This window comes from Salmo trutta, unplaced genomic scaffold (assembly GCF_901001165.1).
Source record: "Salmo trutta unplaced genomic scaffold, fSalTru1.1, whole genome shotgun sequence".
NCBI lineage: Eukaryota > Metazoa > Chordata > Actinopteri > Salmoniformes > Salmonidae > Salmo > Salmo trutta.
Window position 1 is genome coordinate 16,492 of NW_021822896.1, and position 72,089 is coordinate 88,580.

Genomic DNA, 72,089 nt, shown 5'->3' on the forward strand with positions numbered 1-72,089 from the left:
CTTTGCACGCTTCAATGGGGCAGAAGGCCGCGTGTTGTCATGATTCTAGATGGCCAGGTAGCTACAGTAGCAACAACGACACGAAGCTGTCGTGTGGGGAATCGTAGGTGGCTCATTTAAGCAAGTTTTATGTACTTGATATTGTGTATTTTTTGTTGGTGTTATTTGCTAATATGCCCCCAAAACTTGCTACCCAGCTAACCAACAACTGTAACAATGTATTTGAGAGACAACAAGTGCTCAATGAGCAAATGTATTTATATTTTCAAACATTGGAGACTAAATATAGTTTACATGTTGTCAACAATCTAAGCCAACCCGTCTGTTTTACCCCATAGTTGTGCACGCATCTGTTTTGTTGCTAAACAACCAACCTGTCTATAGCACACAACTTTTAAAAGCATAATGTACTTTTTTCCTTGATTAATTTCATTTGAGCTCTCTGGCTAGCTCAAAATGAGAATTCTTAATAACATTTTGCCAACATTTTCTGCAGTGTATCAATATTCTATTTACAGAAATATATTGGTTAAAATCACACATACTACTAATATCCCCACCCACTTGTCAAATCAAAATGCAAAACTGAAAGGAAAGAGAAAGAAAAAGAAATGTTTTGACCCCTCTACTTTTCCAAATCTTTGTCAGTCTCACGGTCGTCGTAGTAAGTGGACCAAGGCGCAGCGGGTCGAGTGCTCATCTTAACTTTATTTGTGAACCCTTAAATAAACAAAACAAGAAACGAACGAACGAACTAACAGTCTTGCAGGCTAAATACAGCAGTGCAAAAAACAACCTCCCACAATACCCATAACAAACATACTCCTAAATATAGGACCTTCAATCAGAGGCAACGATAACCAGCTGCCTCCAATTGAAGGCCCCAATCCCAATTACCTAAACATAGATCTAAATACCCTAGAACAGACATAGAACTATACAACATAGAACTAAACCAAAAACCCCGGAATACATAAATCAAACGCCCCTCTACATAAACACACACTCAAAACCATATAAAACAAATACCCACCCCTGCCACATCCTGACCAACTATAATAACAAATACCCCTTTACTGGTCAGACGTGACAGTCAGGTCCTTTCCCCATGGGTGACAAACAATCAATAAAAAAGGCAGTAAAATGACACAAATCCTTGAAAACTTACCAAACTTGCTTCTATGTACAACTAGAAAATATTCTTATTGAAAATGTACAACCACCAGGCACATACAGGAACATCTGAAACATGGCTGTAAATAAAGTATTTTCCGAAACGATTATAGTACAGTAGTGTCATGTCCTGTCCAGGTAAAAGAGTCATTTGCCATAGTAGAATGGTCAGGGCGTGGCAGGGGGTTGTTTTTGTGTGTTTTGGGGTTTGTTGGTTGTCTAGGGGAATGTGTTCTAGTTTTCATTTTCTATTTTTCATTTCCAGGTTTGGCCGAGTATGGTATCCAATCAGAGGCAGGTGTCTTTTGTTGTCTCTGATTGGAAGCATACGTAATCATGCCTGTTTTGTGGGTGGTTGTTTCCTTATAGTCGTTGTACCTTACGGAACTGTTGTTTGTCGTTTGGTTTATTTTGTTCAAGTGTTCTCTCAAATAAAAGAAGATGAGCACAATACACGCTGCGCCTTGGTCTGTTGAAAACGATGCCTGTGACAAGTAGTTGTTATTAAACAACATCTCTGTATATCATAAAACATTTCCAATTGGATTCAGCACTAGGAACAACAAAATGATTAACTACAGTAGTTTCAGTTGAACAAAAGTCTCAGTATCAACATAAAACATTCAATCTGGATTCTGAAAATTATACAAGAACAGAAGCGGGTTGTTGTTGGACGCTGGTCAGATCCTCTCTCTTGTGTAGTGATGTTGTTTCTGAGCTCAGTGATGTTGTCTCCTGTCCCTCTACATGTCCATGTGATGTGAGGAGGGGTTCCAGAGCAGATCCCTGGGGCGATGCAGGTTCAGAGTAGCTGGTTCTCCTCTCTCAGGGGAGGATTAAACACTGAGGGCTTCTGGGTCAGAGCTGGAGACAGGAAATAGAAACACTAGACTGATGGCCTAGATTCAATCAGGATAGTGGAAGATTCGCACAATAGCATGATTTACATTTAGAGGCAATGTTCCCGTATTCATGGTAAATGCACATGTCGGCTCAATAGGAATTTACCTTTACCTTTAAGTCACGCTATACATGGATTTTGTATCCATGTAGAAAACAGCAGAATGTACACTCATGTAAATATGAAATCATAGTGCCGGTTTGAGAAATAATAAACACTTTGAAATCGGAGAGAGACTTGGGGAATCTTGTGACTCTCGCCTTCTGTAACCGTTCTATGAGCTATAGAGGAATGTTTGAGTGGAAAATTTTGTCCATTTCGACTTTAATACTACAGCGTGCATCAGGGCATTTAAAACCATATTGCTACTGTGAGGAATGAAGTCATCAGGGTGAGTGAACGAACATGGAATAACAGCACATAGTCCAGTCTGTGGTGTTATCTCTGCTGGACTGAAGGTGATGTTGTATGCTGCATGCAGGGGGCCTCATCTGATGAAGGGAAATGATACAGTCATGAGTAAATACAAGAAGCACTGATACTACTTCACTTGTTGTAAAAAAAAATATGACAGTATCTGTTGAGATGTATGCCATGTGTATATGAGCAATAGTAGTGATAAAAGGAACTTACTTTGCATGTGGCTCTCTGCTGTACAGAGAGAGAAGTAGAAGCTGCCCAGATGTAGGACCCACATCCTTCCTCTATGCCTCGATGAATCAACCCACAGCACCGGGGTCTCTCTCCTCTTTCTCCTCTTTCTCTAATGGCCACTATCTCTGTCTGTGTCTACTAGGGTCTGGAGCACAAGACGAGTGTGAAATTACAATATTAAAACCTCTTGACGGTCGCCTAGGATAGGGGGCGCACAGCGATTTTTGAAAAAAAAATCGTGCCCATTTTAATGGCCTCCTACTCAAACTCAGAAGCTAGGATATGCATATAATTAATACTTGTGGAATTCGAAAACACCCTAAAGTTTCTAAAACTGTTTTGAATGGTGTCTGTGAGTATAACAGAACTCATATGGCAGTCAAAAACCCCGAAACAGATCGTAACAGGATGTGGAATTCTGAATTGCGGACTCAACTCATCACTTTGCCTATAATCACACCGTGAGCTATGGTTCATTGAGCACTTCCTATTGCTTCCACTAGATCTCCCCAGTCTTTACAAAGTTGGTTGAGCCTTCTACTGTGAAAACTGACAGAATGAGAGTCTGTGGATGGAACGTGGTCACATGGGGAGGGCCATCACCATTATGACGCCGGCGCCCCTGGCTACCCTCCCCTTTCGAAATGTTTGAAGACATATGCAATCGTCCCCCTTGAATGTTATTAGAGCTCTGGTTGAAAAAGGCCCTAAAGATTTATGTATACAACGTTTGACATGTTTTGAACAAACTTAAATTTAAAAAAAAAACAATTTTGGTAAGAGTGGAGTCCCGCACATGACGGTACCTTTTTGGTGCAGCCTTCAGAACACGCTAACAAGAAGACATAAAGGATTTACTTTTTCGAACGAAAATACATTTGTTGTGGACCTGGGAATCCTGGAAGTGCCTTCTGATGAAGATAATCAAAGGTAAGGGATTATTGACAATAGTATACAAGACTAGATTTGATATGCGATTGTTCCAAGATGGCGCTGACCTGTATTGCTAGCCTATTGTTCTGAGTATCGCATCCCCTTTTATCGCAAAGTGTGATTACCCAGTAAAGTTATTTTTAAATCTGGCATTGCAGGTGCTTTCAAGAGATGCTAATCTAAATCTTAGAATGACAATATTACATTTTAAAAATGTTTTCGAATAGTAATTTAGTAAATTGTAGCGCTGTTTCACCGGACGCATTTGAGGGAAAATAGTTAGTCAACGTCACGCGCCGATGTAAAATGCTGTTTTTAGATATAAATATGAACTTTATCGAACAAAAGAATGCATGTATTGTGTAACATGATGTCCTAGGAGTGTCATCTGATGAAGATTGTCAAAGGTTAGTGCTGCATTCATTAGCTGTTTTTTGGTTATTTGTGATGCATGTGGTTGGTCGGAAAATGGCTATGGTGCTACTTTTACGATATACTCCTCAACATAATCTAATGTTTTGGCTTTTGCTGTAAAGCCTTTTTGAAATCGGTTCGATTCAGGAGAGGTGTATCTATAAAACGAATATAAAATAGTCCTATATTTGAAAAAAAATAAAAATGTAATTTTGTTATGCAAATGGCGATAGGATTTTTTCGCTGGACTTCAATAACAAATGTAGTTTGGGTCCAAAATAATCCATAGTTATGTTCCAACAGCGGCGTTTGCGTTCAAGACACTATCCCAATGGTAAATAAGGGTCACCGCGCATGGCGCATTTCATGACAAAAGATTTCTAAATATTTCATTACCTGTCACGTCCTGGCCAGTATAAGGGTTAATTAGTATGTAGTTTGGTCAGGACGTGGCAGAGGGTATTTGTTTTATTGTGGTTCAGGGTGGTGTGGTGTTTTAAAGGGTGTTTGATTTTAGTATTTCCGGGTTTTTGGGGTTGATGGTCTATGTTTATGTATTTCTATGTGTAGTCTGGTGAGTGTGTTCTATGTTTGGTTACTTGGGGTTGGGACTCTCAGTTGAAGGCAGGTGTTGTCTATCTGCCTTTGATTGGAGAGTCCCATATATTAGGTGTGTTTGTGTTTGGTATTTGTGGGTGATTGTTCTGTGTTAGCCTTGTGCCTTACCAGGACTTGTTTTTGTTGATCGTCGTTTTTTTTGTTATTTTTTGTAAGTCATTTTGAGAGTAATATAAAATCAAGATGAGCCTCTGCACATACCTGCTGCGTTTTGGTCCTCCTTCACCGACGACAACCTTGACAGAATCACCCACCACTCAAGGACCAAGCAGCAGAGGAAGGAGCAGAAGGAATTCGAGTTGGACTGGCGGGAGAAGTGGACCTGGGAGGAAATTCTGGACGGGGCCGGACCTTGGCATCAGGCTGGGGATTATCGCCTCCGCCAGTGGGAAATTGAGGCAGCCAGGCAGAGAGGCGGTGGTACGAGGCCATAGACGCGCTGAGGGAGAAGCACGAGAGGCACCCCAAATATTTTTTTGGGGGGGGCACACGGGTAGTTTGGCTAGGCGTAGGAAGAGCCGGAAGCCAGCTACCCGTGGTTATATGGAGGAGCGTATGGGGTGGAGAGCGCTATGTTTCGCTGAGAAGCGCACTCTCACCCATACGCACGCACAGTCCGGTGCGAGTTATTCCAGGCCCCTCGCAGGTGCCGTGCTAGAGCGGGCATCCAGCCTGGTAGGGAGGATGCCTGCGCAGCGCATCTGGGTCGCCGGTACGCCTCCGAGGACCAGGCTACCCAACTCCCGCTCTACGCACGGCTACCATCAGGCCCCTGCACCAGCCCATCTGCCCTGTACGAGCACCCCGCTCGTACAGTGCTACTAGTTCCATCCAGCCAAGGCGGGTTGTGCAGGAGGTAAGATCTAGACCGTCTGTGCGCCCTCCCTAGCCCTGGGTTGCCAGCTCCTGTCTCTCATGCGGACCCGGAAGTGCGTCAACCCAGTCCGACTCGTCCTGTTCCCGCTCCCCGCACTAGCCCTTCAAGTGCGTAAATCCAGCACCGCCAGTCAACAGTCGTCAGAGTTGCCCGCCAGTCAACAGTCGTCGGAGCTGCCCGCCAGTCAACAGTCCGTCAGGAGCTGCCCGCAGGTCAACAGTCGTCGGAGCTGCCCGCCAGTCAACAGTCGTCGGAGCTGCCCGCCAGTCAACAGTCGTCGGAGCTGCCCCCGAGTCAACAGTCGTCAAAGCTGCCCGCCATTCAACAGTCGCTGGAGGTGGCCAGACTACGCTGACTGCCGGAGTGGCCAGACTGCGCTGAACTGCCGGAGTGGCCAGACTGCTCTGAACTGCCGGAGTGGCCAGACTGCGCTGAACTGCCGGAGTGGCCAGACTGCGCTGAATTGCCGGAGTGGCCAGACTGCCCAGACTGTCCCGAGCTGCCAGACTGCCCAGACTCTCCCGAGCTGCCAGACTGCCCAGACTGTCCCGAGCTGCCAGACTGCCCAGATTGTCCCGAGCTGCCAGACGCCCAGACTGTCCCGAGCTGCCAGACTGCCCAGACTGTCCCGAGCTGCCAGACTGGCCAGACTGTCCCGAGCTGCCAGACTGGCCAGACTGCCCCGAGCTGCCAGAACTGGCCAGACTGTCCCGAGCTGCCAGACTGGCCAGACTGCCCCGAGCTGCCAGACTGCCCAGACTGTCCCGAGCTGCCAGACTGGCCAGACTGTCCCGAGCTGCCAGACTGGCCAGACTGCCCCGAGCTGCCAGAGTGGGCCCGACTGCCCAGAACGGCCAGGACCGGAGCCACCTCCTATTATAAGGTGGGTTGGGGAGGGGGGGGGTGTAGCACAGTGCCGTGTGTTTGACGGCAGCCACCCTCCCTTCCCTCCCTTTAGTAGAGGGGAATTTTTGTTTTGTTGTTTGGGGTTGTTGTTTTGTTTGTTTTTTGTTTTAAAAGTGGCTTCCGGGTTAGCACCTTTAAGGGGGGGGGGGGGGTACTGTCACGTCCTGGCCAGTATAAGGGTTAATTAGTATTGTAGGTTGGTCAGGACGTGGCAGAGGGTATTTGTTTATGTGGTTCAGGGTGGTGTGGTTGTTTAAAAGGGTGTTTGATTTAGTATTCCGGGTTTTTGGTTGATGGTCTATGTTTATGTATTTCTATGTGTAGTCTGGTGAGGTGTGTTCTATGTTGGTTAATTGGGGGTTGGGACTCTCAGTTGAAGGCAGGTGTGTCTATCTGCCTTTGATTGAGAGTCCCATATATTAGGGGTGTTTTGTGTTTGGTATTTGTGGGGGTGATTGTTCTGTGTTTAGCCTTGTGCCTTACCAGACTGTTTTTGTTGATCGTATCGTTTTTTTGTTATTTTTGTATTGTTCATTTGAGAGTAATAAAAATCAAGATGAGGCCTGCACATACCTGCTGCGTTTTGGTCCTCCTTCACCGACGACAACCGTGACAGAATCACCCACCACTCAAGGACCAAGCAGCAGAGGAAGGAGCAGAAGGAATTCGAGTTGGACTGGCGGGAGAAGTGGACCTGGGAGGGAATTCTGGACGGGGCCGGACCTTGGCATCAGGCTGGGGATTATCGCCGCCCGCAGTGGGGAAATTGAGGCAGCCAAGGCAGAGAGGCGGTGGTACGAGGCCATAGACGCGCTGAGGGAGAAGCACGAGAGGCACCCCAAATAATTTTTTTTGGGGGGCACACGGGTAGTTTGGCTAGGCGTAGGAAGAGCCGGAAGCCAGCTACCCGGGTTATATGGAGGAGCGTATGGGGTGGAGAGCGCTATGTTTCGCTGAGAAGCGCTCTCCACCCCATACGCACGCACAGTCCGGTGCGAGTTATTCCAGCCCCTCGCAGGTGCCGTGCTAGAGCGGGCATCCAGCCTGGTAGGAGGATGCCTGCGCAGCGCATCTGGTCGCCGGTACGCCTCCGAGGACCAGGCTACCCAACTCCCGCTCTACGCACGGCTACCATCAAGGGCCCCTGCACAGCCCAGTCTGCCCTGTACGAGCACCCCGCTCGTACAGGCTACTAGTTCCATCCAGCCAAGGCGGGGTTGTGCAGGAGGTAAGATCTAGACCGGCTGTGCGCCTCCATAGCCCTGGTTTCCAGCTCCTGTCTCTCATGCGGACCCGGAAGTGCGTCAACCCAGTCCGACTCGTCCTGTTCCCGCTCCCCGCACTAGCCTTCAAGTGCGTAAATCCAGCAACCGCCAGTCAACAGTCGTCAGAGTTGCCCGCCAGTCAACAGTCGTCGGAGCTGCCCGCCAGTCAACAGTCGTCGGAGCTGCCCTCCAGTCAACAGTCGTCGGAGCTGCCCGCCAGTCAACAGTCGTCGGAGCTGCCCGCCAGTCAACAGTCGTCGGAGCTGCCCGCCAGTCAACAGTCGTCAAAGCTGCCCGCCATTCAACAGTCGCTGGAGTGGCCAGACTACGCTGAACTGCCGGAGTGGCCAGACTGCGCTGAACTGCCGGAGTGGCCAGACTGCTCTGAACTGCCGGAGTGGCCAGACTGCGCTGAACTGCCGGAGTGGCCAGACTGCGCTGAATTGCCGGAGTGGCCAGACTGCCCAGACTGTCCCGAGCTGCCAGAACTGTCCCAGACTGTCCCGAGCTGCCAGACTGCCCAGACTGTCCCGAGCTGCCAGACTGCCCAGACTGTCCCGAGCTGCCAACTGCCCAGACTGTCCCGAGCTGCCCAGACTGGCCAGACTGTCCCCGAGCTGCCAGACTGGCCAGAGTGCCCCGAGCTGCCAGACTGGCCAGACTGCCCCGAGCTGCCAGACTGGCCAGACTGCCCCGAGCTGCCAGACTGCCCAGACTGTCCCGAGCTGCCAGACTGGCCAACTGCCCCGAGCTGCCAGAGTGGCCCCGACTGCCCAGAACGGCCAGGACCGGGAGCCACCTCCTATTATAGGTGGGTTGGGGAGGGGGGGGTGTAGCACAGTGCCGTTGTTGACGCAGCCACCCTCCCTTCCCTCCCTTTAGTAGAGGGGGAATTTTGTTTTGTTGTTTGGGGTTGTTGTTTTTGTTTTGTTTTTGTTTTAAAGGTGCTTCCCCGGGTTAGCACCTTTAAGGGGGGGGGGTACTGTCACGTCCTGGCCAGTATAAGGGTTAATTAGTATTGTAGTTTGGTCAGGATGTGGCAGAGGGTATTGGTTTATTGTGGTTCAGGGTGGTGTGGTTGTTTAAAAGGGTGTTTGATTTAGTATTTCCGGGTTTTTGGTTGATGGTCTATGTTTATGTATTCTATGTGTAGTCTGGTGAGTGTGTTCTATGTTTGGTTAATTGGGGTTGGGACTCTCAGTTGAAGGCAGGTGTTGTCTATCTGCCTTTGATTGAGAGTCCCATATATTAGGGTGTGTTTGTGTTTGGTATTTGTGGGTGATTGTTCTGTGTTTAGCCTTGTGCCTTACCAGACTGTTTTTGTTGATCGTTCGTTTTTTTGTTATTTTTGTATGTTCATTTTGAGAGTAATTAAAATCAAGATGAGCCTGCACATACCTACTGCGTTTTGGTCCTCCTTCACCGACGACAACCGTGACATTACCGTACTTCGAAGCATATCAACCGCTGTTTAAAATCAATTTTTATGCAATTTTTCTCGTAAAAAAGCGATAATATTCCGACCGGGAATCTGCAATTAGGTAAACAGCCGAAAGAAAATACAGCACGGGGTCGACTCGGGCAAGCGCCTAATTCCTTTGTCCTCTTATCGGCCACTTGGCAAAGGCGATAATGTGTTTCAGCCTGGGGCTGGCTCGTCATCGTTCAGCTTTTTCCCGGCTCTGAGAGCCTATGGAAGCCGTAGGAAGTGTCACGTACAGCTAAGATCCCCACTCTTCAATAAACAGAGACAAGAAGAACGACTCCTTGTCCGACAGGCCACTTCCTGCATGAAATCTTCTCAGGTTTTTGCCTGCCAATGAGTTCTGTTATACTCACAGACACCATTCAAACATTTTAGAAACTTTAGGGTGTTTTCTATCCAAGCCAATAATTATATGCATATTCTAGTTACTGGGCAGGAGTAGTAACCAATTAATCGGGTACTTTTTTTATCCGGTCGTGTAAATATTGCCCCCTAGCCTTAACAGGTTAAAGTCTTATGAAGGAATGTGTTGTTATGCCCTAAATGAATAATATTACCATTACATTACATAGCCATAATCTAGTTTTAACAGTCATTCAATGTATCGAGACAAAAATATAGGTTTCAATAGCTAGTCTTTTGTCACGATTGTCGTATGAAGGAGCGGACCAAAGCGCAGCGTGTGTATCGTTCCACATCTTTATTTAACTGTGAAACTATGCAAGACATACAATAAACTAATAAACAAAAACAACAAAACCGTGACGAAGAGGTGCAACATACACTAACTCAAAATAATCTCCCACAAACTCAGGTGAGAAAACAGTCTACTTAAATATGATCCCCAATTAGAGACAACGATGACCGATGACCAAAACAGAAACTAGAACATAACATAGAAAATTTTAACTAGACAAAACCCCGTCACTCCTGACCTACTCTACCATAGAAAATAAAGCTTCGATGGTCAGGATGTGACTGTACCCCCCCCCAAAGTGGCGGACTCCGAACGCAAAACCTGAAAAAAAAATAAAAAGGGAGGGTTAGGATGGGTGTCTAATGTTGGTGGCGGCTCTGGTGCAGGATGAAGAACCTTCTCATCCCGCGGATCCTCCTGTATCGGGGGCGGCTCTGGTGCAGGACGACGAACCCTCCCATCCTGCAAATCCAGCATAGGAGGCGGCTCTGGCGGCTCAGCTCATCCAGTGAATCCGCCCTCATCGGTGGAAGCTCTAGGCCACCGACCATCGCTGGTGACTCCGGACCGCCGCTGGGGACCCCGGACCGCAGACCATCTCAGGGTACTCCGGCCTGGGGGACGTCGCTGGAGGCTCCGGACCGGGGGATGACGCTGGAGGTTCTGGGCCGTGGGCCATCTCAGGTGGTTCCGGGCTGTGGGCCATCTCAGGAGGTTCCGGGCCGTAGGCCGTCTCAGGAGGTTCCGGACTGTAGGCCGTCTCAGGAGGTTCCGGACTGGGAAGTGTTGCCGGAAGCTCCGGACTGGGAAGTGTTGCCGGAAGCTCCGGACTGGGAAGTGTCGCTGGAAGCTCCGGACTGGGAATTGTCGCCGGAAGCTACGGACTGGGAACTGTCGCCGGAAGCTCTGGACTGGGAACTGTCGCCGGCAGCTCTGGGAATTCGCACTGGAGGCCTGATGCGTGGGGCTGGCACAGGTGGCGCCAGACTGCTAACACACAACTCAGGGCGAGTGTGGGGAGCAGGAACAGGACACGCCGGACTTGGCAGGCGGACTGGAGGCCTGATGTGTGGGGCTGGCACAGGTGGCGCCAGACTGGTAACACGCACCTCAGGGTGAGTGCGGGGAGCAGGAACAGGACACACCGGACTGGGCAGGCGCACTGGAGGCCTGATGCGTGGGACTGGCCCAGATGGCGCCAGACTGGAAACACGCACCTCAGGGCAAGTGCGGGGAGCAGGAACAGGACACACCGGGCTGTGGAGACGCACTGGAGATACTGTGCGCAACACTGCATAGCATGGTGCCTGTCTGGTCACGCGTTCCTTAAAGCGAGTACGTGGAGGAGACACAGGACGTACCAGACTGGGTAGGCGCACTGAAGGCCAGATGCATGAAACAGGTGCAAAACCCCGTCACGCCCTGTCAAATAAACATTTATCGTCAAGGTTTATATGAATGCCTTCTTCACAATTGCTCATAAATATATTTAACTGCATTCATAAATATGTATTCCTATGCTATTTAAAGCCTTATGAAGCAATGTGTTGTAATTCCATAAATGAATAATATTACCATTATATTACATAGCCATAATCAAGTTAACAGTCCTTCAATGTAACGAGACAAAAATATTTAATGGTTCAATAGCTTGTCTGTTGATCCATGCAGAGAATAAGACTGAATCAGCACATTACCTCTCTGTGTGCTCTCTCTTCCTGTTGACTGTGAGCCCTGTGTGAGTCTCTGATGGGTGTGAACTGTCACTTCATGTCCCCTGTCTGTTACTCCACCCTCTAACCTGGTGCTGCATCCAGGACGTCCCTCTGTACTGCATACCACCCAGCCATACTGTACTGTAGCTAGACCATAATCAACCCAAACACATCAACCAACCCATCAAACCCCACCAATCCACACCTATCAACCAATCTTGATTAACATTGCAATCCTCTTGCCTTGTATATTCAGATGAAGCTTTATTTCACTATAAGAAAGTTTCTATAAGATTTCTATAAGAAAATGTGTACATATTTCAAGATTGGCTGTTTGTGTCACAACATCCACAGAAGGTGGCGCCTCTCCTCGGTCGAGCGGCGCTCGGCGGTCGTCGTCGCCGGCCTACTAGCTGCCACCGATCTGTGTTTCAGTGTCTGTTAGTTATGTCTGTTTTTTGATTGCACCTGTTTTGTGTTTGCCATTAGTGGGGGGGTATTTAGTCTGTCTGTGTTTAGCCAGGATTCGTGCGGGATTGTTCTTTGTCACGTGTGGTGTTACTTTATTGTATAGGCATTAGGGTTGCCGGGCTGCGCCCCGTCTGCCTTTTGAGCGGAGCTTCGTTTAGTCATTTTTGACTGTTATGCTCTTAGCCATATATGGATCTTGCCCTTGGATTATTAAATTAAGTTTGTTCCAACGGACCTCAGTCTCCTGCGCTTGACTCACTCCTTAAACGGTTCATTCCGCTCGTGACAGTTTGAAACGTGCATGTGAATTATATGGAGAATGCCTTGCATTGGATAGAGATAAGCTGGCAATAGTCTCACTGTTTTTGATGCCCTCTGTGGTCTGAGAAATGAAGCCCTGTACCCAATATGAAAGATCTGCTGCAAAAAGGGTACTGCCATATTCTATAGTAACTGACATAGTAACTATAGTAAGTATAGTGTGCTAAATGCACTTATTATGGGCGACAGGTAGCTTAGCAGTTAAGAGTGTTGGGCCAGTAACCGGAAGTTTACTGGTTTGAATCTAAGGGGCCAGCAAAGGGTAAGAATATGATGGGTAGGGTTAAATGCAGAAGGCACATTTCGGTTGAATGCGTTCAGCTGTGCAACTGACTAGGTAATCCCTTTATTATCAACATTAGAGGCTACTGGGTTGTATTCAATATATTTTGTGATGGTTTTATACCACAATCTTTCACGTAAAAAGACATATCAGACCAACTTTGGAAGAGTGATGATTCCTCTTTCACCGTTACATTATGTTGACCTAATAACAAGAAGACATGGTAATAATGCAACTGATCACAGCCTGAAATGGAAGAAATTGGTGACAACAATGCCTGATACTTTATCAATAATATGTAAACTGTCAGATGAATTTCAGTGTCAATTTGTGTAGATGTAATGGAAGTGCATGAAGTCATAAATAGTTTAGTTCCCCTTCACACTTTGAGGCTGTGATATTTGCTATATTATTTAGGTCGGGCGTTACTTCCCTGAAATACTTACATTTAAACTCTACACCATGTTGTCAGGCTTGGGCGTAGTGGGTGAGGAATCAAGCGCAGGAAGCAGCGATACAGGGTAGTGGCTTTTAATGAGCACAACGGCGAAACACAAGCCACCCCAACAGCGATCCAGAGCGCACACAAAACAATGTGCCCCAAACACAGGGGACAGAAAACAGTCGGCGCAAAACCACGCACTAGAGCATGAACACAATCAGCGTGAACACAAGCCAAAAAACATAGCAACACAATCACGTACAAACACATACATCCTACGCTAACCTAAATAACCCCCCCTTTCTAATGACTAACCCAAAACAGGTGCGTGCCTACCTAGACCTACCAAACGAAAGTGAAACAAAAAGGGATCGATGGCAGCTAGTAGGTCGGCGACGACGACCACCGAGCCCCGCCCGGCCGAGGAGGGGCGCCACCATCCGTCACTGTCGTGACACATGTTCCTTGAAATATACAGTGCCTTCGGAAAGTATTCAGACCCCTTAGCTTTTTTCCACATTTTGTTACGTTACAGCCTTATAATAAAAAGGTTTAAATAAATAAAAATCTCATACATCTGCACACAATACCCCACAATGACAAAGGCAAAAAAAAATGTTTTATCAATGTTTGCAAATGTATTAAAACAGAAAACAGAAAACAGAAATACCTTATTTCAATAAGTATTCAGACCCTTTGCTATGAGACTCGAAATTGAGCTCAGGTGTATCCTGTTTCCATTGATCATCCTTGAGATGTTTTTCCAACTTGATTGGAGTGTGGTAAATTCAATTGATTGGACATGATTTGGAAAGGCACACACCTGTCTATGTAAGGTCCCACAGTTGATGGCGCATGTCAGAGCAAAAACTAAGCCATGATGTCGAAGGAATTGATGGTAGAGCTCCGAGACAGGATTGTTTCAAGGCACAGATCTGGGGAAGGGTACCAAAAGATGTATGCAGCATTGAAGGTCCCAAAGAACACAGTGGCCTACATCAGTCTTAATTGGAAGAAGTTTGGAAACACCATGACTACCTAGAGCTGGCCACCCGGTCAAACTGAGCAACCTCGGGAGGAAGGGCAAGATTCTCTAGTCTGATCAAATCAAGATTTAACGTCTGAAAGCATGGTGGTAAGCGCATCATGCTGTGGTGATGTTTTTTTAGCGGCAGGGACTGTGAGAATAGTGAGGATCGAGGGAAAAATGAACGGATCAAACTACAGAGAGATCCTTGATGAAAACCTACTTCAGAGCGCTCAGGGACGTCAGACTGGGGGGAAGGTTCACCTTCCACAGTACAATGACACTGAGCACACAGCCAAGAGAACGCACGAGTGGCTTCGGGATAAGTCTCTGAATATCCCTGAGTGACCCAGCCAGAGCCCTGACTTGAACCTCATCTAACATCTCTGGAGAGACCCTAAAATAGCTGTGCAGCGATGCTCCCCATCCAACCTGACAGAGCTTGTGAGGCTCTGCAGAGAAGAATGGGAGAAACTCCCCATTTACAGATGTGTCATCCTTGTAGCTTCATACCCAAGAAGACTCTAGGCTGTCATCGCTGTAAAAGGTGCTAATCAGATGGCGCCGGAGGGGATGGCTGCCGTTTTATGGGCTCTTAACCTGTTGGGGATAGGGGGCAGTATTTGCACGGCCGGATAAAAAACGTACCCTATTTAATCTGGTTACTACTCCTGCCCAGTAACTAGAATATGCATATAATTGTTTGATTTGGATAGAAAACACCCTAAAGTTTCTAAAACTGTTTTGAATGGTGTCTGTGAGTATAACAGAACTCATTTGGCAGGCCAAAACCTGAGAAGATTCCAAACAGGAAGCGCTCTCTCTTAACCAACCATGCTTTTATGTTTGTTTTTCGCATTGTTTGTAACTTATTTTGTACATAATGTTGCTGCTACCATCTCTTATGGCCGAAAAGAGCTTCTGGACATCAGAACAATGATTACTCACATTGAACTGGACAAATCATTTTTCTTTAATGAGTCGGACGAGATGGATTTACTCCAGACAAGGCCCTCATCCCGTCATTCGCAGGAGAAAGAGACGGAGATATCGCAGATGGAGGTCAGGGTGCCTTGTAAGGTGCCGGCGATAAGTGGCTAATCTGCCTTTACCATCGGTACTATTGGCCAACGTACAATTATTGGATAATAAAGTGGATAAACTACAAGCACATGAATAACATACAGCTGGCGGGTTATACACTGTATCGGCAGGAAAGAACAGCAGCCTCTGGTAAGACACGGGGTGTGGGTCTATGTATATTTGTAAACAACAGCTGGTGCACGATATCTAAGGAAGTTTCAAGGCTTTACCTCGCCTGAGACCACCTTTACGCTGTAGACACACAGAGACGCGAACAAAGCTCTCCCTCGCCCTCCATTTGGCAAATCTGACAGTAATTCTTTCTTCCTGATTCCTGCTTACAAGTAAAAACTAAAGCAGGAAGCACCAGTGACTCGGTCAATAAAAAAGTGGTTAGATAAAGCAGATGCTAAGCTACAGGACTGTTTTGCTAGCACAGACTGGAATATGTTCCGGGATTCTTCCGATGGCATTGAGGTGTACCCCACATCAGTCACTTGCTTCATCAATAAGTGCATAGATGACATCGTCCCACAGGACTAAGATCGAATCGTACTACAACCGGCTCCAACGCTCGTCAGATGTGGCAGGACTTGCAAACTATTACAGACTACAAAGGGAAGCACAGCCGCGAGCTGCCCAGTGACACAAGCCTACCAGATGAGCTAAATAACTTCTATGCTCGCTTCAAGGCAGTAACACTGAAACATGCATGAGAGCTGTTCCGGACGACTGTGTGATCATGCTCTCCCTAGCCGATGTGAGTAGGACCTTAAAACAGGTCAACATTAACAAGGCTGCAGGGCCAGACGGATTACCAGGTTGTGTTGTCCGAGCATGCGCTGACCAACTGGCAAGTGTCTTCACTGACATTTTCAACCTCTCCTTGTCTGTGTCTGTAATACCAACATGTTTCAAGCAGACCACCATAGTCCCTGTGCCCTTGAACACTAAGGTAACCTGCCTAAATGACTACCGACCCGTAGCACTCACGTCTGTAGCCATGAAGTGCTGTGAAAGGCTGGTCATGGCTCACATCAACACCATTATCCCAGAAACCCTAGACCCACTCTAATTTGCATACCGCCCCAACAGATCCACAGATGATGCAATCTCTATTGCACTCCACACTGCCCTTTCACACATAGACAAAAGGAACACCTATGTCAGAACGCTATTCATTGACTACATCTCAGCGTTCAACACCATAGTTCCCTCAAAGCTCATCACTAAGCTAAGGACCCTGGGACTAAACACCTCCCTCTGCATCTGGATCCTGGACTTCCTGATGGGCTGCCTCCAGGTGGTAAGGGTAGGTAACAACACATCCGCCATGCTGATCCTCAACACGGGGGCCCCTCAGGGGTGCGTGTTCAGTCCCCTCCTGTACTCCATGTTCACTCATATCTGCATGTCCAGGGACAACTCCAACACCATCATTAAGTTTGGCTGATGACACAACAGTGGCAGGCCTCATCACAGACAATGATGTGACAGCCTATAGGGAGGAGGTCAGAGACCTGGCCATGTGGTGCCAGGACAACAACCTCTCCTCAATGTTATCAAGACAAAGGAGATGATTATGGACTACAGGAAAAGGAGGTCCGAGCACACAGCCCTTATTATCGACGGAGGGCATTAGTGGCAGCAGGTTTAAATCTTCAAGTTCCTTGGTGTCCACATTACCAACAAACACATGGTCCAAGCACACCAAGTCAGTCGTGAAGAGGGGCACGACAAAACCTATTTCCCCTCAGAGACTGAAAAGATTTGGCATGGGTCCTCAGATCCTCAAAAAGTTATACAGCTGCACCATCAAGAGCATCTTAACTGGTTGCATCACTGCCTGGTAGGGCCACTGCTTGGCCTCCGACTGCAAGGCACTACGAGGGTAGTGCGAACGGCCAAGTACATCATTGGGGCAAAGCATCCTGCCATCCAGGACCTCTATACCAGGCAGTATCAGAGGAAGGCCCTAAAATTGACAACCTAGTCATAGACTGTTCTCTCTGCTACCGCACGGCAAGCGGTACCGGAGTGCCAAGTCTAGGTCCAAGAGGCTTTTAAAAAGCTACTACTCTCTGCTTATAATCTATGCATAGTCACTTTAATAACTCTACCTACATGTACATATTACCTCGACTAACCAGTGCCCCCGCACATTGACTCTGTACTTGTACCCCCTGCATAACCTCGCTATTGTTATTTTACTGCTGCTCTTTAATTAGTTGTTACATTATTTCTTATTTTTGTAGGTATTTTTCTTAAAATGCGCTTTTGGTTAAGGGCTTTGTAAGCATTTCACTGTAAGGTTGCATGTGGACAACTGACGATTGATTTGATTTTAACAAAGTACTGAGTAAAGGGTCTGAATGTACATTAAATATTGTTTTCTTATTTTTATACATTTCCCAAATTTCTAAAAACCTGTTTTTGTTTTGTCAGTATGGGGTATAGTGTGTAGACTGATAAAAAATATTATTTTATACATTTTAGAATAAGGCTGTAATGTACAAAATGTGGAAAAGTCAAGGGGTCTGAATACTTCCGAATGCACTGTATAGGTTGTTTATACTCAGTTTATGCAGAGTTTAATAAACTCTAGTTTTATAAAACCACCTCTTTATAAAACACATTGTTTCATGATTCGGACTAGGCCCCTTAGTTCCAGTGAAGGGAAATCTTGAGGCTACAGCATACGATGACATTCTAGACGATTCTGTGCTTCCATCTTTGTGGCAACAGTTTGTGGAAGGCCCTTTCCTGTTTCAGCAGGACAATGCCCCCGTGCACAAAGCGAGGTCCATACAGAAATTATTTTGTGAGATCGGTGTGGAAGAACTTTACTGGCCAGCACAGAGCCCTGACCTCAACCCCATCGAACACCTTTGGGATGAATTGGAACGCCGACTGTGAAACAGGCCGAATTGCCCAACATCAGTGCCCGTGGCTGAATGGAAGCTACCCCCGCAGCAATGTGCCAACATCTAGTAAAAGCCTTCCCAGAAGTGGAGGTTGTTGTGGGAGTCTGTTACAGCAGAAAAAGGGGGACCAACTCATTATTAATGCCCATAATTTTGGAATGAGACGTTCGATGAGCAGGTGTCCACTTACTTTTGGTCATGTAGTGTATGTCAGTTACCACATTTCCATCCACAATGTTATGCTGGTAAAGTCAACCTCTTTTTCAGAATAATGTCTCAGGATTTATGCACCAAAAAAAATCTATTATACCGAATTGTGTAGTATTTTATGTAAAAGCACAAGTTACAAGTTTTTATCTTCAACTATGTTGCAAATATTATCAATGAAATGGTTTAAAATAAAGCTTTGTGAATGTAGCAACTGCAAACAATGAGGGTTGGTGTGGGGGGAATAACTGTTACATACTGTATCATAAAGTAATACTAATGCATGGGATATAGAATGTATTCAGGGTGTATTTTCCATACTGTTTGGGTACGACAGAACAGATAAACCTATATAGATAACAAACTGAACTAGTCACATTCTCTGTATACTTTATTTATTTGTTTGTTTGGAACCAAAGAAAGATGGCTTTGCTTGAGGTGGGACAGACTTGTAAAATAAAGAGAATGATCAAACGTCATCATAGAGCTCTTATTGTCATTAAGTAATAAACAGTGCTAATTTGCAGAAGGATTGCAGAATCTGATCGGAATTATTGTGTCAAAGATATAAAAAAAATCATCACAATAATAATAATGAATACCACAAAGTAAAGAAAGTACAAATCTGCTTTACAACACACTATGTGACAAAACAAATTAGATAAGACATGAACAACGCTTCTCCATATTTGTTCCCAGGTTCAGAAAGAAATAAAACCCCCCATGAGGCGTTCAAGAGAACTGACGACAGTAGGAGTGTTACTAACCGGATGTCCATATTGGCATGTCTCAATGTTGGGTAACACATCTTGAACGCTCTGCCATTAGGTCTAGTGACTTAACCATGTCAGAACAATTACATAAAATAGTTTATTAAACAGTCATGACAGCTGACATAAGCTTGACACTGTCATGGCACAAATATTTGCTTCAGTCAGCTTATTGGCTTAGCATACCGCTAGCCAACTAATTTACATAAATACCAATTGTCTGTCATGACAGTGTAAGGGTTGTCAGTATTTTGACATCAGTTTTCATGACCGAAAATGACATGTGTTATGTTATGACAGCGTTATGTCACCCTTATGACAGAGAAGTCAATTAAAGTGTTACCGAACATGTATCCGACTTGCCTGTGTAACCATTGTTGTAGTGAGCATGTACATACCGTAGTGTATTTACACATATGGCTGACAGCATAATAGTCATGCAGGGTATTTATTTACATAATGTATACTGGTATCCTTTACCCATCCATATGCAGCGTATTAATATTGTATTAACAGTCATTGTTATCTAGTGTTGCCATTAGTGAGCTTACATTACATTACATGAGTTGATAAATTATATTTGAATAGCACAACCAACTGGTATAACAACTTCATTGTTGTGCCACTCAATGTCTCAACTGATACAACCCTATAGGATTAGGCATCGATTTCACACTCCACAACCTTTGAAGACATTTTGTGGAAGCGGTCTCAGGTAAAGTGATCTTTTGAAACAGCCACAGTGATCAGTGTTCGCTGATCTTTCAGCACTGTTTACACAAACACAGTCTCAACGAGATACATTTTGGCCTGCTGTGCGAGTGTTACAGTGGAGTCATGTATGCCAGATTGATCCAAAAATGTATTTCTAACCTATTGGTTCCCATTTAAGGATAGTTAACACTTCCCCTTAGCAAAACAGAGAAATCGTCCCAAAAATACTAGTAATTAAATCATTGGCAACGGCATTAATAGAACATTCTGTGTTACCCCAGCATATTTCCTCAAGAGCAAAACACAATGCAATCAGTGCTTATAATGCATAAAAACAACAAAAAAAAAATCAGGCCACTTCTTGCACAACAGAACCTTGTGTTCGAGGCTCGACAAACCTCTAAGAGTATCCATCTTCTCCTTCATATAAAATCTAAGAAAAGTCATTTCTCATCAAAAGCCACTAAATCACAGTACACATCACTATTGAACTATATGTGGGAACAGAATATGTGAGATGAAGATGACTGGCTTCAATTGGATGTGTAGTCAGGCCTGACGGTTTGTTGAACACTGGTCAGTGTTGACAACCACTGGATCAGGAAGAGGAGAAGAGATCCCTCATTTCCTCCAGATCCAGGGTCACAAAAGAGGTATTTAAAAAAGTACAAAACACACACCTTTCCCTGACACTTCGACTGCAGCGGACACAGTGGAGAAGAACTATAACGGACCGATCTAGAACAGGAGCAGGTACAAGGTAGCCTGGTATCCAAACTGAATGTGCTGCGTTACAGGAAATAGTGGTGAGCGCAGCGTTCAATCTGTTTAACCAGGCTAGCTATGAGTATGATATAGGGTGACATGCAGAAGGGGAGCCCCAGAAAATGTGTTACCGTTTCCCAAGCATGACAGCAGTGCCAACAATTAATGGTGTAGAGATGGAAATAGCAACATTGAATCTAGATGATACAGTACAGTATCAAACCCATTGCACCTGTTGTGAGGGAATTGTTTGACTATGAACAGTAGAGTAAGAGCTGGGAGACCGACAGCTGCCGATAAGAGCTTTTTACATTGTCCAATGGCCTGTGTTCCGACCCTGAAAGTAGCTACCGGCAGTCCTGGGTGGCGAGATGTGACTGGGGCTCCCCCTGGAGGCCGGGGGGTTGACTAACGGAGACGTCATTTGAGATGAGCCAGGGACGGGGGGAGATCAAATCAAATTGGTATTAGACACATGCGCCGAATACAACATGTGTTGACCTTGCAGTGAAATGCTTACTTACGATCCCCTAACTAACAATGCAGTTTAAATAAATATGGATGACGGCACCAACTACCCTGAGATCAATTCCAATTATTCGCGATTCTTCCCTGCCGTCATCCCCCCTCCCTGAGGACCCCCCATCCTTGGAGCGCCCCCCTGAAACTCCAGGGCAGGGCACTTCAGCTCTTGCCTCTCCAGGTCTGCCAAAGAGCACACAGGTTGATAATCCCCATCTTCTCCTTGAAGGTATGGAAAGAGAGAAGGCCCATTCAGAATCACAGGCTATAACAGCACAGGGCCACCAATGCCATTGACACCTCAGAACATTCAGAGTATAAAGGAATAACATCACAGACATTGAGAGAGGAGAAAGGGAGGGTTAGTAGTTATTGGTGAGCAGAGGCGTAAAACAAGGAGATTGAGGCGGTTTAGCATATCCTGTTAGTATCGAGGCAGCCGTGCAAGAGTAGTCGTGGAAATCAAAGGCAATAAAGCACATGGAAGACAGACGACTGTGGGCCAGATCTGGTTGTTTGGTGACACATGTGGCTCAGTTCTGGCACCACAATGTGTCATATGGCCCAGATCTGGTTCGAATGTTAGAGATGCGAACTGGGGGGAGGGTTGGCACTTTGCTTATGGGCCATCTCTGGCTTGAGTTGTGTGGCCCTAACAACTTCCCATAGTTATTGGGCTACTTTTGGTCTGAATGTGGGCCACATCCACCTTGCCAGGCAAGCTCTGGACATTTCATGCTATAGATCACTTCAGTATCATAACACCAAGTGGTTAACTGGGCAAAATGGTACATCGTTATATTGTAGATTAGGGCCGAATTTGGGGCCATCGTATAATTCTGCTGTCTGGGATGTGTGAGGGATGCTGTCTACCACTGAGACTTGTTGGGATTGGGGCTGGGTTGTTTAGGAACCTTACCGTGCTCTCCTCTAGAATGGAGTTAGAGCTTCTGGGCTCAAAGTTTGTCTTAAGCTGTGCAAGAGTAAGGGAAGAGAAAGAGACAGAAGGCAGAGAAGCGATGAAGCAGAAAACAGTGGTCTGGAAAGGCTATGTGGCAGCTAATCCAGTGGTACTGGGACTCTCAAGCTAGGCCAGTAGTTGGCTGAGGAAATTTACATTTTCTCTAACATAAGAGGTTATATAGGTTAATCTCCACGGAACATCCCTTAATCTACATCAAAATAGGTACATGAATTGAACGGGTGTTACAAATCCCTTTTGGCCCTGCAGTCTAGGGGGGGATGGATACGAGACCCATAACAAATCATTATAGTGACAAGTAACAGTGAGAACAAAAAACCACAGACAACTGAAATCTACCGTCAAACACTACAGGTTTATTTTTAAACACACGGTAATGGGGGTGTGAGAAAAGGGCTGAGCTGGACCCAAGCAAAGAAACAATAATCCAAAACACCCCTAAGCTAGCCTACTTCAACAACAGCTAGCTAACTAAACAAAAATACAGTGGGTGGTCCACCCAGTTCTAACTAGAGTACTTAGACAAAGTATTCCTACGGGTAATGTAGGCCCATGGGCGTCTTGTCTTGGTATCCCTTTTCTCACCAAACATACAAACAGTCAACACTTTAACAAAAACAATACTCAGGTGGGATGGACAAAGTGACATGTAGTTGCAAAAACAAAAGAGAGAGAGAGAGAGAGAGACTTGACTTTTTGTCTTTCTTTATTGAACCATTCTCATTTCATTTAAACTCACCACCCACCTCCCCCTTAAAAATAAAACCAAAAATACATCCTGTGATGCATACATGTACCATACTCGCCTTTCCAGCAACCACATGATACAAACCAACATCACAATACTCAAAACAATACCCACTCCTACAACCGTATATCCAAAACATCTTCCCCAGCTATACAGACAGCCCCCCCAACACACCATATCTCCTGAAACATCTCCACACTTTTTATCATTTTAGAGAACTCAAACTCAACCCTAAGGCGCGCAGAGACCATCCCATTAAACAATAGTAAAGGGTCTGTTATCCCCCCACCTTTGACCCTGTTCCTCCTTGTTAGCCAAATAGACAACTTCGCCTGAGCAAACAGAAAATTCAACAAAACACATTTGGCCTTCTCCTTATTTGAATAGCTGTATCCCATTATGAACACCCCAACAGTAAAGACCACCCCCAACCTCTCACACAGACATTCCAACAGAGACATTAATGGCATCAACCTGGTGCACACAGAAAACCATGGTGCACTGTTTCTTTCATTTTACAGAAAGGACACTCCTGCCCAACTCCCGGTTGAACCCGTGCCAGCCAGCTGTTAGTGGCCAGGGCTCCATGTAGAACGCTCCACTGGAGGTCCCCTGACCTCTTTGGTGCTGGGGATTTGTAGAGCCCCCTCCATCTAAAACCCACCATACTCTCCTCCCCACATACCCCCTGCCACTGATGTGCCTTTACTCCTGTTAGGTTCCGAATGTTCCTAACCTTAACGCATAGGGTTGTAGAGGGCTTTTACCTCCCACCCCTTCAAACTCGCCCAGGCTTGGAGTGTTAAAATCTAACAAGTCCTCCAGACCCCCTTGCCAGTCTCCAGTCTCTGCCGTCACCTGCAGTGGCGGAAAACTTGGTGGCCCCTCTCTCCTTGGCTGCTCAAACATCCCTCTTATACCGGCTCAGACAGTGCCTCCTGGACCTCCTCCAGGAATCTCTCCAGCAGCCTAAGAGATATTATCCCGGTTTGCTGTGCCAAGACTTCCGGGTTTTCCACCCCTTCTCTCCCAGCAGTCTCAAGTCACCCAGCCTTTTTACACCCCCTGCCATCAGTTGTCCTCTGCAGGGTGGCCGACTGGACCGATCTCAAAAGGATGGCTGGGTTTGGAAGATGGCTCCTCCCACAACCCACACCACAGCCCAGGCTCCACACCCCCCTTCTCGTGTGGGCCTTAGCAGCTGCCAGGCCCTCAGCCACCCCAGAGTAAAAAGTCTGAGAGACCTGCTGTACTCAGCCTCTCCAGCTTCATGAGGAACAGCTGCCGATCCAAACCTAATCCGCCAGCTCTCCTCAGCAGCGCGCATGCTGGTTCCCTCCAGCCAACATCAGTATGGTACAGCAGTCTCTGCACCGCCTTTAGCCGGAACGCAGCCATCCTGCTCTCCAGTTCCACCAGGCCCTGTCCTCCTTCATGGACGGTCATATACAACACTGCTGCCCTCAGCCAGTGATGGCCCGACCAGAAGAAGTCCACCAGCTTGCGTTTGCAGGTCTGCGAGCAGACCGGCGGGGGGGGGGGGGGGGGGGTTGAGGACAGCCAGTTTATGCCACAGGGAAGATGCCACCAGTGTTGTTAATTTATCAGCACCCTCCCTCTATATGACACTTGGGACAGGAGCCACCTCCACCTGGCCAGTCTTGACACCACTGCCTGTGACAGTCCCTCCCAGTTCTTCCTGACCCACCTCTCCGAGCCCAGGTACACCCCCCAACACTTTAAGCCCTTCACAACCCCACTGCAAACCCCCTGGAAGCAGAGGAGGAGCCCTATCCCCCCATTGCCCCGCATAACAGAGCTTGCTCTTGCCCCATTTACATTAGCTGAAGAAGCTCCCTCGTACACCTTCAGACTGGTCTCCAGTGCCTGCATATCTTGGCCATTCCCTGACCATCACAGAACATCTCTGCATATGCTGACACTGCTATTCCTGTCAACACATCCATGCCTGTCCAGCACACTCCCTGCAGTTCCTGCGTAGCAGTCCTAAAAAGGCTCAATGGCTAGTGTGTATAACTGCCCAGATTAGAGGGCATCCTTGTCTAATGCCCCGTCTCACCCGACTGGCCTACTGAGCCCCCCTCTCACCTGACCATGCATGACGCCCCAGCATACAACAGCTTCACACAGGTCAAAAAAACTCCTCCCAACCCAACATCACATTAAACAGATACTCATGGTCCACTCTATCAAAGCCTTCTCTTGATCCAAAGAGACCAGTCCGAAGTTCACATTAGACCCTCTCGACAAGTCCAACATGTCCCTAATTAAGAACAAGTTGTCCGTGATTGTGTACCGGGACGCTCAATATGTTTGGGTCCTTATGTACTATCGAGTCCAAGTGGGACTTCAGTCTGTTAGCGAGGACCTTGGCAAATACCTTGTAGTCAGCACATAGCATAGCAATGCCACAGGCCTCCAGTTCTTAAGTTCACACAAGTCCCTTTTTTTGGGAAGGAGCGTCAGAGCCGCCCGACGGCAGCTCATCGGCAACACGCAAAAGAAGTCCAGTCCAATTATTCCCCAGAATGTTTTATAACACTCCCCTGGGAGTCCATCTACCCCCGGTGCACGACCGTCGGACATCTGGGTTACGGCCTCTGCCAGTTCATGGGACAACAGAGGAACGTCCAAATCCTCCCTCTGTGCCAGAGAGAGTTTAGGGAGTCCTGTGAACAAGACCTGAGCACACACAGGATCACACTCTTCTGCCCTATACAATTCAGTATAAAACTCCACAGTCCGCTCCCGCATCTCACCCACCACAGAGGTCACCTGCCCATCAGACAGCCGTAGACCAATGCATACCCTTGGCTTCACTGCTCTGTCTTTCCAAACCAAAGAAGAGGAGTTGGGAGCATCCATCTCCTTGAGCATGGAGAATCTAGCTCTTACAAGTGCTCCCTTTGCTTTAACCTGGAAAAAAACTGCCCAGGTCCCTGCGTAATTCAGCTAAATTAGCCTGGAGGCCTACATTGCCTTGCCCCACCATCTGTACCTCCATCTCACTAATACACCGATCTAGTTCCCCCAAAACTCTCCTAGCCTCTGAGGATGAGAGAGCTGTGTACTGTTGACAGAAAAAGCCGAATTTGGACTTTCCCCACATCCCACCATTGGCTCAGAGACTCATAATCCTCTATTCGCTGCCTCCACCTTTCCCAGAAGGTCTGGAAACCTGCGCAAAAAGTGGCATCTTGTAAGAGCTTTACATTGAATTTCCAATAGGATGCCTGCCGGGGCCCTGGTGAAATAGACAGCCGAGCCATGGTTATATGATGATCGGAAAACCCCACCGGGAGAATGGTAGCGCCCAACAGCCTATTGCTCCGATTCCTAGACATATAAAACCGATCAAGTCGGGCTGCACTCACCCTAGCCCCAAAAACCTTCACCCATGTATACTGTCTTGTGTTCGGATGTTTAGTTCTCCAAACATCCACTAGGTCAAACTGATTAATAATATCCCTTAACACTCCCACTGACACTGAATGAGGCTCTTCCCCATTTCTGTCTTTTGTAAAATCTATTGTGCAGTTCCAGTCCCCTCCAACCACCAGTGTCTCCTCAGGCGCTACCTGTGAGAGTTCCTGTCTAAGACTCCCAATAGAACCCCTCTTTCTCTCCCTGTGTTAGGCGCATACACATTTATAAAGACAAACCCCATATTGTTAATTTCTGCTTTAACAACAAGGAGCCTACCCCTACACACCTCCTTTGAGGAGCAAATTTTACAGACAGACCCGGTGCAAAAAGGACTGCCACTCCTGCACTAAGATTTGTCCCATGGCTCAACACACTTGCCCCTTTCCACCAGAGCCCCCAATCAACTTCATTCAACACATCACTATGTGTCTCCTGCAAAAACAACACCTGTACTTTTTTTTGTTTTACATATTCACCCAACACACTCCTCTTTCCCGCATCTCTGGCGCCATTTATATTGAGCGAGCCTACCCGAAGAGTCCTCCATAAGAAGTGGGAGAAAAGCCAGCAGAGGAAAGAGACCAATAGCAAAGCTCAAAAACCCCAGTGTCAGAAAGAAAATATACATCTAAACAGTGTCCGAAGGTAGACCCTTACGCACTGTTGTGACCCACTTCCTCACCTAACCGTTTTCCTGGGTGAGAGGACACCATGCCCCTCATTTCTCACAGCATGTTGTACTGATCGTACAAACTTTCTTGAATCAGGCGAAAAAGCCTCAAGATTGACTTTTTTCCCTTGGTCTCATTCAGGAACCTGTCAGTTCCCTCACCGTGTACTTAGACCCCTCTGCTTGACTGGCTTTCAGCTCCGGGCCCATTGAAGAGGAGTCTGAAAAGAATAACTCCTCATCCTCTTCCTCAGACTCACTTTCCTCCTCATCTCTATCTCCCATCCTGACCACCTGCCCTTCCTCTCTGGTCAGGGCATCTCCCACAGCAACAGGTAAAGTTTCCATTGTGGCCTTTAACCACACCCTTTTTCCTTTTTCCGCTTGGCACCCTCCTCCTCCCCCCTAGTCTCTTACACTTCCCCACTGTACTCTCCTCATCCACTGTCATAACCTGACTAGACCTAGCATCCTCTACACCACCCTCCATATCATAGCTAAGCCCAGCCTACACTACCCCACCATCTCTAGCCTGACTAGACCCAGCCTCCACTACCCCACCATCTCTAGCCTGACTAGGCCCAGCCTCCACTACCCCACCATCACTAGCCTGACTAGGCCCAGCCTCCGCTACACCACCATCTCTAGTCTGACTAGAACCCAGCCTCCACTACCCCACCATCTCTAGCCTGACTAGGCCCAGCCTCTGCTACACCACCATCTCTAGTCTGACTAGACCCAGCCTCCGCTACACCACCATCTCTAGTCTGACTAGACCCAGCCTCCTCTACCCTACCATCTCTTGCCTTACTAGACCCCGCCTCAGCTACCCCACCATTCCTGGTATGACCTAGGCCCAGCCTCTGCTGTCTGCATCTCATTACCCCCTGCACTTTGATCTCGATTTCCCCCACCAGCGCTTGTACCCTCACTTTGTCTACGGCCTTTATGTGGGCATGCAAAGCTCTTATGCCCCAAATCCCCACACTCAAAACACCGTAGACTGTCTGTGCTGGCAAACCCTGCATAGAGCCCCTCCCCATGCCTCACTTTAAAATGCACATTTAGCTGTTGCTCATTGTTGTTCAGAAACATAACACATTGCCTCCGGAACGAAACAACGTGCTTAACAGCAGCTGCCTGAAAACCTGCCGACAGTACACGAAACCCTGCTAGCAAACTTACCAAAACGACTCAGCTCTTTCCTGATCTGATCGTCCGTAATAAACGGAGGTAAATTTGCAACGACTACTCTTGCGAAGGGGTAGAAAGAGGTAAAACTGGCACCAACACATCCCTTACAAATATTCCGCTAGCAATTAGCCTACCAACCAAATTTTCTCTTTCATGAACACAACCACAGCTTTGTTCATTCTAGAAGCAGAATGTATAAATTCAGCTCCTACCTGTTCGCCGACCGCGAGCAGAACCTCCTCCACCTTAACTCCATTCTCAGGAACACACCTGAATCCATGCCGTATAGACAGCGTCTCCTCCGCGCTAGGCTGAGAAGCCATCGCGCATACCACACCTTGCAAACCCCAGAAAACTTACTCTGTCCTCTGTCCACCCTAACTCTGAAAAAAAAACTGTGGATACCGCTAAAACAAATATTGCATTAACCGTACACCATAGAAAATAAAATGTAAGGAAAAGATCAAGACAAGAGTCTAGAAAGTTAGTTAGGACAGAGTCCTCATCACCAAACACTCAAACTCCCAAAATTCCCAGCATGCGCGCGCGCACACAGAGAGAGAAATAGAGAGAAAGAGAGAGAAAGAGAGGAAAAGAGAGAAAGAGAGAGAGGAGAGAAAGAGAGAGAGAGAGAGAGAGAGAGAGAGAGAGAGAGAGAGAGAGAGAGAGAGATAATGAACACAAAGATTGATCTGGAGAGAAAACAACTGACTGGGTTTTTAAACCAAGGGAAAGGGATGTGATTGGGTGAGGGAAGAGGAGCAGGTGTCTTCTGTTGGGGACTGATTGATGACTGATTGGGGAGTGATGATTGTCACCTGTGAGGGGGAGAAGGAGAGAAAAGAATACAAATACAAGATACACCTACGTGTATCCGTAACAACGGGTATAGTATCAGCAACGGGTAAATTATTATTATCATGTTCATCATCATCATCATGTCTCACCACTTTCTTTCTCAGACATTGTTGTCCTTCTTGACTGTGCTGTAGTACAACGCTGGGTTCTCCAGTTTAGAGACGTAGTACACCGCTGGGTTCCCAGTTTACGAGACCAGGTACCGCCCCAGGGTTGCCATTTTCTACGTGGGGTGGAGTTACAAGATCAGACTCCGGTCTCATGGCCAATACCTCAGGGCGACACTCCAAGCCTGGGCATCCATTTTAAACAAGTGCCTGTTTCCCAACGTAGTTAATAATCTACATTTTATGGTTGATGGTTGACGTTCATGGTTATTGTTTCAAGGGTTTAGTTGTGGTTGAGCTGGCACATTGTCTTGGAGCGACTTTCGTAAAAGCTTTCGTCGAAAATTTTCCAATCAAATTTATTTATAAAGCCCTTTTTACACCAGCCGATGTCACAATTGCTATACAGAAACCCAGCCTAAAAACCCCAAACAGCAAGCAATGCAGATGTAGAAGCACGGTGGCTAGGAAAACTCCCTAGAAAGGCGGAAACCTAAGGAGAAACCTAGAGAGGAACCAGGCTCTGAGGGGTGGCCAGTCCTCTTCTGGCTGTGCCGGGTTGAGATTATAACAGTACATGGCCAAGATGTTCAAACGTTCATTGATGACCAGCAGGGTCAAATAATAGTAATAATCACAGTGTTTGTAGAGGTTGCAACAGGTCAGCACCTCAGGAGTAAATGTCAGTTGGCTTTTCATAGCCGAGCATTCAGAGTTAGAGACAGCAGGTCCGGTAGAGAGAGAAAGTTGAAAACAGCAGGTCCGGGACAAGGTATCACGTCCTGGTGAACAGGTCAGGGTTCCATAGCCGCAGGCAGAACAGTTGAAACTGGAGCTGCAGCACAGCCAGGTGGACTGGGAACAACAAGGAGTCAACAGGCCAAGTAGTCCTGAGGCATGGTCTAATAAACTATTGCAGCATAATACTGTGATATATTGCTATAATTCTGAAGCATCTTAGTTAAGTTATTTTTAGCATAGCAGGCTAAGGATACAAAGCAGTATCAAAGCAGGGAAAAGAACCTGCAAACTTTCGGCTACGGTTAGACTGGCTTGCTAACCCAATCCACCAGGCAGCCATTTTGGATCTCCATCTCAGAGGATTTCAGAAAATGGGACTAGGGATGGCAAATTAATTGAACTCGCTCTGGCGTTAGCATAACTTATGATTATCACGTTGTCCATCGTTCAATCATTTCCGCTAATGAATACACAGGTGTTTTAGAATGGATGGCTGGCTGAAGGGTTTCCTTATCGTCAATTCAAACAGGAAATTACTACCTGTAACTCGCATTGACCCCTGTCACAGTTAGTGAAGGGTTGATACTCACTTCTTGTTGTTATGGCCCACATATCTCACTGCTGCGATGATGAAGGCGATGACAGCCACTCCAACGATGGTGCCAACGATCCCTGCCATCATGTACTTCTCTAACATCGGACAAGCACATCATATTGAGACAGTGTAGGAACAGAAAATACAATTTAGCTAGGTACTATAACGTATTTACATTCAAGATAATGCCATTGCCATATCAAGCCAATGGGGTAGCCAGTTGGTGCTGTTACTTATACAGTCAACCTAGATATCATATAAAGGTACTACACTTCTGATTTCAGTTCTATCTCTCATGTATGCTTGGCTATACAATGTTTTGCATTTTAATTGTATGCGTTGTTTCTGTGTTTTAAACGATAAAACCTGAACTTGTGTACTCACTCTCCTGCTGTAACTCCAGATAAAAGCTCTCCGACCCGTACATGTTGCTGACGCTGCAGTGCCCAGGTTGCTCACCCTTCTCCCGTAGTTTTATCATGCCCATGGACATGTGGCCATCCATGTGCATGTAGTAGTTGTAGAGGCCGTCTGTGTCGTTGATGTTCTTGTCGGGGAGGTAGAACTCAATGATGGGCTCAGGGTTACCCGTAGCCAAGAAAACACACTGGACTCCTTCCCTCACCACTGTGCACATGGACTCTTCCAGAATGAGAGTTGCATCTGAAGAGAGGTATGACTGATATGTAGAGTTGGGATGGTGTAATGTGGTACAATACTATTCGATTTTTACCTTGTCAGCTCGGGGATTTGATCTAGCAACCTTTCGGTTACTTGCCAAACACTTTAACCACTAGGCTACCTTCCACCCCAGAGCTGCTGGCTCGTCCATCTTTGTTCTCTGCCAGGCAGCAGTACTGTCTGTCTCCCATTGTGCATGGGCTTGGTGGTGAAGGTGAGCGTGCTTGACAGTGCGGCTGTGTTGCTCTCTTCCACGTAGTCTAAGGTATAGTGGGGTTCAGGCATGTAATCTGTGTACATCCATTGGATCTCTAGGCTATTCTCTGGACAGTTGTCTGGAGGATGCTGTAGCATGCCAACGTCATCAGCAACTATCTCCGCAGGGATGTCAATGTGGGCTGGTGTGGGGGACAGAGTGAATGAGTTAAAATAAACCAGTTCACAACATTTACCTATTCTCATTAAATTGAAAATAATTATAATCACAGCTAGGGCAATCCTAGGCTGGTCCCATATCTATTTGTGCTTGCCAACTCCTACTGTCATTGTTATGCCATGTCAACACAAACAGTGGCCACAGTAGTTGGCAAGACAGCACAAACAGATATGATACCAGGCGAGGGCAATCCAGACCATAAAAAACACTGTTAAAAAAAGCCTCTCGGGGTCTCAGCAGGCTTACCCAGCCCTTGAGCTCAGAGAAGTCTGGGTAGGTGTAGATGTTGGCACCGTCCAGGTCGGCACGGAAGTAGTACCTCAGGGAGTGCTCTGTACCTATATTACTGATGAGCAGGGTGCAGTTCCTTTGGTGCAGGTCCCCAATGAGCTTGGTACGCCCTTTGTAACTTTCACGCGCAATGTCTTGAACACCACAGGTGGGAAGAGCTGGGGGTAAGGCTTGCCAAAGTACCAGATGTCGTGGATGCCGCGGTGTGGCCGCATACATGAACGTGAAGTAGATGACCACGCAGGAGTTGGTCATGGCCGAGACGTCCCTTGGGACCCAAACATTCCACTGGCCACTGACATCTGAGAGAGGGAATGAGGGAGATTGGAAATTGGAATATTGAGAGCGAAACTGTATATCAATGAACAATCTACAATACATATACAGTTTCAAATGGAATCACTGAGAAAAGATGAGCAGAGAGAACAAAGAGAGAGAGAACAGAGGATGATATCATGAGGATCTCCCTGGGTGAGATGGTAAGAGCAGAGCCCCTATGTGGAGGAAGCATATGTCTCACTCTCACCACTCGCAACACTTTAAGTGAGAGGGACAAGGTTGATCCAAGATGGACGCCAGCCATCCCTCAGCACTGGAACATTAGTCTGATTCCCTGCTGCCATGTGTGACAGTTGGAACCTGTGTTTACTCTGTACCCTTTTGTTTTAGTGTTGTTTGCTGTAAGTTTGACACACTCCGTTATTTCGATTAAGACATTAACGAGCGAGCTAAGCCCGACGTACTGAATATAACTATGTGTTCAGCACTTTTGAAATGTACAGCGACATAATTCAGAACATGGGCTGTTCTTACAGTATTCTCCCTGTACACCAAGTCAGAACTGTAGGATAAATAAAGGGGGCAAAGAAGCAGACATGAAAGCTCTTACAATATTCGAAAATGACTTTTCTCTAAAACAGGCTACAGGCTACATGTGCACCACCAAGTCAGAACAGTAGGCTAAGTTATGAGGGGGAAAGGGACCGAATTATTAGTGTGAGGCACATGGGCTACTAACAGCTTACTACACAACATACACTTAGTATTACTTTCTTGGATACAGTATAGATATCTCCCTGGCATTTTACATTTACATTACATTTAAGTCATTTAGCAGACGCTCTTATACAGAGTGACTTACAAATTGGTGCATTCACCTTATGATATCCTGTGGAACAACCACTTTACAATTATTTATGCAGCAGCATACAATATATTTTTGGACTCACCTTGTTGTGCTGTGCTCACTTGAACAGGAAGGTGGCACGGTGGTCCTTCTTGTTGGAAAATGTTGTCATCAAACTTTGTCAAGTCTGGCATTCTCTGGATTTATGGGGCTTTTCAAGACAACTGGGAACTCTGAAAAAACAAAGTCGAATCATGATGTCAGTGATCTTCAAGTCGGAGTGCTAGAAAGAGGCCCGAGTTCCCGACTTGGAATTTCAAGTTGGATGACCGTTCAAAATGTATTTTCCCAGTCAGAGTTTTTTCAGAGTACCCAGTTGTCTTGAACTCACTGAAGTCTGAGATTTCCCAGTTCCGTGTTTCCAGTTGTTTTGAATGCGGCAGAAGTCATGCTGGATTGACAGCATGGCCAATGTATTCAACCTATTCTGGCCCATGGTTTTGCATGTGAATGTTTATCCTTTTAAGCTTGGAAAAAAAGATCCTCAAACCCACACTTGGACCACACACCCTCTCCACTGAATAGCAGGCTAGTGTTTGCTTTGCAAGTTAGCCACTGATTCCTTCCAAACCACTCACTGTTGAATTTGCCATTTCCAACTTGTTGTGTAACTCTTATGTCCAATGGTCGATGAGTACCGAAATGTTTTATGTATAATTTCTCTTCATATGACAAGGATTGAAAAGGATTTGCAAGTAGATTGTCAACTAGATTCATGATGATGACTGCTTGTCTGGCTTGCTAGCTAAGATTTTGAAAGTATGATGTCGACATGATGTGTCCAATCAATGCTGATTTGACATTTTATCTGTAGACCTTGAACCTTCTTGGATGGGCACTTCTAATGTAAATCTATGGCAGCACCCAAGGGGCTTGAATTTTCCAGCTCTACCCATAGATTTTGCGGTGCCGTAGTGTCCCCATGTGTGACCGAACACTGAGCCAATTGTGGCACAACTAGAGAACATTACCAAACCCTACGCTCCATATTTTCTGCTGGCTGCCCCACCACCAGAGAAAGGACTGAGCTAGGCTGAAACACCTGCATTTTGGAGATGCCTTACTCAAGAAAGCAAAAAAGATACCATGTTTATTAACTTAATTATCTTTTTTTTTACAATGTTTGCGTACTGATAGGTGACACGTATTAATGCCAAAATAACATCCAAAACAGGCAACATCATAAAATGTCTATATATAGGTTTTTGCTAAACATGTAAGGCTCTGCCACACCTGCCCTGAAAGACGGGTCACCACTTGATAGAAGACTCTTGAGCCCAAAGGCCGATTGTAGCACAGGCAGAGCCATTGAGGACTTAAACTATTTTGAAGTAGTCAACTGGGTGGGACTTCCTATGGGTTAAAAACGTCTTCAGGATTGGTGGGTCCTCTGCGGGACAGTTGAGCTAACATAGGCTAATGCGATTAGCATGAGGTTGTAAGTAACAAGAACATTTCCCAGGACATAGACATATCTGATATTGGCAGAAAGCTTAAATTCTTGTTAATCTAACTGCACTGTCCAATTTACAGTAGCTATTACAGTGAAATATACCATGCTATTGCTTGAGGAGAGTGCACAGTTTTGAACATGAAAAGTTGTTAATAAACAAATTAGGTACATTTGGACTGTCTTGATACAACATTTTGAACATAAATGCAATGGTTCATTGGATCAGACTAAAACTTTGCGCATACACTGCTGCCATCTAGTGGCCAATATCTAAATTGCACCCGGGCTGGAATAATACATTATGACCTTTCTCTTGCATTTCAAAGATGATGGTACAAAAACAAACAAAAAAACGGTTGTTTTTTTACTTTGTATTATCTTTTACCAGATCTAATGTGTATATTCTCCTACATACCTTTCATATTTCCACAAACCTCAAAGTGTTTCCTTTCAAATGGTACCAAGAAAATGCATATCCTTGCTTCAGCTTTATACCTGTCCAGATAACACACTCTAGGTGGCAGTATGCACCATTTCAGTTTGTTTGCCCACTCAGAAGTTGGAAGAAGAAAATTCACTACTTCAAAATGGAGATGGCCTCAGATACAATGTCGAACTGAATCTATGTGTCGAATGGATACGTGTTCCAAAGTCAACATAGAATAAATGGTAAATGAACTGAAATAGTTCTATAAAAAATATATTAATTTTGGAGAATAAAAAATATTCAGATTAACATTTATACCAGGGATGCCAATTGGTGGAGGCCCCCCTTTTGTAGGGCCACGGATCAATTTCCAAAAAAAATATATATAATATATTTTGGGGGAGGGAGGGGAACTCAGTCAGGGTCTCAGCTTACTGTTGAGAGTTAGAATAGTATAATACACAAGGTGTAATTTCGAAATTGGTTTTGCATCAGCAGTTTCTCTCTTGTTATGTCAGTCACTGATAGTTACTCAATTAGCCCATGTCAGCAAAAAAAAAGATTGGTAAGTTAGTCTAGGGCCAGCTATCTAAACTTGTAGTTATCATGGTTGAGTTATCGACCGAGGGGGCCCCATTGATTTTGCTAGTCACTCTCACTCAGATATCATATTAAAAGCTGCAAACATTTCTCTCCACCCTATGGCAAAATATGTATAATTGCAGGAGGCTAACTATAAAACTGCACATTTTTCTCTCCGCCCCATGGGAAAATGTGTGGATTTGAAGCAAACTTGCTTTAAAACTGCAACCTTTTCTTTACACCCCATTGCAAAATTTGTAGAATTGCAGTAAATTAACTCTAAAACCTCATTGTTTCTCTCCACCCTCAAGAGGGGAGACGTAAAATGTTGTGCTCGCAAGGTGGTGGAAACAACATTTAACTTAGGGCCTCCAAAAGGATACGGCCGGCTCTGACTTCATGTGTGGGTATGGATGTGGGTATGCAGACCTCTGAGCCACTGAGGCCCCCTGTGATGATTTTTTTCTTGTGGCCTCCACCCCCATCAAAGTTGCCCATTCCTGATTTATTCAATTGGTAGCCTATAATTACTGTTGAATGAAAAATGGTAAGTTGGAAAATATACTATTTACATTCTTTTAACAGATTTCAGAGAACAAACAAATTAATATACAAAAAAAGATTGAGGTAGTGCCTCAATGTAAAACAATACTGCAATAATGCCACTTATGAATAGAAAAATATTCTCATAAACGGGTTAGCTGACAATGTCATGAAAACGATATGCACGCTTCAATGGGGCAGAAGACTGTGTGTTGTCGTGATTCTGGATGGCCAGATATCTAGCAACAATGACACAATGCTGCCATGTGGGGAATTGTAGGTGGATTGTTTCATCAAGTTGTATGTTGTTCTTGAAATGTCTTTTTGAGTGTGTTATTTGCTAATATGGCACAAAAAAATGCTACATAGCTAACCAACAACTAACAATGTATTTGAGAAACAACGTGCTCATTGTACAAATGTATTTATATTTTCAAACATTGGAGACTAAATATAGTTTACATGTTGTCAACAATCTAAGCCAACCCGTCTGTTTTACCCCATAGTTGTGTACGCATCTGTTTTGTTGCTAAACAACCAACCTGTCTATAGCACACAACCATTAAAAGCATGATGTACTTTTTTTTTGATTCATTTCATTTGAGCTCTCTGGCTAGCCCAAAATGAGAATTCTTAATAACATTTTGCCAACATTTCGCCAGTGTATAAGAACAGTATTTACAGAAATATATTGATTACATCCACACATACTACATAATATCCCCACCCACTTGTCAAATCAAAATGCTAAAATGAAAGGAAAGAGGAGAAAAAAAATATTAATGGTTTGACCTCTCTACTTTTCCAAACCACATCTTTGTCAGTCCTTCCACCTGGTGACAAAACATAATCATTACAAAAGTAAAATGACACATCCTTGAAAAACATTACCAAAACTTGCTTCTATGTACAACTAGAAAATATTCTTATTGAAAATATAAAACCACCAGATACATACAGTACCATCTGACACAGGGCTGTAAAATAAATCATTTACCAAAACTTGATTCAGCACATGAGGAAACAACACCAAAACTACAGTAGTTTCAGTTGAACAAAAGTCCCAGTATCAACATAAAACTTTCAATCTGGATTGAGGAAATGATATAAGAACACATGGCTATATAATGCTGCATGCTATCCCCCACGTTTCTAGCGAAAATTGCTTTGTCACTCACCACCCATAATAGCCTTGACATTGGAGTAAAGCGCTGTATTCTCATCTCTCTGCTGCTGGCTCGTTCTCCTCCTCGTCCATCACTCCACTCCCTTCCCCTCTCCTCCATCTTCATCCCCTTCTTTCTTATTCTCGTTTGATTTTGGCGTACTCTGACTCTGTTGTGGTGGTCTTCTTTTCTGCCTCCTCAGAAGTCTTCTTCAGTTGGGAGTAGTTGATAGTGGCGTAGTGCACATCTTTTGGTTCTTCCCCTTTGGCAGAGTTTCCTGCAGCTCCACTGGTCTGGGGTCCTGTGTTTTCAGCCCCCTCCATCAGCACCACCTGTAGAGGGGTCTGTTCGCCCCGCACAGCCCGTCCTGCATCCGTCTATGGAGTAGATTACAGAAAGCACTGTGTTAGGAATGTTGTTAGCTTGGTGGTCCAAGATCTGTTTATGCTGTCAATGCTAACTGAATGTTTATAAAGCTGAATAAAGAAGGAAACTGGTACTGCACCTGTTGGTCTTCACATGCCACCATCTCCAGGTTCGTTAAAGGGCTTTTGGAGTCTGAGTCCTTTGGGATCCTCTCTTTGCGTCTAGGGAAAATATTATAAATAAAATGTCTCAATAACTATATGTTAGAGGGATTAGCAAGCACCTCCATTACAACATGGTGCAAGGCATTGCAACTTTTGACAATATATCTGATACTCTTGATAGGAAATATGAATTTCTGATGACAATCACCAACACTCATATAACACTAACTGTACTTCAGTAACAGAATGCATGTACCTTTTACATTTCCCTGTCAAACACAGGAAGATACAACAGATGGTGGCTGAGAAGGCTGCACCAATCGCAAATGCAGCAATCAGTGGTGGGTTCAACAGCATAGCCAAGATGTCTTTAGATACTTCCTCTATGAAGAGAACAAAGCATGTATGTTTTCAGAAGCGGCTTGCAACTGTGACATGTTGCAAACACAAACTCACTTGAAAATAAAGTATATAATCAGTTTATCATGGTCATGAAATATAACTGTTGAAGCACAACAAGATGTTGGGTTGTGCAAACAAAGTAAGGTCAGATGATGTAGGCTACTGTCATGACTGTCCTGATCAGGTCAGGGTACAGGAGACCACCACCCTACAGATTATCTCCCAAACCCCCAACAGAGGAGGAGAGATCTAGGGGTCTGAAGATGTGGGGGTTTTATGACACCTCATGCCCATAATACAGAGAAATTCCTTTGTCCTAACAATGGAGAACTGGCCTCAGAACATTAAACATGCAATAAAGGGACTTTGGAACAATGGTTTCCGTCAGCCACAATGGTGGTTATGACGAAAAGTGGAATATTAAAATGTATGTAACTTTTGTATTTGTTTTTAAAGGTTGAGATGACGTTATTATGAAAACATTGTACCTTTAAGAGTTTTCCCAGTATATGCCTGATGTTTATACATTGTACGCTGTTTGGAAAATATCCAAATCAAACAGAATGTTTTGATAAAGATGAAATGTGAAGTTAGTGTCTAAAATCGGATTTTTAGCCAAATCTAAGCCTTGCCCCCTTTACTTGGTCCCCCAGAGAATTGCCCTAAAGGCTGTTACACCCACTTCTGACCCGAGGGTATAAGACAGGAGAGTGAAGAATTAAGATAGAAGACTATTGACCCCAAGCTGCAGCTAAGGTCTAACAAAGTCGACGAACCCCAAAACGAAACACAAGGTTGAAGACAAAGAAATATTTTTCTACACGAGCTACGGACGAGTAACTGTGTCTAAGCGGGTGAATTCAAGCCGAACCACCCAGCCTCCACTCTCCATTGAATCGTGGTATCGACACCATTCGAGCCGAAGCTGTGAGCTCTGAGCTACAGAGCTGTCTGTCCTCAGAAGACCCCTTTCCGATCAAGGGTGAGGATCAGACCACTTAGCCAAGAAGGACACTGACATCGTGAGGACAACCAGAGAGTTGCGCCGGAGAACTGCGTCATTTAGAAGCCTAAACGACCCACGCGGAGCTTCCCACCTGAGAACTCCAACACGTAATTACATCATTATATTCTGACCCATAAGAGCGGCAGTTCGGGGCAAGGCTAGTTAAATAAGCATGGCTGACAAATGAACCCAAATGTATATTTCTCGTGTACTTCCTTTCTTTCTCTCTCTTTAAAATCCCCATTTTGGGTAACAAGCGCCATAGTGTGTTGGCCCGTTATACTAAGTCCTAATCAATAGCTAGACTGTGTTTTGTGTATGTGCATTTTTATCATCATTTTAGCTTGCTAGTAAATAAATAATCAACTAAGATTGGTGTGGTAAATTCAGTGGTAAAGCCCGGGTCCGTGCAGATTCCCGGATTATACGACTTTCAGATTATGAGACTGTAGAGGAAATTGATTAATTTAGCGACTGTTGTAATCGATATTCTGATATCCTTTGAGTTAATTTGGGAAATAGAAACTCAATCAAAACAATGTTCCCATGGTGCCCCAGGTTAATGAGTTAATAATTGCTTGATTCATTGCTTAATTCATTTAATCACGTAATTATAAACCGTTAATCATTCGATGAGCAACAGTCGTCACATTAACTAATACAACGTCACGACATATGGCGCCCCGTGTGAGGAATCTAAGATAGGACTAGGCCGCACTGTTGTGTTATTCCATATCAATTGTGTAGCATATATATACATTCCATTAATAGCTATAGGCAGGACTAGTGCGGGAGAGAATGTGTGTGTCGTTCCATTTGACCCAGATACTGGTCGGGAGAGAACGACCCCTGTTGTATATCTGACCAAAGCCAGTGTGAAGGGGGTCTACTGAATGCTACGAGCTAGGGCATATGTACCAGCCGATGCAGGCATTCTGAGAAATAATACTAGTTGGGCCTAACGTAGTGTTATTTCTGTCGATCGCTTTCAGGAGTGATCTGACTCGGTCATAAGTAATTCCTAGCAGAGGACATATGAGCCAGCCATTACGGAAATTAGAGTAGATATATTCGTTTGACCGAAGCGAAGTTATTATCTCTCTACCTCTCGCGTTGGGTAACGGGGAGAGGTTAAGGGTTGAACGTGAGACGCCACCAAGTAAACCCGTTCCCTTGTTGGAGGGAACATCCCTTGTGCGGCGAGGGGGAAACCCCGCGCAAGGAAAGCTAAGCATTGCGCCAGATGCTAAGCTAACAAAGGGGAGCCGCCATTTTTGTTTTCCTCTTTGTTCATAGTGAATTCCCGCGTTAGACGGGAATCCTGTGTGATCTCAGCTTGGGCTATCCGTAACCTCTGGCGAAGAAACGCCAGTCATTTTTCGTGAAATAAGTCAGGTTACGCTGTACGATATCTAACCAGTCTCAACTGATTGGATATCACTGTCTCATTCAATTTAATATAGATTAAATTGCTACACTACCTGTGCAGGTTGGTTAGGGGAATAATCACACACGAATGTGCCATAACCAATGAGACATTGTTAAACTGTTCCACGTTAACTTAGATATAGCAACTATTTCAGGTTAATTAAAGCTAATTCCTTTAGCCTATACAGGGTTGACTAATCATTCAAATTGATTAATAGATTAAAGCTGTTTTACCAGCTTAATGGTGTTTAGGTAGACTTTTTTAACAGTATTGTAAAATTCTATTTTCACTGGTACCCTGTCGATTTTAGCTTGTGTTAACAGTGACCTCCGGTGGTGAAGAATCACCAGTAATTATTTTTTTAAATAATTCAGGTTATGCTGTACGATATCTAACCAGTCGCAACTGATTGGATATCATTGTCTCGTTCAATTTAATATACATTAAATTGCTACACTACCGCCCAGGTTGGTTATTGGAATAATACGCAAACTAATGTGTACTAACCAATGAGACATAGTTAAACTTTTCAACGTTAACTTAGAGATAGCAACTCTTTCAGGTGAATTAAAATAAAAATTCCCAAATAGCCGATACAGGTTAGATTTATCATTAAAATCGATTTAATCAATTAAACCTGTTTGGCAAGTTCAGTAATAACCAACTCACATTACTGACCCAGTCTTGATGATTCACTGACGTTTACAAACTGAGTTAAATCGTGTTTGCAGCCTCCAACTAAAAACCCCAAACATTACGTAAATTGAAATAACTGACAATCATAATAATGAGCAATCCATCAGATGGGTTTCCACCCATTTCCCCTCTAATCAGTGGACCTTCACCCACGGAAAGATTGATCGCGGACCTCAGCAACGATGCAAATCCTAACTATGCCGAGGGGCTAAAAATGTTAGATTTCAATGCCATAAGCGAGAAAAATGCAGACATTGCGACAGACGCTCTTCAAAATAGACCATCAGGCGGAGGCCTTGTGAAGGTTCTCTCCAGTTTAGCCCTCAACTATGCCCACCAGCAGAGATGGACAGTGCACCAGTACCTCAGTGCCCAGCAGAGGCACGAGCAGGAAGCTGGGGAGTTCAAGGTACAGGTGGAGAGAACCAGGGAGCTGGCATCGAAAGCCGAAAAAGATAAGCTACTGCTAGCTGAGGAACGTGTGTGAGAACAGATAAATTGGAAGATCTGTCTAACACTTATAACAAAGAACGCGAACAAACTCTTGACCAAGTCCGTATTCTAAAAGAACAACTCGGTTTAGCCAAAACTAAATACGATGAAGTCCACGCGAAACTAGATGAATCGGACGAGCTAGCTAGAAAACGGGGCGAGCAAATTGATGCCCTACAAACGGTTGTGAATGAAACCACTCAAAGCAATAATGCTCTATTCCAAAAGCTGCAGACCAAAGACGATCAGTTAATGAACACAATGACCAAGTTGGAGGACAAAACAGCAGAACTCATTGAAGTCGCTGATTTAATGAAGGATGAGAAAGACCAGGTGAGAAAGTTGGAAAATGTGACCTCTAAACAAAAGGAGGACATCGCATCACTGGATCTCTCACTCCACACTCGCGACCTCTCCCTGCAAACCATGACAGATAAGTATGAGGCCGAGCGAAAAAAGGGCGACACCTACGTGTCGAAAATAAACACCCTCAACTCCCAGGTGGACTCTGCGATGCAGCATAACACCACCCTTAGGTATCATCTGGAGGAACTCCAGAACAGTCACGCGCTATCACGGGACAACCAAACCAAGCAACCTAGCTCACATCCGGAGCTAAGAGAACGAGGGAATGTAGATGACAGGAGATTTCAGCCTCTTTCTCTTGGCCATTCGGCCCACAGTGAATTGGGGCCTCCTCGCCAACACAACCACAGCTTGACTTTTCCTCTTGGCCTCTCGGCCGACAATTCTCCACGGGAGAGTGCAGATGCTCCCCGCGCACTTGGCGGGGATCGCCTTGACAAAATCGTCAAAACTTCCGCCTCTTCGACCCCGTTCCGGGAAAGCCAAACGACACTGAGACATTCTTAGCCGACATAGAGGACGCCTTGGATGGCTACCCAAACGCTACGAATGCAGACAGGCTCTATCTTTTGAAGCGAACGTCCAACAGACACGTGACAAGGTTCATCCGTCTACAAGAGCAACACGTGCAAAACGACTATGCTAAACTTGCCACGGTTTTGAAAATAGAATTCAGTGGTTCTGCGACTCGCAAACACGATAGTTCGTTGGCTAACAATATCAGACAAGCTCGAAATGAACACCCACAAGCCTACTATCACCGGCTTCGTTCAGCTTACTTTGGCATGCTCACTGAAACAGGAATGGAAGACCTATTGCCGTTCAAACAACTTTTTCTGTCAAACATGTCTCCCAACTTCATTAACTACTTGGGCCCTACTGCCCACGTCGGGTTGCCAATCTCGACGCTCCGAGAGCTGGCAAGCACCGCTTTTGAAGCATCAAAAGCAAGCCGGGCTAAGAGCCCGGACACCTCGACTTTCGAGCTTAGGCGGGAACCATCACTCGAATTAGAAGGGGCTGCATCAGGGACATATGCTGTAAAAGAGGACGATCAAAGGGGGTGGCTACCAAGTAACCACCACCCCGACAACCACCGCCGTAACAATAGCTACGATGAACGTCCCCAATCTAACAGGTCCCGTAGAGATCAACCTAGCCGACATGCCCCTCCGCCTAACTCTCACAAAGGGTCAGGACACAAGGGTAACAAGCGTAACAAGGGCAACAAAGTGTTCAACAATGATTTAAACGCTAACCGAAATATAGAAGCTCTGATAAAAGATGTACTGCATCGTAAGAAATTTGAGAAAGAGGACAAGGATAAATCCTCATGACTAGGCGTAAAATCGTTGGAAACCGAGTCCGCCGAAATTCATGCAATTCAAGAGGACGCAAACATTTCCATTAACCCCGCCCCCACTCGAATCCCTGTCCAGGTACCGCCCGTTCTAGACACAAGCCCGCAGGTTTGTCTACAGACTTGGACACGGAGGTGGAGATGCACGAGATAAGCAGCTTTGTAACAGATGATTCCTCTACCATTCCGATAGAGGACCCACTGGGTCACGTAGGTAACTTATCTGTCTTGGAAATCGACGCAGATTACAAACCGCTCCGTTCTCCCAACCCACTCCATTTTGTTGGGGATATGACGAGAAAAACCAACTCGAACAGGCCATACCTTAGAAAGTCCTGGAGGACTGTGTGACCTGTCACGCTCTGATAGATTCGGGTTCAACAATTTCCCTCATATCCGAAACCTTGAAGGATTAACTAAAAAGGGCAGTGGACCCAACAAAACGTTGGTTGAAAACGGAACATTGCGATACGAATCTTCGAGGTTTCACTCAAGCTACCTCGCCCCTAACCAAACGTCTCCTACTTAAACTCAACTTCGAAAGCGTGTCACTGATACACCCCGTGTATGTGACTAGCATCGAAATCGAACGAATGCTGATTGGGAGTGATTTAATTGACCGTTTGGTACCACTAATGGATTGGAAAACCAATCAAATCTGGTCACAGATACCTATGCCAACTCCGTTGACTTCGCCGCATTCTTCCAAGGCTACCTGCCATACATTGTGCAACGACGTGGGTCCGACGTCAGCATCTGACGCAAACCCTGTGAACTTGGCCATGAGCCCGCCATTTGTGGCAAAGGACAATGTGAGTTCGACTTGGAACTTAACCGAACATGTGGTTTGCTTGTGCGGCTTGGGTGATTCACCAGCCGACACTTACCCGCCCTCCTCTGATAGGGGGCGTGTGCCTAAACGGCACTAGGGCTGAGGATACCAGGCTGGCCACCTGGTCAGAAAAATCCGCAATCAGTTTGGAAATGTTCAACGAATTTCGAAAACGGCTAACTGCCATCCCCTTGTGCCGAAAACGTTTAGATTTCCACTGGGAGACGACCCCAGACAACACTCACCGCAATAGGGGTGTGTGCGCTATCGATCCGCATTGGAACCAAGGAATTATCCCACTACCTACTGGTTGTCGCGGACCTCCCACATACAGTCTATGTGGGAGCGGACATTTTGGTAAGATTGGGTGTTAAACTTGATACCATACACCAAGTTCTTTGGTCTTTGGCGCAGCCAAACCAACATGCCTTGTCTTTCGACCCGGTGCGAATGGCTTCCGGGCAGACTATTCCTGAAGCTTGCAAGACGATAACTGAGTCCGCCATGTTGATACCGGCAAGAACCACAGAGGTTTCTGTAAGACTGAACCTGGCGCCCGGATACCGGATGGAAGGCACCACTGCGTTCTTCCAACCCTCTCCAAAACTATTCGACTTGGGGCTAACTATCAATGGTAACCCACTGTTGGAACTAACCGCTAGATCCACTTACCTCCTGGTACAAAATCTGACTCAAGCGGATATTTCCATTCCTCGGCACACTCAGCTAGGAACATTGATCGATTACGCCTTCCATGATTTTGAACTAGTTGTTCCTGTGATTGGGCCTCTTCCGTCCTCCCTAGACCTAGATGGCGAGGGAGGTACGCTGTTTACTTGTCAGTCAAAAGCAATAGCACTAACTCCCGTATTGCCACTGGACGACACATCGGCATTCCGGCTGGATGCCGATCCTGACAGCAACCTGTTAATATACTCCATCGTCACGGAGGATGATATTGCGTCTCCTCCTGCATGCGAAGTACACTTGTGAGAAAACAACCGATGACTCTTCCAAAGGTGACATGCCGTCACCACCCGATGAAGACCTGTACAATGTCGCCGAACCATATCCTGGTTTCCATGCACAGGTAATACAACTACTGTCGGAGGCTGATGCTCTTGTCAATGACACTGAACGCCATCAGTTGAGAGAATTGTTTAACAAACACAGTGAGATCTGGTCGACAGACTCGCTGGATTGCGGGGTTACGGGTATCCATGTGGTGCGTATTCCTACGCCACCCGGGAGCAACTCCTACGTTCGTTAGACAATACAAAATCCCGCTCGCAGCATACGCAGCAGTACAAGAGATTATCGATTCCTTATTAGCTAAACGGATAATCAGGGAATGTAACAGTACGTACAGCGCTCCCGTGTGGCCCGTTCTGAAACAAACGGGTAAATGGCGTCTTACCATTGACTATAGACAACTCAACAAACTGGTTCCGTTGTCTCGTTGGCCAATGACACAGCTCGACCAAGAGTTGCCAAAGGTGGCAAACGCCAAGTACTTCTCCACAGTCGACGTGGCAAATGATTTCTGGACCATGACAGTCGACCCGCGTGACCAACACAAGTTGGCTTTCTCTTTCTCGAACAAGCTCTTCACGTTCAATCGTTGCCCATTCGGGTATGCGAACTCCCCCTCAGAGTTCAACATCTTCCTGCACAAGGCGATGCCAGACGCAGCCTCTAGGGGGACGATAATTTACGTGGACGACGTTCTCATGAGAAGTGAGACTTGGTCACATCACCTCAATGAAATGGACCACGTTCTCACCCAACTCGGGACTGCAGGGGCTAAGTTGGCCATCATGAAAGGACAATGGTGCAGGACCAAGGTAAACTACGTTGGGCTTCTGGTGGGTGCCGAGGGCATCCTGCCACAGTCTAACCGAATCCAAGCAGTCCGCAACATCAAAACACCTACAAACCTTCACGAGGTGCGCAGTCTTGGGAGTATGTAATTACTCCCGTCAATTCATCGAAAACTACGCCGACTTGTCAAAACCGTTGACTCACCTTCTTCAGAAAGACACCCCATTTGTTTGGGATGTCACTCACAACGAAGCGGTGGCTTCCTTGAAAAACCTGCTTTGCGAGGCACCCTGCCTGGTATACCCCAACAAAGACAAGACATTATTTTTGGAAGTCGGTTTCTCAGAGCACTGCCTTAGCGCTGGGTTGTACCAAAAATACGACCAAGACAAACGTGTGGTTGCTTACGCGAGCAAAACACTCAACCCCGCCGAACACAAATACTCAGACTGCGAAAAAGCGCTGCTGTCGACAGTCTGGGCGATCAAACACTTCACCAGTTTATGTCGGCGGACAAAAGGTGATCATAGAAACATGTCACCAGCCTGTGACTTTTCTGAAAAGCCAACGAATCCGTGAGGGTGCTGTACACAACAGCAGGATAGCGGCTTGGCTCATGACGCTGCAGAGCCATGATGTAGTAATCAACTACGCAAAAGCAAAGAAGCCTTTGGGCAGTGCTTTGGCGGTGTGTCAACACTGTGGTGACGATGAAACCGATCCGGACCAACCCCGCGTGACATCGCTCCGCCATTGCCTTCGAACCATCACTATTTCGAAGAGAACGTGTGTCTCGACATGCCGATGGCATTTGTAGATGGCTGTTCTTACCGCCATCTAGACCACTTGCAAGCTGGGGTGGGATTGGTATGGCACAACGACATTCCGTGCAAACCACTTCAATTTCAGCTTGGCAACAAGACCAGCCAGTTTGCAGAAGGGCTGTGGCGTGCTGATCACCCTGCAAACAGCGGTGAAACACGGATTGGCAGAACTGCCGATCTGCACCGACTCTAACTACGCGAGACTCACCTTCTTATGCCACTTGCCGTTTGGAAACAAAAGCACATGACTACTTCAAGTGGTAAAGAGGTGAAAAACAAAGAGCTCATTCTAGCTTGTGATGATCTCATCACCAAACACGACATACAGGTGTATTGGAAGAAAGTCAAGGGACACTCCAAATCACTGGTCGTGACAAACTTGGCAACGACCATGCTGACAGCATGGCGAAATCTGGTGCAATTCACGGCACCCCTTGGGTGTTTGCTGCTCGAGACGAAAAACCCACTGAGGAAGCTATGGTGTCTGCGGTAACGCGTAGCCATGTAGCACCACGGAAAACGTCGTCGCACAAACATAATGTGTTGCTAACGCATTCATTCATGAATGGCGACCTGGTAGCAATGCAACACCAAGATGAGTCCCTCGCCATTTGATGGCATTCCTGTCGGATCCTGTCAACCACCCAGTGTCCGAACTGGCTTTGGCAGGTTCACAGACTTGCGTTCGCTGTACGCAACTAAACAGCACCTCACACTTGTAGATGACCTATTGGTGTATGTTTCAGAAACCGACACCGCTCGAAGGTGGGTGGTTCCTAAAACACAGAGGGGGATAATGATAGCTCATGCCCACGACGAGCCATGTGGAGGCCATAGGGGGGTCAAGGCTACATGTGAAACATTGCGACAGGTGGCCTATGGCCTCCACATGGAACAAGACGTGGCACGATACGTGAGGGGGTGTCTAGTTTGCTGCCAGTTTCAACCCACCAAGCCACTTCACAGAGCACCCCTGCAACGCAAGGGTGTGTCTTACCCCTGGAGCTCGATCCAGATCGACTGGGTCGGCCCAGTTGCCAGGTCTGCCAGAGGCAACAAGTACCTCCTCACAGTGACTTGCGCATTCACAAAGTGGGTGGAGTGCCTGCCGGCGACCAATGACACAGCGGAAACCACTGCCGTTCTTTTGCTAAACCACGTTTTCAGTCGTTTCGGCCTGCCAGGAGAAACCGTGGACAGCGACAGAGGAACCCACTTTTCGGCAGCTGTAATGACCGAACTGTGGAAGCTCCTGGGAGTCAAAGCTAAACTCCACATCGCGTGCCACCCTAGGAGCTCGGGGGGGGTAGACCAGAGCAAACATCAATTGTCAGAATCTTGAGGAAATATGTGGCAGCCAACCACAAAGATTGGGACCTCAAACTCCATTGGTACTGATGGCAATCAGAGCCACACGCAACAAGTCTACGGGAATGACACCCTTTGAGATGATGACGGGCCGGCAAATTACCTTCCTCTGCATCTCCTGTACCAACCGGGAGATGTCGCCGCAGCCACCGCCTACACGGCTCATCAATACGTGACCGACTTGCGGAACCATCTCCAGACTACCTTTGCGTACGCTCAAGGACAATTGGAAAGAAGGCAGAAGGTGACAAGACCTATTACGACAAAAAAGCCTCACACCAGGTGTTCGAGGTCGGAGATAAGGTGTGATACTACATATACACCAACCCGCGGGCGTTGCAACAAAGTTCCTGCCCCACTGGACGGGGCCACACGAGATTGTGGTGAAGCTATCACCTGTAGCTTACCAGATCAAAATCAGCAAAGGTCACACAAAAGTCACATTAAAGTGGGTCCACCGGAACCAAATCAAGTTGTACACTCCCCCATGGGAATAGAAGGGGTGCTAGCCAGCACCGAATAGATAAAAACCCTAGGAAAAAACCAGAGGTACTAAGAAAATTCTAACCTGTCTGGGCTAGGGGGCAGTATTGAGAATTTTGGAAAAAATATGTTCCCATTTTTAACTGCCTCTACACACCAACTCAGAAGCTAGAATATGCATATTATTGTTCAGGTTTGGATAGAAAACACTCTGAATTTTCTAAAACTGTTGAATGGTGTCTGTGAGTATAACAGAACTCCTATGGCAGGCAAAAACCTGACAAGGTTCAAGCAGGAAGTACCCTGTCTGACAAGGAGTCGTGCGTCTTGCATTTTTTATTGAAAAGTAAGGATCTTAGCTGTAACGTGACAATTCCCAGGGCTCCAATAGGCTCTCAGAACCCGCGAAAAACCTGAAGGTTTACGAGGGAGCCTCAGGCTGAAACACTTATCACCTTTTGTAAGTGGCTGCTCCGAGGACCTTTGAATGAGGCGCGTGCACGAGTCGTTCTGAGGAGAAATTTTATTCGGCTGTTAGGCTCAATGCATACTCCCGGTCGGAATATTATCACTAATCTACGAGTTAAATGGCATAAAAATTGGTTTTAAACAGCGGTTGACATGCTTCGAAGTACGGTAATGGATATTTAGACATTTTGACACGCCAATGCGCCATGCGCAGGACGTGAAGAAGCATTCTAGAACTCACGAACAAAACGTCGCTGTTTGGATATAACGATGGATTATTTGGGACCAAACCAACATTGTTATGAAGTAGAAGTCCTGTGGCAGTGTATTCTGATGAAGAACAAGCAAGGTAAGAACATTTTTTTATAGGAAAGTGATTTTGGTGGAGGCTGACCTGGGGGGTATCTAAATAGCTAGCCCTGTAATGCCGGGCTATGTACTTAGTTATTGCAAAATGCTTCATCCGAAAAGCTATTTTAAAATCGGACATATCGAGTGCATAGAGGAGTAATGTATCTATAATTCTTAAAAATAATTGTTATGCTTTTTGTGAACGTTATCGTGAGTAATTTAGCAAAACTGTTAGTAAATTCAACGGAAGTTTGCGGGGGTTATGCTTTTTCTGAACGTCACATGCTAATGCAAAAAGCTGTTTTTTGATATAAATATGAACTTGATTGAACAGACATGCATGTTGTAAACACAATGTCCTAGGTGTGTCATCTGATGAAGATCATCAAAGGTTAGTGCTGCATTTAGCTGTGGTTTGGGTTTATGTGACATGATATGCTAGCTTGAAAATGGCTGTCTGATTTTTTTGGCTGGGCACTCTGCTGACATAATCTAATGTTTTGCTTTCGTTGTAAAGCCTTTTTGAAATCGGACAGTGGGGTTAGATTAACGAGATCTTGTCTTTAAATAGCTGTAAAATAGTCATATGTTTGAGAAATTGAAGTAATAGTATTCTAACGATTCAAAATCGCGCCACTGGAATTTCAGTAGCTGTTACGTAGGTGGGACGAAATCGTCCCACATACCCCAGAGAGGTAAGTACCCTCAGCTGATCCCTTCCAGGAGACCAGTACGTTGCACCTAATATCATTTATTCTCTTCCCAGCTACCAGATATACATCTGTTGTCACTAGTGATATCGTCCTGCGCTGTACTGATTAAAAAAGAAAAACAGAAAAATAGTTGTCAAACAATTTTTGTTTACGAATACAAATAACTGAAATAATCCAACAATCTCTGATTATGCGTTTCTGTAGCATGGAGTTCCTTTGGATGATCCTGACACTCGGGCCCTGGTCAAAACCAACCCAGCAGACGTAATCACGAACGGACCCCTACGGGAATCGTTCTCCGCGACGATCCAGGACTCCTCATAACTAACTGCAGAGTACACACGCAGAGGGTATATGTCCGCCTAGAGGCAGAGAATGTGTACCGCCAACACATTCCACCTGCGGCGCATTTGAGTTGGGCCGGGGCTGAGGGACCAGCCAGGCAATTAAGCACGCCAGCTAGACACTGCCCATATGTTGGCCCAACTCCAAAAGTTCACAGTAACCCAGTCAGAACTAGCTGAGCCAGGCGAGGAGAAAGACGATTCGTCGGGGCGCTACTATCGATAGGGGCAGCCGTAGGGTCACTATTTGCCCTAGGTACCACTGCCGTCAACGCAGTCAGTCTAGCCACAGTCAAGAGGAATGTTAGGGAGATTACTGAAGAGATGCCACTTATCCAGCAGCAGATGAAGGCACAGGCCCTTAGGTTGCAACATGTGGGAAAGTCTCCAGGACACTATTCTGGTGGTCAACACACACGCTCTCCTGAACAAAACTTCCTGTCTGTAGGAAAGCTAGCAGAGGTCAGACATGACTATGCCCATGTCCAATTGGTTCGATTGTTACTGGAGGATTTCTCCGTGAAGTTAGCTCTTCTATGGACCACTTGGCCATGATAGAATCCCCTCATATCTATGCCCTCTCAATGGTGCACGGACATATTGACTCAGCTACTTCAACCACACTAAGGCCGTTACAATCCCATTTGGCCTATAGTCTGGGGTCGGCCATCCCAATACACGTGATGTTGATCGTAATGAAGTGGGTTTTCTACTGACGCTGCGGTTGTTGAACGAAACGGTTCTCAATGTAGGATTTTGGCGCGACAGTACCCACGTAAGATTGCCACGCCCCCAGTTGTAGCTTACCAGGAAAACAACCCAGATTTCTATCTCACCCTAACCCAGATTTCTATCTCACCCCTAACTGCTAATGTGTACTCTAACCAAAGATGTCCACTACCTTTGTCCTAGCAAAACCATTTGTCAGGGATAACACTGAGCGTCTTTGTGGTATTAAAGCTATCACCAGCGAAGAACGCTGTAGAGCCAAACTAACAGCCAGGGATGGGGCCACCACACACAGTGGAGGTGGTAGGGAACCGATGGTTGGTCAACACACCGTTCGCGTCCGCCACTATGACTTACGAACGCCATGACTCCATCACCCAATGAACCTCCCCAACCAGACTGTTTTTGTACGGTACCAGAGGGGGCGATTATTCACGTAGACGACCTCGCTCTATACCACCTTCCCGACGCCGGATAGACACAGAGATTGAAATGCCGGACGCTTTTGCTAAACGTTCCCTTGAGTTACCACAAGCCATTCAATACCAAATCCAGTACGAGGGACCCATGACTGTCGATCTTAGCATACTGGATGAGGCACTATTAGTCGACCGACGACTACAGACCAAAAGATTGGTCTGTCGCCCGCCTCTTGGACGGTGCCGGACAGTATCCTGACTGTTACCATGATCCTTGGTCTCATTTCCCTTGGCGTGTGCACCTACTACGTACACAGGCGCACACGTGCAATGGAAGACCTAATGAGGTCTTATACTAGGATCACCGTGGACGGAAGCGATCCCGATTTTTGGAAAGGTGGCAATGGATCCGGAAACCCTCTTACAGGGCCCAGTCCCAGCCTCCTCTCCGAACCCGCTAGGTCAGCCCAGTAATGTCCCTAATGTAAGCTTTGGCCTTCGGGGCCAAGTTTTTCCAAGTGCCTTAACTACCCACCTGCAAGTAGGATCAACCTAGACATGACATTAGAGACAATGCCATGATAGAGCTATTTAGCCAAGCCTTGGACATATATAGAACTAGTCCATATTAGATGATTAAGGTGTGGTAGACATATTTTGTATACTTTTATGTTTTTATTCCAATTTTTCGTTTCATTACCTTTGACACTTAGGAAGCCTTAGAGCCAAGACACCGCTCGTTTGGGGAGGAAATGTAATGATGTATTGCCTGAGTGTTGTGCGTTATTAACGTCTGCCAAGTTACTGCCTAGGTCCACTAACCGGGATAACCGGACGACGGGCCGGAACACAGAGCCGCTGCCAGACCTCCTTGATCCATTCTGGTGGTGATCCACAGCTTGCGGAAAGCCTACCAGGGGGAACCACTAAAGGGGGGGGGCTGCTCTGATGATCCACACAGACCAGGACATCCGATGGTCATTCTTATGGTGGGTTGCAACATGCAGAATCATTCCAAGTTGAACCTACCAGAGGGGGACTGTCATGACTGTCCTGATCAGGTCAGGGTACAGGAGACCACCACCCTACAGATTATCTCCCAAACCCCCAACAGAGGAGGAGAGATCTAGGGGTCTGAAGATGTGGGGGTTTTATGACACCTCATGCCCATAATACAGAGAAATTCCTTTGTCCTAACAATGGAGAACTGGCCTCAGAACATTAAACATGCAATAAAGGGACTTTGGAACAATGGTTTCCGTCAGCCACAATGGTGGTTATGACGAAAAGTGGAATATTAAAATTTATGTAACTTTTGTTTGTTTTTAAAGGTTAAGAGATGACGTTATTATGAAAACATTGTACCTTTAAGAGTTTTCCCAGTATATGCCTGATGTTTATACATTGTACGCTGTTTGGAAAATATCCAAATCAAACAGAATGTTTGATAAAGATGAAATGTGAAGTTAGTGTCTAAAATCGGATTTTTAGCCAAATCTAAGCCTTGCCCCACTTTACTTGGTCCGCCCAGAGAATTGCCCTAAAGGCTGTTACACCCACTTCTGACCCGAGGGTATAAGACAGGAGAGTGAAGAATTAAGATAGAAGACTATTGACCCCAAGCTGCAGCTAAGGTCTAACAAAGTCGACGAACCCCAAAACGAAACACAAGGTTGAAGACAAAGAAATATTTTCTACACGAGCTACGGACGAGTAAGCTGTGTCTAAGCGGGTGAATTCAAGCCGAACCACCCAGCCTCCACTCTCCATTGAATCGTGGTATCGACACCATTCGAGCCGAAGCTGTGAGCTCTGAGCTACAGAGCTGTCTGTCCTCAGAAGACCCCTTTCCGATCAAGGGTGAGGATCAGACCACTTAGCCAAGAAGGACACTGACATCGTGAGGACAACCAGAGAGTTGCGCCGGAGAACTGCGTCATTTAGAAGCCTAAACGACCCACGCGGAGCTTCCCACCTGAGAACTCCAACACGTAATTACATCATTATATTCTGACCCAATAGCGGCAGTTCGGGGCAAGGCTAGTTAAATAAGCATGGCTGACAAATGGAACCCAAATGTATATTTCTCTCGTTACTCCTTTCTTTCTCTCTCTTTAAAATCCCCATTTTGGGTAACAAGCGCCATAGTGTGTTGGCCCGTTATACTAAGTCCTAATCAATAGCTAGACTGTGTTTTGTGTATGTGCATTTTTATCATCATTTTAGCTTGCTAGTAAATAAATAATCAACTAAGATTGGTGTGGTAAATTCAGTGGTAAAGCCCGGGTCCGTGCAGATTCCCGGATTATACGACTTTCAGATTATGAGACTGTAGAGGAAATTGATTAATTTAGCGACTGTTGTAATCGATATTCTGATATCCTTTGAGTTAATTTGGGAAATAGAAACTCAATCAAAACAATGTTCCCATGGTGCCCCAGGTTAATGAGTTAATAATTGCTTGATTCATTGCTTAATTCATTTAATCACGTAATTATAAACCGTTAATCATTCGATGAGCAACAGTCGTCACATTAACTAATACAACGTCACGACACTACTTACGAGTCACATTCAAAGTCACTGTCTCCTCAGTGGTGATGTTCCCTTTGAATGTCACTTGGCACGTGACCTTGGTGGTGTGGTGCTGAGCTGAAGGTGTGAAGGTCAAAGTTGAGAAGTGGGTTGTAGTGACGCTGGTCAGCCTCTCTCTTTGTATAGTGGTGTTATCTCTGAGCTCAGTGATGTTGTCTCCTGTCCTCTCCATGTCCATGTGATGTTAGGAGGAGTTCCAGAGCAGATCCCTGGGGCAGTGCAGGTCAGAGTAGCTGGTTCTCCCTCTGTCAGAGGAGGAGTCAACACTGAGGGCTTCTGGGTCAGAGCTGGAGACAGGATATAGAAACACAGACTGAGGTCTAAATTCAATCAGGATCGTGGAAGATTCGCACAACAGCGTGATTTACATTTAGAGACAATGTTCCCGTATTCATGGTAAATGCACATGTCGGCTCAATAGGAATTTGCCTTTACATTTAAGTCACGCTATAACATGGATTTTGTATCCATGTAGAAACCTGCAGAAACATATACTCATATAAAGTATGAAATCATAGAGCCGGTTTAGAAAAAGAAACACTTTGAAATGGGAGACTTGGGAAATCTTGGGCTTTGTAAATTGGATACGTATGCTGCAGTCAGTGTACATGATTAATTACACTAAAGTAATACTCATGTCACTGTAACAACAGTAATAGTAATGCTGCACCTTTCACTGCAATTTTTATTTTCTCTCGGAATGTAGATTTATTTTTTTTTCCACTTTTAAATGTTCCGGACAGTCTTAGTTGATAGTCTCCAGCATCAGTCTTAGTGATGTCGTTGATGATCATACTGCAGTTCTTCTTTGTCAGGTCTGTTTCCAGTAGGGACGCTCGCCTTCTATAACCCTCCTGAGCTTTAGATGGATTTCTTGAGTGGAAATAGAGTCAATTTCGACTTTAATACTACAGCGTGCATCAGGGCATTTAAACCATATTGCTATGCGAGGAATGAAGTCATCAGGGTGAGTGAACGAACATGGAATAACAGCACATAGTCCAGTCTGTGGTGTTATCTCTGCTGGACTGAAGGTGATGTTGTATGCTGCTGCAGGGGCCTCATCTGATGAAGGGAAATTAATACAGTCATGAGTAATACAAGAAGCACTGAAACTACTTCACTTGTTCGTCAAAAATTGTTATGAGATAGTATCTGTTGGGATGTATGCCATGTGTGTATTAACAATAGTAGTGATAAAGGGGACCTTACTTTTGCACGTGACTCTCTCTGTCAGAGAGAGAAGTAGAGCTGCCCAGATGAGGACCCACATCCTTCCTCTACTGCCTCGATGAGTCAATCACAGCACCGGGGTCTCTCTCCTCTTTCTCTAATGGTCACTATCTCTGTCTGTGTCTACTGGTCTGGAGCACAAGACGAGTGTGAAATAGAATATGAAATGGTGTTGTGATAATAACATATAGCAATACACATATTAATATTTCATTACACCTTTATGAGTGCTACAGTGGCATTCATAACAACCTTCTTAGCACTTTTATTCAACTAAGATATATTTTGCTGTAACGCCTAGAGAGAAAGTCAAAGAAACATTTATGGTAACAGTTCATATGAATGCCTTTTTCTATTGCTCATAAATATATTTAACTGCATTCATAAATATGTATTTCTATTCTATTTAAAGCCTTATGAAGCAATGTGTTGTAATTCCATAAATGAATAATATTACCATTATATTACATAGCCATAATCAAGTTTTAACAGTCCTTCAATGTAACGAGTCAAAATATTTAATGGTTTAATAGCTTGTCTGTTGATCCATGCAGAGAATAAGACTGAATCAGCACATTACCTCTCTCTGTGTGCTCTCTCTTCCTGTTGACTGTGAGCTCTTTGTGAGACTCTGATGGGTGTGAACTGTCACTTCATGTCCCCAGTCTGTTACTCCACCCTCTAACCTGGTGCTGCAATCCAGGACGTCCCTCTGTACTGCATACCACCCAGCCATACTGTACTGTATCTAGACCATAATCAACCCAAACACATCAACCAACCCAAAACACCACCAATCCACACTTATCAACCAACCTTGATCAACATTGAAATCCTCTTGCCTTGTATATTCAGATGAAGCTTTATTTCACTATAAGAACATTTCTATAAGATTTCTATAAGAAAATGTGTACATATTTCAAGATTGGCTGTTTGTAACATGTGCATGTGAATATAGAGAATGCCTTGCATTGGATAGAGATAAGCTGGCAATAGTCTCACTGTTTTTGATGCCCTCTGTGGTCTGAGAAATTAAGCCCTGTCCCCAATATGAAAGATCTGCTGCAAAAAGGGTACTGCCATATCTCTGTAGTAACTGACATAGTAACTATAGTCAGTATAGTGTGCTAAATGCACTTATTATGGGCGACAGGTAGCTTAGCAGTTAAGAGTGTTGGGCCAGTAACCGAAAGTTTACTGGTTTGAATCTAAGGGGCCGGCAAAGGGTAAGAATATGCAGGTAGGGTAGGGTTAAATGCAGAAGGCACATTTCGGTTGAATGCGTTCAGCTGTGCAACTGACTAGGTAATCCCTTTATTATCAACATTAGAGGCTACTGGGTTGTATTCAATATATTTTTGTGTTGGTGTTATACCACAATCTTTCACATATACTGACATATCAGACCCACTTTGGAAGAGTGATGATTCCTCTTTCACCGTTACATTATGTTGACCTAATAACAAGAAGACATGGTAATAATGCAACTGATCACAGCCTGAAATGGAAGAAATTGGTGACAACAACGCCTGATACTTTATCAATAATATGTAAACTGTCAGATGAATTTCAGTGTCAATTTGTGTAGATGTAATGGAAGTGCATGTAGTCGTAAATAGTTTAGTTCCTCTTCACACTTTGAGACTGTGATATTTGCTATATTATTTAGGTCGGGTGTTACTTCCCAGAAATACTTACATTTAAACTCTACACCATGTTCCTTGAAATATACAGTGCCTTCGGAAAGTATTCAGACCCCTTAGCTTTTTCCACATTTTGTTACATTACAGCCTTATTCTAAAAAGGTTTAAATAAATAAAAAATGTCATACATCTGCACACAATACCCCACAATGACAAAGGAAAAAAAATGTTTTATTCAATGTTTGCAAATGTATTAAAACAGAAAACAGAAAACAGAAATACCTTATTTCAATAAGTATTCAGACCCTTTGCTATGAGACTCGAAATTGAGCTCAGGTGTATCCTGCTTCCATTGATCATCCTTGAGATTTTTTTCCAACTTGATTGGAGTGTGGTAAATTCAATTGATTGGACATGATTTGGAAAGGCACACACCTGTCTATGTAAGGTCCCATAGTTGATGGCACATGTCAGAGCAAAAACTAAGCCATGAGGTCGAAGGAATTGATGGTAGAGCTCCGAGACAGGATTGTTTCAAGGCACAGATCTGGGGAAGGGTACCAAAAGATGTATGCAGCATTGAAGGTCCCAAAGAACAGTGGCCTACATCAGTCTTAATTGGAAGAAGTTTGGAAACACCATGACTACCTAGAGCTGGCCACCCGGTCAAACTGAGCAATCTGGGGAGAAGGGCAAGATTCTCTAGTGTGATCAAATCAAGATTTAACGTCTGGAGGAAAGCATGGTGGTAAGTGCATCATGCTGTGGTGATGTTTTTTAGCGGCAGGGACTGTGAGAATAGTCAGGATCGAGGGAAAAATGAACGGATCAAACTACAGAGAGATCCTTGATGAAAACCTACTTCAGAGCGCTCAGGACGTCAGACTGGGGGGAAGGTTCACCTTCCAACAGTACAATGACACTGAGCACACAGCCAAGAGAACGCACGAGTGGCTTCGGGATAAGTCTCTGAATATCCCTGAGTGACCCAGCCAGAGCCCTGACTTGAACCTCATCTAACATCTCTGGAGAGACCCTAAAATAGCTGTGCAGCGATGCTCCCCATCCAACCTGACAGAGCTTGTGAGGCTCTGCAGAGAAGAATGGGAGAAACTCCCCATTTACAGATGTGTCAACCTTGTAGCTTCATACCCAAGAAGACTCTAGGCATGTCATCGCTGTAAAAGGTGCTAATCAGATGGCGCCGGAGGGGATGGCTGCCGTTTTATGGGCTCATAACTAACCATGCTTTTATGTTTGTTTTTTCGCATTGTTTGTAACTTTTTTGTACATAATGTTGCTGCTACCATCTCTTATGGCCGAAAAGAGCTTCTGGACATCAGAACAGCGATTACTCACCTTGAACTGGACAAATCATTTTTCTTTAATGAGTCGGACGAGATGGATTTACTCCAGACACCTGACAAGGCCCTCATCCCGTCATTCGCAGGAGAAAGAGGCGGAGATATCGCAGATGGAGGTCAGGGTGCCTTGTAAGGTTGCGGCGATGAGTGGCTAATCTGCCTTTACCATCGGTACTATTGGCCAACGTACAATTATTGGATAATAAAGTGGACAAACTACAAGCACATGAATAACATACAGCTGGCGGGTTATACACTGTATCGGCAGGAAAGAACAGCAGCCTCTGGTAAGACACGGGGTGTGGGTCTATGTATATTTGTAAACAACAGCTGGTGCACGATATCTAAGGAAGTTTCAAGGCTTTACTCGCCTGAGACCACCTTTACGCTGTAGACACACAGAGACGCGAACAAAGCTCTCCCTCACCCTCCATTTGGCAAATCTGACAGTAATTCTTTCTTCCTGATTCCTGCTTACAAGTAAAAACTAAAGCAGGAAGCACCAGTGACTCGGTCAATAAAAAAGTGGTTAGATAAAGCAGATGCTAAGCTACAGGACTGTTTTGCTAGCACAGACTGGAATATGTTCCGGGATTCTTCCGATGGCATTGAGGTGTACCCCACATCAGTCACTTGCTTCATCAATAAGTGCATAGATGACATTGTCCCCACAGGACTAAGATCGAATCGTACTACACCGGCTCCAACGCTCGTCGGATGTGGCAGGACTTGCAAACTATTACAGACTACAAAGGGAAGCACAGCCGCGAGCTGCCCAGTGACACAAGCCTACCAGATGAGCTAAATAACTTCTATGCTCGCTTCAAGGCAGTAACACTGAAACATGCATGAGAGCATCAGCTGTTCCGGATGACTGTGTGATCATGCTCTCCCTAGCCGATGTGAGTAGGACCTTTAAACAGGTCAACATTCACAAGGCCGCAGGGCCAGACGGATTACCAAGACGTGTTGTCCGAGCACGCGCTGACCAACTGGCAAGTGTCTTCACTGACATTTTCAACCTCTCCCAGTCTGAGTCTGTAATACCAACATGTTTCAAGCAGACCACCATAGTCCCTGTGCCCAAGAACACTAAGGTAACCTGCCTAAATGACTACCGACCCGTAGCACTCACGTCTGTAGCCATGAAGTGCTGTGAAAGGCTGGTCATGGCTCACATCAACACCATTATCCCAGAAACCCTAGACCCACTCTAATTTGCATACCGCCCCAACAGATCCACAGATGATGCAATCTCTATTGCACTCCACACTGCCCTTTCACACATAGACAAAAGGAACACCTATGTGAGAATGCTATTCATTGACTACATCTCAGCAACACCATAGTTCCCTCAAAGCTCATCACTAAGCTAAGGACCCTGGGACTAAACACCTCCCTCTGCAACTGGATCCTGGACGTCCTGACGGGCTGCCTCCAGGTGGTAAGGGTAGGTAACAACACATCCGCCATGCTGATCCTCAACACGGGGGCCCCTCAGGGGTGCGTGCTCAGTCCCCTCCTGTACTCCATGTCCACTCATATCTGCATGGCCAGGGACGACTCCAACACCATCATTAAGTTTGCTGATGACACAACAGTGGCAGGCCTCATCACAGACAACGATGTGACAGCCTATAGGGAGGAGGTCAGAGACCTGGCCATGTGGTGCCAGGACAACAACCTCTCCCTCAACGTGATCAAGACAAAGGAGATGATTATGGACTACAGGAAAAGGAGGACCGAGCACACACCCCTTATTATCGACGGGGCAGTAGTGGAGCAGGTTTAAATCTTCAAGTTCCTTGGTGTCCACATTACCAACAAACTAACATGGTCCAAGCACACCAAGTCAGTCGTGAAGAAGGCACGACAAAACCTATTTCCCCTCAGGAGACTGAAAAGATTTGGCATGGGTCCTCAGATCCTCAAAAAGTTATACAGCTGCACCATCAAGAGCATCTTAACTGGTTGCATCACTGCCTGGTAGGGCAACTGCTTGGCCTCCGACCGCAAGGCACTACGGAGGGTAGTGCGTACGGCCAAGTACATCATTGGGGCAAAGCATCCTGCCATCCAGGACCTCTATACCAGGCAGTATCAGAGGAAGGCCCTAAAAATTGACACCCTAGTCATAGATTGTTCTCTCTGCTACCGCACAGCAAGCGGTACCGGAGTGCCAAGTCTAGGTCATAAAGGCTTTTAAAAAGCTACTACTCTCTGCTTATTATCTATGTATAGTCACTTTAATAACTCTACCTACATGTACATATTACCTCGACTAACCAATGCCCCCGCACATTGACTCTGTACTGGTACCCCCTGTATATAGCCTCGCTATTGTTATTTTACTGCTGCTCTTTAATTAGTTGTTACATTTATTTCTTATTTTTGTAGGTATTTTTCTTAAAACTGCGCTTTTGGTTAAACCTGTTGGGGATAGGGGGCAGTATATGCACGGCCGGATAAAAAACGTACCCGAATTAATCTGGTTACTATCCTGCCCAGTAACTAGAATATGCATATAATTAGTAGATTTGGATAGAAAACACTCTAAAGTTTCTAAAACTGTTTGAATGGTGACTGTGAGTATAACAGAACTCATATGGCAGGCCAAAACCGGAGAATATTCCATGCAGGAAGTGGAAATGTGATTTGTGGAATCACCTTCAACACTTTGCCTATGAGAAACACCGTGAGTTAGGATTCATTTAGCACTTCCTAAGGCTTCCACTAGATGTCAACAGTCTTTACAAAGTGGTTTGAGTCTTCTATGGTAGAAATTCACCAAAAGAGAGGCTTGGAAAGTTGGTCACAGGGGGAGGGCCATTACTACTATGATCCGGGCGCCCATGGGTACTCTCTGATTCCGAAACATTTAGTAAGACAATGCAATCGTCCGCCTTGAATATTATTGAAGCTCTGGTTGAAAAAAACCCTAAGATTTATGTTATACAACGTTTGACATGTTTGAACGAACGTAAATATATATTTTTTTCTCTTTCGTGGCGACAAGTCCCGCGCGCTACAGTACATTATGAGTAGCCTTCGGAACGCGCTAACAAGAAGAAGCTATTAGGACATAAATTATTAACTTTTTCAAACAAAACTACATTTGTTGTGGACCTGGGATTCCTGGAAGTGCCTTCTGATGAAGATAATCAAAGGTAAGGGAATATTTACAATAGTATATTTGATTTTAGATGGTTCCAAGATGGCGCTAATCTGTATCGCCTAGCCTATTTTTCTGAACATACCACGTCGTTTATTGCAAAGTGTGATTTCCCAGTAAAGTTATTTTTAAATCTGGCAATGTGGTTGCATTCACAAGATGTTAATCTATAATTCTTTGAATGACAATATTACATTTAACAATGTTTTCTAATAGTAATTTTGTAAATTGTAGCCCTGATTCACCGGAAGCATTTGAGAGAAAATATTTTCTGAACGTCATGCGCTGATGTAAAATGCTGTTTTTATATATAAATATGAACTTTATTGAACAAAAAAATGCATGTATTGTGTAACATGAACAAGGAGATTCATCTGATGAAGATTGTCAAATGTTAGTGCTGCATTTAGCTGTGTTTTGGGTATTTGTGATGCATGCTAGTCGCTTTGAAAATGGCAGTGTGATTTTTTTTGACAGGGTACTCTCCTAACATAATCTAATGTTTTGCTTTTGCTGTAAAGCCTTTTTGAAATCAGACAACGTGGTTCGATTCAGGAGAGGTGTATCTATAAAATGGTGTAAAATAGTCATATGTTTGAGAAATTGAAGTTATAGCATTTGAGGTATTTGTATTTCGCGCAACGCAATTCCACTGGCTGTTGACTACGGTGGGACGCAAGCGTCCCAGGTTCCCAGACAGGTTAAGGGCTTGTAAGCATTTCATTGTAAGGTCGCATGTGACAACTGACGATTGATTTGATTTGAACAAAGTACTGAGTAAAGGGTCTGAATGTACATTAAATATTTGTTTTCTTATTTTATACATTTCCCAAAATTTCTAAAAACCTGTTTTTGTTTTGTCAGTATGGGGTATAGTGTGTAGACTGATAAAAAATATTATTTTATACATTTTAGAATAAGGCTGTAATGTACAAAATGTGGGAAAAGTCAAGGGGTCGAAAGTAGTCTGAATTTCCGAATGCACTGTATAGGTTGTTTATACTCAGTTTATGCAGAGTTTAATAAACTATAGTTTTATAAAATCACCTCTTTATAAAACACATTGTTTCATGATTTGGACTAGGCCCATTAGTTCCAGTGAAGGGAAATCTTGAGGCTACAGCATACAATGACATTCTAGACGATTCTGTGCTTCCATCTTTGTGGCAACAGTTTGTGGAAGGCCCTTTCCTGTTTCAGCATGACAATGCCCCCGTGCACAAAGCGAGGTCCATACAGAAATGATTTGTCGAGATCGGCGTGGAAGAACTTTACTGGCCAGCAGAGCCCTGACCCTCAACCCCATCGAACACCTTTGGGATGAATTGGAACGGCGACTGTGAAACAGGCCGAATCGCCCAACATCAGTGCCCGTGGCTGAATGGAAACAACCCCCGCAGCAATGTGCCAGCATCTAGTAAAAAGCCTTCCCAGAAGTGGAGGTTGTTGTGGAGGCTGTTACAGCAGAAAAAGGGGGACCAACTCCATACTAATGCCCATAATTTTGGAATGAGACGTTCGATAAGCAGGTGTCCACTTACTTTTGGGTCATGTAGTGTGTCAGTTACCACATTTCCATCCACAATGTTTATGCTGGTAAAGTCAACCTCTTATTCAGAATGTCTCAGGATTTATGCAAAAAAAAATCTATTATAACCAAATTGTGTAGTATTTTATGTAAAAGCACAAGTTTTTATCTTCAACTATGTTGCAAATATTATCAAGTGAAATGGTTTAAAATAAAGCTTTGTGAGATGTAGCAACTGCAAACAATGAGGGGTGGTGTGGGGGGGAATAACTGTTACATACTGTATCAATAAAGTAATACTAATGCATGGAGATACAGAATGTATTCAGAAACATGGCTTTGCTTGAGGCGGGACAGACTTGTAAAATAAAGAGAATGATCAAACGTCATCATAGAGCTCTTATTGTCATTAAGTAATAACAGTACTAATTTGCAGAAGGATTGCAGAATTCTGATCGGAATTATTGTGTCAAAGATATAATTTTTTTTTTAAAAATCACAATAATAATGAATACCACAAAGTAAAGAAAGTACAAATCTGCTTTACAAACACACTGAGACAAACAAATTAGATAAGACATGAACAACGCTTCTCCATTTTGTTCCCAGGTTCAGAAAGAAATAAACCCCCCCATGAGGCGTTCAAGAGAACTGACGACAGTAAGTGTTACTAACCGGATGTCCATATTGGCATGTCTCAATGTTGGGTAACACATCTTGAACGCTCTGCCATTAGGTCTAGTGACTTAACCATGTCAGAACAATTACATAAAATATGTTATTAACAGTCATGACAGCTGACATAAGCTTGACTGTCATGGCACAAATCTTTGCTTCAGTCAGCTTATTGGCTTAGCATACCGCTAGCCAACTCATTTACATAAATACCAATTTGTGTCATGACAGTGTAAAGGGTTGTCAGTATTTTGACATCAGTTTTCATGACCGAAAATGACGTGTTATGTTATGACAGCGTTATGTCACCCTTATGACAGAGAAGTCAATTAAAGTGTTATCAAACGTGTAAACCATTGTTGTAATAGTGAGCATGTACATACCGTAGTGTATTTACACATATGGCTCACATAATAGTCATGCAGGGTATTTATTTACATAATGTATACTGGTATCCTTTTACCCATCCATATGCAGCGTATTAATATTGTATTAACAGTCATTGTTATCTAGTGTTGCCATTAGTGAGCTTACATTACATGAGTTGATAAATTATATTTGAATAGCACAACCAACTGGTATAACAACTTCATTGTTGTGCCACTCAAATGCCTACTGATACAACCCTATAGGATTAGGCATCGATTTCACACTCCACAACCTTTGAAGACATTTTGTGGAAGCGGTCTCAGGTAAAGTGATCTTTTGAAACAGCCACAGTGATCAGTGTTCGCTGATCTTTCAGCACTGTTTACACAAACACAGTCTCAACGAGATACATTTTGGCCTGCTGTGCGAGTGTTACAGTGGAGTCATGTATGCCAGATTGATCCAAAAATGTATTCTAACCTATTGGTTCCCATTTAAGGATAAGTTACACAAAACAGAGAAATCGTCCAAAAATATAGTAATTAAATCATTGGCAACGGCATTAATAGAACATTCTGTGTTACCCCAGCATATTTCCTCAAGAGCAAAACACAATGCAATCAGTGCTTATAATGCATAACTAAAAAAAAAAAAAAAAAAAATCAGGCCACTTCTTGCACAAACAGAACCTTGTGTTCGAGGCTCGACAAACCTCTAAGAGTATCCATCTTCTCCTTCATATAAAATCTAAGAAAAAGTCATTTCTCATCAAAAGCCACTAAATCACAGTACACATCACTATTGAACTATATGTGGGAACAGAATATGTGAGATGAAGATGACTGGCTTCAATTGGATGTGTATCAGGCCTGACGTTTGTTGAACACTGGTCAGTGTTGACAACCACTGGATCAGGAAGAGAGAAGAGATCCCTCATTTCCTCCAGATCCAGGGTCACAAATAGAGGTATTTAAAAAAGTACAAAAACACACCTTTCCCTGACACTTGACTGGCAGCAGACACAGTGGAGAAGAACTATAACGGACCGATCTAGAACAGGAGCAGGTACAAGGTAGCCTGGTATCCAAACTGAATGCGCTGCTGTTACAGGAAAATAGTGGTGAGCGCAGCGTTCAATCTGGTTTAACCAGGCTAGCTATGAGTATGATATAGGGTGACATGCAGAAGGGGACCCCAGAAAATGTGTTACTGTTTCCCAAGCATGACAGCAGTGCCAACAATTAATGGTGTAGAGATGGAAATAGCAACATTGAATCTAGGATACAGTACAGTATCAAACCCATTGCACCTGTTGTGAGGGAATTGTTTGACTATGAACAGTAGAGTAAGAGCTGGGAGACCGACAGCTGCCGATAAGAGCTTTTTACATTGTCCAATGGCCTGTGTTCCGACCCTGAAAGTAGCTACCGGCAGTCCTGGGTGGCGAGATGTGACTGGGGCTCCCCCTGGAGGCCGGGGGTTGACTAACGGAGACGTCATTTGAGATGAGCCAGGGACGGGGGGAGATCAAATCAAATTGTATTAGACACATGCGCCGAATACAACATGTGTTGACCTTGCAGTGAAATGCTTACTTACGATCCCCTAACTAACAATGCAGTTTAAATAAATATGGATGACGGCACCAACTACCCTGAGATCAATTCCAAATTATCGCGATTCTTCCCTGCCGTCATCCCCCCTCCCTGAGGACCCCCCATCCTTGGAGCGCCCCCCTGAAACTCCAGGGCAGGGCACTTCAGCTCTTGCCTCTCCAGGTCTGCCAAAGAGCCCACAGGTTGATAATCCCCATCTTCTCCTTGAAGGTATGGAAAGAGAGAAGGCCCATTCAGAATCACAGGCTATAACAGCACAGGGCCACCAATGCCATTGACACCTCAGAACATTCAGAGTATAAAGGAATAACATCACAGACATTGAGAGAGGAGAAAGGAGGGTTAGTAGTTATTGGTGAGCAGAGGCGTAAAACAAGGAGATTGAGGCGGTTTAGCATATCCTGTTAGTATCGAGGCAGCCGTGCAAGAGTAGTCGTGGAAATCAAAGGCAATAAAGCACATGGAAGACAGACGACTGTGGGCCAGATCTGGTTGTTTGGTGACACATGTGGCTCAGTTCTGGCACCACAATGTGTCATATGGCCCAGATCTGGTTCGAATGTTAGAGATGCGAACTGGGGGAGGGTTGGCACTTTGCTTATGGGCCATCTCTGGCTTGAGTTGTGTGGCCCTAACAACTTCCCATAGTTATTGGGCTACTTTTGGTCTGAATGTGGGCCACATCCACCTTGCCAGGCAAGCTCTGGACATTTCATGCTATAGATCCACTTCAGTATCATAACACCAAGTGGTTAACTGGGCAAAATGGTACATCGTTATATTGTAGATTAGGGCCGAATTTGGGCCATCGTATAATTTGCTGTCTGGGATGTGTGAGGGATGCTGTCTACCACTGAGACTTGTTGGGATTGGGGCTGGGTTGTTTAGGAACCTTACCGTGCTCTCCTCTAGAATGGAGTTAACTTGAGCCAGAAGTCTTAAGCTGTGCAAGAGTAAGGGAAGAGAAAGAGACAGAAGGCAGAGAAGCGATGAAGCAGAAAACAGTGGTCTGGAAAGGCTATGGTGGCAGCTAATCCAGTGGTACTGGGACTCTCAAGCTAGGCCAGTAGTTGGCTGAGGAAATGTACATTTTCTCTAACATAAGAGGTTATATAGGTTAATCTCCACGGAACATCCCTTAATCTACATCAAAATAGGTACATGAATTGAACGGGTGTTACAAATCCCTTTTGGCCCTGCAGTCTAGGGGGGGATGGATACGAGACCCATAAATCATTATAGTGACAAGTAACAGTGAGAACAAAAAAACCACAGACAACTGAAATCTACCGTCAAACACTACAGGTTTATTTTTAAACACACGGTAATGGGGGTGTGAGAAAAGGGGCTGAGCTGGACCCAAGCAAAGAAACAATAATCCAAAACACCCCTAAACTAGCCTACTTCAACAACAGCAAGCTAACTAAACAAAATACAGTGGGTGGTCCACCCAGTTCTAACTAGAGTACTTAGACAAAGTATTCCTACGGGTAATGTAGGCCCATGGGCGTCTTGTCTTGGTATCCCTTTTCTCACCAAACATACAAACAGTCAACACTTTAACAAAAACAATACTCACAGGTGGGATGGACAAAGTGACATGTAGTTGCAAAACAGAGAGAGAAGAGAGGAGAGAGAGAGAGAGAGAGAGAGAGAGAGAGAGAGAGAGAGAGAGAGAGAGAGAGAGAGAGGAGAGAGAGAGGAGAGAGAGAGAGAGAAGAGAGAGAGAAGAGAGAAGAAGAGAGAGCGAGAGGAGAGAGAGAGAGAGAGGATAGAGAGGAGGAGAGAGAGAGAGAGAGAGAGAGAAGAGAGAGAGGAGAGAGGAGAGAGAGAGAGAGAGAGAGAGAGAGAGAGAGAGAGAGGAGAGAGGAGAGAGAGAGAGAGAGAGAGAGAGAGAGAGATAATGAACACAAAAGATTGGGAGAGAAAACAACTGACTGGGTTTTTAAACCAAGGGAAAGGGATATGATTGGGTGAGGGAAGAGGAGCAGGTGTCTTCTGTTTGGGGACTGATTGATGACTGATTGGGGAGTGATGATTGTCACCTGTGAGGGGAGAAGGAGAGAAAAGAAATACAAATACAGGATACACACTACGTGTATCCGTAACAACGGGTATAGTATCAGCAACGGGTAAATTATTATTATCATGTTCATCATCATGTCTCACCACTTTTTCTCAGACATTGTTTGTCCTTCTTGACTGTGCTGTAGTACAACGCTGGGTTCTCCAGTTTAGAGACCAGGTACCGCCCAGGGTTGCCATTTTCTCCGTGGGGTGGAGTTACAAGATCAGACTCGGTCTCATGGCCAATAACTCAGGGCGACACTCCAAGCCTGGGCATCCATTTTAAACAAGTGCCTGTTTCCCAACGTAGTTAATAATCTTACATTTTATGGTTGATGGTTGTGGTTGACGTTCATGGTTGTTTCATGGGTTTAGTTGTTGTTGAGCTGGCACATTGTCTTGGAGCGACTTTTGTAAAAGCTTTTGTCGGAAATTTCAATCAAATGTATTTATAAAGCCCTTTTTACACCAGCCGATGTCACAATGTGCTATACAGAAACCCAGCCTAAAACCCCAAACAGCAAGCAATGCAGATGTAGAAGCACGGTGGCTAGGAAAAACTCCCTAGAAAGGTGGAAACCTAAGGAGAAACCTAGAGAGGAACCAGGCTCTGAGGGGTGGCCAGTCCTCTTCTGGCTGTGCCGGGTTGAGATTATAACAGTACATGGCCAAGATGTTCAAACGTTCATTGATGACCAGCAGGGTCAAATAATAGTAATAATCACAGTGTTTGTAGAGGGTGCAACAGGTCAGCACCTCAGGAGTAAATGTCAGTTGGCTTTTCATAGCCGAGCATTCAGAGTTAGAGACAGCAGGTCCGGTAGAGAGAGAAAGTTGAAAACAGCAGGTCCGGGACAAGGTATCACGTCCGGTGAACAGGTCAGGGTTCCATAGCCGCAGGCAGAACAGTTGAAACTGGAGCTGCAGCACAGCCAGGTGGACTGGGAACAGCAAGGAGTCAACAGGCCCAGTAGTCCTGAGGCATGGTCTAATAAACTATTGCAGCATAAATACTGTGATATATTGCTATAATTCTGAAGCATCTTAGTTAAGTTATTTTTAGCATAGCAGGCTAAGGATACAAAGCAGTATCAAAGCAGGGAAAAGAACCTGCAAACTTTCGGCTACGGTTAGACTGGCTTGCTAACCCAATCCACCAGGCAGCCATTTTGGATCTCCATCTCAGAGGATTTCAGAAATGGGACTAGGGATGGCAAATTAATTGAACTCGCTCTGGCGTTAGCATAACTTATGATTATCACGTTGTCCATCGTTCAATCATTTCCGCTAATGAATACACAGGTGTTTTAGAATGGATGGCTGGCTGAAGGGTTTCCTTATCGTCAATTCAAACAGGAAATTACTACCTGTAACTCGCATTGACCCCTGTCACAGTTAGTGAAGGGTGGATACTCACTTCTTGTTGTTATGGCCCACATATCTCACTGCTGCGATGATGAAGGCGATGACAGCCACTCCAACAATGGTGCCAACGATCCCTGCCATCATGTACTTCTCTAACATCGGACAAGCACATCATATTGAAGACAGTGTAAGAACAGCAAATACAATTTAGCTAGGTACTATAACGTATTTAAATTCAAGATAATGCCATTGCCATATCAAGCCAATGGGGTAGCCAGTTGGTGCTCTTACTTATACAGTCAACCTAGATATCATATAAAGGTACTACACTTCTGATTTCAGTTCTATCTCTCATGTATGCTTGGCTATACAATGTTTTGCATTTTAATTGTATGCGTTTGTTTCTGTGTTTAACGATAAACCTGAACTTGTGTACTCACTCTCCTGCTGTAACTCCAGATAAATGCTCTCCGACCCGTACATGTTGCTGACGCTGCAGTGCCCAGGTTGCTCACCCTTCTCCCGTAGTTTTATCATGCCCGAGTACATGTGGCCATCTATGTGCATGTAGTAGTTGTAGAGGCCGTCTGTGTCGTTGATGTTCTTGTCGGGGAGGTAGAACTCAATGATGGGCTCAGGGTTACCCGTAGCCAAGAAAACACACTGGACTCCTTCCCTCACCACTGTGCACATGGACTCTTCCAGAATGAGAGTTGCATCTGAAGAGAGGTATGACTGATATGAAGAGTTGGGATGGTGTAGTGTGGTGTAATGTAGTGTGGTACAATACTATTAGATTTTTACCTTGTCAGCACGGGGATTTGATCTAGCACCTTTCGGTTACTGGCCCAACACTTTAACCACTAGGCTACCTTCCCCCCAGAGCTGCTGGCTCGTCCATCTTTGTTCTCTGCCAGGCAGCAGTACTGTCTGTCTCCCATTGTGCATGGGCTTGGTGGTGAAGGTGAGCGTGCTTGACAGTGCGGCTGTGTTGCTCTCTTCCACGTAGTCTAAGGTATAGTGGTGTTCAGGCATGTAATCTGTGTACATCCATTGGATCTCTGGGCTATTCTCTGGACAGTTGTCTGGAGGATGCTGTAGCACGCCAACGTCATCAGAAACTATCTCCGCAGGGATGTCAATGTGGGCTGGTGTGGGGAGAGAGGACTAAGTGAATGAGTTAAAATAAACCATTCACAACATTTACCTAATCTCATTAAATTAAAATAATTATAATCACAGCTATGGCAATCCTAGGCTGGTCCCATATCTTTTTGTGCTTGCCAAAATCCTACTGTCATTGTTATGCCATGTCAATCCAAACAGTGGCCTCAGTAGTTGGCAAGACAGCACAAACAGATATGATACCAGGCGAGGGCAATCCAGACCATAAAACATACTGTTAAAAAAAGCTCTCAGGGTCTCTCAGCAGCTTACCCAGCCCTTGAGCTCAGAAAAGTCTGGGTAGGTGTAGATGTTGGCACCGTCCAGGTCGGCACGGAAGTAGTACCTCAGGGAGTGCTCTGTACCTATATTACTGATGAGCAGGGTGCAGTTCCTTTGGTGCAGGTCCCCAATGAGCTTGGTACGCCCTTTGTATCTTTCACGCGCAATGTCTTGAACACCACAGGTGGGAAGAGCTGGGGGTAAGGCTTGCCAAAGTACCAGACGTCGTGGGTGCCGCGGTGTGGCCGGATACATGAACGTGAAGTAGATGACCACGCAGGGTTGGTCCGAGACGTCCCTTGGTACCCAAACATTCCACTGGCCACTGACATCTGAGAGAGGGAATGAGGGAGATTGGAAATGGGAATATTGAGAGCGAAAGTGTATATCAATGAACAATCTACAATACATATACAGTTTCAAATGGAATCACTGAGAAAAGATGAGCAGAAAGAACAAAGAGAGAGAGAACAGAGGATGATATCATGAGGATCTCCCTGGGTGAGATGGTAAGAGCAGAGACCCTATGTGGAGGAAGCATATGTCTCACTCTCACCACTGGCAACACTTTAAGTGAGAGGGACAAGGTTGATCCAAGATGGACGCCAGCCATCCCTCAGCACTGGAACATTAGTCTGATTCCCTGCTGCCATGTGTGACAGTTGGAACCTGTGTCTACTCTGTACCCTTTTGTTTTAGTGTTGTTTGCTGTAAGTTTGACACACTCAAAGTCAACTGGGTCAATGCAGTAAAACCACCAAATCAGTTTTACAGTGCAATTGCATATCTAGATTACTGCTTTTCTAGTATTACATATGTAGTCTTAATTCATTTCCGCAGTCTGAGTGTGGTGTAATTGAGTAGTTATTCACACTGACAAGAGGGAATGAGAAACATAAGAGTTTTACCTTTGATGTTCAGCAACAGGGGCAGAAGCAGCTCCAAACACCAACCACATGGTGTCTGTTGAATCCTCCACCAGAGACCTCTGCAACAGACATCGGACCTCAGTTACATATCAACTACTTCACACTTTACCATGTTTTGGACCAATGGAGCCCCATGCTATGTGATATATGTCAATATATGTTATATTCAATAAATAAGT

The 72,089-nt window shown here is 45.1% G+C and overlaps 1 protein-coding gene, 1 long non-coding RNA gene and 1 pseudogene across 2 annotated transcripts; all 3 read right to left on the reverse strand.

Annotated features, from left to right (window-relative positions):
* Positions 1 to 11,140: 11,140 nt before the first annotated feature.
* Positions 11,141 to 13,472, reverse strand: LOC115186286 (uncharacterized). The gene is made up of 3 exons (XR_003875670.1): positions 13,161 to 13,472; positions 11,622 to 11,786; positions 11,141 to 11,346 (listed from the first exon to the last, which is right to left on the reverse strand). It is a non-coding gene; the product is annotated as an uncharacterized LOC115186286 (long non-coding RNA).
* Positions 13,473 to 20,993: 7,521 nt separating this feature from the next.
* Positions 20,994 to 36,064, reverse strand: LOC115186283 (myelin-associated glycoprotein-like; annotated as a pseudogene).
* A 1,347-nt stretch (positions 36,065 to 37,411) lies between these two features.
* On the reverse strand, positions 37,412 to 54,675 carry LOC115186284 (uncharacterized). The gene is made up of 4 exons (XM_029745957.1): positions 54,474 to 54,675; positions 38,062 to 38,188; positions 37,781 to 37,862; positions 37,412 to 37,652 (listed from the first exon to the last, which is right to left on the reverse strand). The coding sequence occupies exons 1-4, from the start codon at positions 54,673 to 54,675 to the stop codon at positions 37,413 to 37,415; spliced, it is 651 nt and encodes a 216-aa protein (XP_029601817.1). The 3' UTR covers position 37,412.
* Between the last annotated feature and the right edge of the window lie 17,414 nt (positions 54,676 to 72,089).

Coding starts and splice junctions, on each gene's coding strand:
- LOC115186284 (XM_029745957.1), bottom strand. CDS start 54,675: ATGGAGAGGACAGGAGACAACATCACTGAGCTCAGAGATAACACCACT. Junction 38,189..54,473: donor AGTGACTTTGAATGTGACTC/GTAAGTAGTGTC, acceptor TTCTCTTCATAG/AGGAAGTATCTAAAGACATC. Junction 37,653..37,780: donor TGGCATGTGAAGACCAACAG/GTGCAGTACCAG, acceptor TCTACTCCATAG/ACGGATGCAGGACGGGCTGT.